The sequence below is a fragment of the Stylophora pistillata genome, chromosome 2 (assembly GCF_964205215.1).
Source record: "Stylophora pistillata chromosome 2, jaStyPist1.2, whole genome shotgun sequence".
NCBI lineage: Eukaryota > Metazoa > Cnidaria > Anthozoa > Scleractinia > Pocilloporidae > Stylophora > Stylophora pistillata.
The window spans coordinates 5,128,491-5,194,700 of record NC_142520.1 but is presented as its reverse complement, the minus strand read 5'-3'; the positions used below and the strand labels follow the sequence as shown (position 1 = coordinate 5,194,700).

At 39.2% G+C, this 66,210-nt stretch overlaps 3 protein-coding genes and 1 long non-coding RNA gene across 4 annotated transcripts in view; 2 read left to right on the top strand and 2 right to left on the bottom strand.

Moving 5' to 3' along the window:
- The window catches only part of LOC148736798 (uncharacterized), a 2,797-nt gene extending 1,342 nt beyond the window's left edge, over nt 1-1,455 (top strand). Inside the window, exon 3 of the long non-coding RNA XR_015997320.1 lies at nt 131-1,455. This is a non-coding gene — a long non-coding RNA (uncharacterized LOC148736798). The remainder of the gene's footprint in view (nt 1-130) is intronic.
- Nucleotides 1,456-5,746: 4,291 nt separating this feature from the next.
- LOC148736797 (uncharacterized) lies at nt 5,747-31,837 on the bottom strand. Its single transcript, XM_088750938.1, has 16 exons — nt 31,220-31,837; nt 30,605-30,960; nt 29,731-29,895; nt 29,441-29,551; nt 29,028-29,153; nt 28,824-28,920; nt 28,295-28,513; nt 27,460-27,836; nt 26,984-27,151; nt 19,069-19,179; nt 18,631-18,747; nt 18,233-18,323; nt 17,538-17,912; nt 16,951-17,073; nt 7,493-7,627; nt 5,747-6,254 (listed from the first exon to the last, which is right to left on the bottom strand). Exons 1-16 carry the CDS (start codon nt 31,296-31,298, stop codon nt 5,893-5,895), a joined length of 3,012 nt encoding a protein of 1,003 aa, XP_088607064.1. The 5' UTR covers nt 31,299-31,837; the 3' UTR covers nt 5,747-5,892.
- A 13,162-nt stretch (nt 31,838-44,999) lies between these two features.
- On the bottom strand, nt 45,000-45,857 carry LOC148736796 (uncharacterized). Its single transcript, XM_088749181.1, has one exon. It carries the CDS (start codon nt 45,855-45,857, stop codon nt 45,000-45,002), a length of 858 nt encoding a protein of 285 aa, XP_088605307.1.
- A 6,291-nt stretch (nt 45,858-52,148) lies between these two features.
- On the top strand, nt 52,149-59,932 carry LOC148736795 (uncharacterized). The gene is made up of 6 exons (XM_088749180.1): nt 52,149-52,338; nt 52,414-52,504; nt 52,606-52,658; nt 53,924-53,987; nt 54,422-54,514; nt 59,777-59,932. The coding sequence occupies exons 1-6, from the start codon at nt 52,268-52,270 to the stop codon at nt 59,930-59,932; spliced, it is 528 nt and encodes a 175-aa protein (XP_088605306.1). The 5' UTR covers nt 52,149-52,267.
- The last annotated feature ends 6,278 nt before the right edge of the window (nt 59,933-66,210 follow it).

Here is a 66,210-nt window from a genome sequence, read left to right as displayed (position 1 = left end):
AGAGAAAAACAGATCATTGGAGTTTCAATCTTTGTCCATAAAAATATAGGCCACTATTTATAATTTTATGAGAAAGTGTACTTTAGGAAAACCTTAATGAGACAAATGAGATATTTTTATTTTGTTTCAGTTATGACAATTTTTTTTTTATTCAAATGGAGTCCAGTTAGGATATGGCAAGAGAACACTAGGGGCCTCACAATCATGATTGTAATGGACATTGCGACAGTTTTTTCGATCGTATGATATTCCATTATATACCTGATTATATACCAGCTGACTTCTGGAAATACGTGGACGACACATCTTGTTCCGAAATAGTTACTAAGGGCAGTGAGAGCAAACTCCAAGAAGCTGTGGATGACCTTTCAAGACAAGAGAGTATCGATGGGTTCCAACTGAATGAGGCCAAGTGCAAAGAACTACGAATTGGATTCTCTAACAGCAACTACGATTTTTAACCCTTAGTCCTAAATGGCAAACCCCTTGAATTAGTCACCAGTGCCAAATTGCTAGGCGTGACCATTAGCCACGATTTAAATTGGAACATGCACACCTCTGAACTAAGTAGAAATGTTCCTCTCGTCTCTACTTTTTGAGACAACTCAATAGATCCAGAGTTGCACCAAGCGAACTTGTGCAATTCTATGTGACATGTATTAGGCTCGTCTTGGAATACGCAAGTCCTGTACTCCACCGTTCTCTACCAAACTACATCAGCGAAGGTTTGGAGCGGATCCAAGGAAGGGCACTCAGAATCCTCTATCCTGACCTGTCATATAGTGTAGCACTAGAAACAGCTGGCCTACCGAAACTTCACGAGAGGAGAGAAAAAAATTCAACCAATCTGTTCGACGAGATAGCCCCGTAACCGCACCCATAGACTCCACAGCCTCCTCCCCGAAAGGAAGAGTTGTAGATACGCACTGAGGCGCAGAAGTGATTTCACTCTCCCCATATGCAAAACCGAGCGCTTGAAGAACAGTTTTATTTTCAGCCATATTTATAAGACGTAGATGATTTTCTCCTTTCTTAATGACGAAGTTGTAATATTTTATGCTTCCTTTTTTATCATCTGTATTTGTAGATATTCCGTAATTCAGCGTATGGCTGCAAGTTGTTTATAATAAAGTATCTCTCTATTTCTTTGTTAGTTTGTTTTTGTTTTGTTTTGGTACTTCTTTTGTCTTTTTTTACTTTCAAGTAAAGCAACCATAGTGGATACGTTATACTTGCGTGTACACAAAATAATTTATTGCTTGATGATTTATAAAAGCTTACGATGCTTAATTTACTTCAACTGCTGGATTTCATCTGCTAACGGCATGGTCTGGATATATATTGTTTTCTATGTGCTGATTAAGTTGGTAAGTTGAATTCGTGGGGTTTATTTCGCATCCCTTTTCACTCTTTGCCTTCGGTTATTGTTTGTACCGTGAACATTTTATTTGCTTGCCACTAACCCCTAACCTCTCTGACTATGCTTAATATATATCTTTCTTGGGTAGACCTCATAGTTAGGAGATGCCGTAAGCGGTTAACGCGCTGGATTTCAGATTAATAATTCCTTGTTTGAAACTTTATTGGTTTACTGTTGTGTGTTGTTAGGCGAGACATTAAGCTTTCATAAATGTGTGCAAACGAACAGTCAGGGACACCTTTTAATGCCCGTCTACTGAGGCAATTTAGAGCACTAGGTTCAAGATAAGACTCTGCTTTGACTTAAAAATCGTGTTGTTTTTGATATAGTCTGATTAGTGGGTATTATTATTGTTATTATTATTTTTTAGTTAAATGCATTGCTACTGAAGCCGGAGATATCAAGAAAATAGCAATCAAGCAACATGCCAAAGACAAACATAGTGAACAAATAAGGAGATTATATTTCAGCGACACCAGTGGAGGATAAAGGAGAGCCATTCGCCTCTTACTTTCCTTACTTGTATGAATAATGCCAAATTACTAAGTACGTGAAAGCGAATTATCTGATTTTATCTATAGCTGATTTTACAGGTTTGGTGTTAGGGCATGTGTGGGGATAATTCCTTTGCTGGATATCACGTGCCCATTTGGTCTTCTGTTGTCCTTGCACAAAGCGTTCGCATACATTTTCACAATTTTCAACTCAATTCAAGTAAACTGAAAACAGCTCCTAGTGAATGAAACTTGTACTCATTTATCACTTACACGAAAAGGTGGTTGGTGCATTCAACACTTATTGAGATACCTCTGTTTTTAAATATGGATCTTTACAATGATCAAAGCAAGAAGTGACAATGCACCTCTATTTATTTCAGCATACAAGTTCAACCACGTCTATCATGAATTAATCTCTCGTGACGCTGAACTAATTTTCCAATAATCCCATTAGCTCCCGCTTGGAAAAGATGCCCTAAATGGCTATTTAACTTTTAACAGTTACAGCGTTCTTAGGTAAATAGCTTTGATTTTACAAAAGGAAGAAAAACCGAAAACAAAAAAGACTAAGAAACATACCATCGGCGTTCTAACTTTTTTCCAAAAACTTATGGCATAACATGCGCCCTGATCGGTCGAAGATCTATTTTGGAGTAGTTAAATTGATCGCCCGCACCATGATTTGACAGGGCTTCTTGATTTTCCTCCTTCCCTGCGAGAGAAACTCTGAGGTACATTATCCAATTTTATTTTGTGGTTCTCCTCGTAGGCCTAAGACCTGTGTTAAGTTTTTTTCCTGACTAGGCTTCCACATTAAAATAAGAAATTCAATTCGATTATTGTTTCGTTCCAGTTCAAAATTCCAAGCGCGGTCAGTTCTAAAGATGGAGGAACAAACACTAAGCTAGCCTGGCAAGTACATGAAACTGAGAGCAGTATTTTGCCAAGGAAAATTTATATCCAGTTACAATAGCAATAAAACTAGTATTGAAGTCTCTGAGATTTGAGCAGTCCATTCGGTTGACCTCAGATCTGGAAGGTGATAATCTTGATTTTGGGAATTATATAGTATTATTTTTAAGGTGAGTTTGTCCTCAATCAGGCAATAGCGATAGACTTGTGCTTCAGATCTGCAGATTGTAAGTAGTTCAGTTATTATTATTTTCAGAAATCAAGTGTTAGAGTGTAATTAGTACTGTTAAGGAACCTTTCGGAAAGTCGACCAAGAAAGGCGAGATATTTGACTTTCCATATATATATATATATATATATATATATATATATATATATATATATATATATAACTGCAGACAGTACTGTTTCGGCCTTCTGGGCCTCATCAGTGCAGTGCTAATGCTAGGATGGGGGAGAACCGAGACGGTCACCCCAAACGACCCAACCTTTGTGGTATCGTCTAAGCCATGCCAGAGTGCTCAAACTAGAGTAAACCAGCGAGCATGCGCAATTGCAACGGCAATGACTCATCCTAGATAGAGTGCTCAATTTGGACATGAAAGCAAAGCTTTGTATGCCAAAGAGCTATATCTAACTGCAGACAGTACTGTTTCGGCCTTCTGGGCCTCATCAGTGCAGTGCTAATGCTAGGATGGGGGAGAACCGAGACGGTCACCCCAAACGACCCAACCTTTGTGGTATCGTCTAAGCCATGCCAGAGTGCTCAAACTAGAGTAAACCAGCGATGTCCTTCAACAATGTCCTTCTTTTGCTTGCCTCTTTTTCACATGTGTTATGGTTCCCAGAATGTGGCGATGGAGAACTTTCCTTTCGCTGACTCTAAGAGTTTTTATCCTGAGAAATATGTATCTCGTGTAATATGCAGATTAGTTTGAGATTTAGCGTTGAACTTTCAATTTTGGTACTCGGGCTGTATTTATTCAAAAAGTCTTTCTCAATTAGTCATTTATCGAAAGAAAATAACTTTCTATTTCTTCATTTAAAATTAAGCTACATACACATTATCATAGCGCTGACCTGAAGGTTGTAATTAAATGCCATGACATGGATGTATGGCAGAACTCAGGACTACAATGGAATTGTGGCATGTTACCCATTATGTGAAAGTGACTTTATACGTGTCAACGACAAATACTATCTGAACAGTGACTATGCTGGTGAAGAGAAAGAAACCTTAAAAACTGCCAGGGAGGCATGGTTGGAAAGAGATCATCCTCGCAGCCTCCACATACTTATTGTCACTACAGTGCTCTTAAAAAGAGGCTCCTATCGGGCATGTTTTTGACAAGAGCTCAGTTGACGGCATTAGGTGGAATTATTGTAGAACAAAAAATTATAAGAGTGCTCTTCTGCAAAGATAGTTTTCATCATCCCAGCTTGGACAAGTTTGAATTGTCTGGTGACAACAAAGCACCACTACTGTAAAGTACGCCAAGAAAGAAAAAGTTGCTTGCTGCACAAAACAATGTGCTCAAGAAGAAACGGTTTGTGGCGGACATTCAAAATCACCTTGACAATTCACCAGCAGTGAGAAGATGCAAATGATGAGAGGGAGAAGAAAGTACAAGTTCTTATATGTCAGAGGGTGTACAAGACAAAATAAAAGCAAAAACAACAGTGGGAAGGAAAACCAAGAGTAATGGACCACCACCGTTAATAAAGCCAGGAATACAAGCCAATAACACAGAGAAGGCAAAAACAGCTGAGATTCAAAAAATTGCTGCTCAAGATGTGCCATTGGCAAAAAGAGAACATACAAAGATCCCACCACCTCTTATTCCTTCAAGCAAGATAAAGGCAGATATGGTGTGTCTCTCACAATCTCTGCAGTGAAGCCCAAAGGGAATCAGTGCAAATATTTCAGAGTGTTCAAGGACCTCACGTATTCAAAAGCAAGTTTTGTCTTCGAGCACAAAGCTAAGGGATATTGAAAACAGACTGATCATGAAAAGACTATTTCACTGATGAAACCACACTCACTGATGAGTAACGTTCTCAGGAATGCCTTGAATCTTTCCCTGGAATTATAGGATACCGCAAACAATCATGATGTAAGCCCTTTACCGTCAATAAATGAGCAATAAACGCTCTTTACGTTTAATGTTAAAATAGCATCCAATGCAACACTAGCACTAATTTGAAGCGGTTCTCAGAAAAAAAGGGAAGTATGATATTTTCACCAATGACGATAGTCAAGTTATGATGCACTTATCCCCAGACTTTTGAGTACAGATTGGACAAGAAACCAATCGTAAAGGGCTAATTGTTAAGGGAAAATAATCAGCAAAAGAGCTCCTCTCCCACTCACCCCCCTTCTTAAACAGTGGGCTTTTCTCTAACTTTTGGCAAGAAAAGCACCAGTTCAATGCAATAAATATACAATGATTCGTGATGTATAAAAAAGTCACCTATAAGGTGTGAAAAAAACGTCGGAACAGTCACTAAGGCTCTAAACCTATTTACTCGAGCGACATTTGATATCATAGTCGCTTTTCACGTGCCAATGTGAAAGATGTTGAGTCACATGTCAAATTTACCCATAGAAAAATTATCTCTGTCCAACTGATATAATATCTCTTTTTGCGACGCACCGAACTCAACACCATGTGCAAATGTTGTTTTCCTCTTAAATGTATTAAAGACTCCACCCTCTTCCCCCTATCCGAAAAGAAAAACTTGCCCGTAAGAGCTCACGATGCCCTGTGGTTTTCCGTTTTAATTTTGTAAAAAGAAAATGAGACTTGTGTGAACAAAAGTCAAAAATCTTTATCATTGACTTTGTTTCGCTATCACTTTGTTCATACCTTCCCCCCAACCCTTGATAACAAACCGAGAAGAAAAAAATACACCCATGTATCTCTAAGAACCATTTATTTCCTTATTGCGAAGAAGTAAAGTCATGCAGGAGTAAGTCGGGATACGTTTTATTATCAGCTCGGTGATCTTTGGCTTACATTTAATTGTTACTTTTGTGATATAGAGGTTTGAGCACGATTAGTATTAAAAGGTGCTGCAGTAACGAAGGTTACAATGGCCGTTTGGTGTACCAGTGATGTGATAAACGTAGAAAGCGCCACAGTTTCTCACTTTGATGTAGTGTGACCAATAGCAGCAGTTTGAGTTCCAGTGAAAGCAGGCCAGTCTACTGACCTGACCATCAGACACTGTTGGGTGTCCACCATTTAACCAACCGGTTGCACACGTGTCACATCTTCGTATAGGCGGACACGAAGTGGCCATTCTGGTTCCTGCTGAACCTTGAAAGCGATACCAGTCATAGAAACCATTGTCACAATTATAACTGGCAGAGTTGTAGGTCACCCGCCTGGTGATACTTGTCAGGCTGTGGAAGTTTTGACATTCTAAGGAATGGCAAAGAGCAATCTATTAAAGAATATGAAGGCCAGTCTGCCACTCAGGCCAACAAATTGAAGATGGAAAAACTCAAACAAAGATTCTCCCTGTCTTTTGGCAACGACAAAATTTTCTTGAAAACGACTATTCTTATTCTCCTCTCATTTATCTCCCGTCTTTATCGCTTGATCAACTCTACGATAGAGGAATTCAAGCTGTAAGATATTTTATCGTTTCATTAACAAACTGAAGCCTACAAAGTTATTTAGTGTTTAGTGTTTATATCCCTCTTATAGCTGAATTTTGTAAGCCTTACTCCGTAAGAGAGCTTAAGTCGGCATTTAAGGTAAATGCCGGTTGCGAATTGTTCGGTGGTGTGTCATTTGATTTGCTATACCAATCAGGTCAAACATTTGAATTGAACAAGCTTTAAAAAATACTCTCTCTAAAACATGTATGAGTACAATCCTTATTCTATAATCGTCTATATATTATCCTCATTTTCTCAAATGCAGAAGTTCAAAAAAATACAAGTTGAGCCCCTGCCCCATGAGGACAAAGAAGGAGTACTGTCTCCAAGCGGAAAATTGGCCATAGTCGGAGTGTAGCATTCTTGTTTGCAAAAAAGAAAACAAACGAAGGGAAAGGGATGGAAACATCTCCATTCTGTACAGGTTGTGGACATGTAGGATAAAGTAGTTCTCAAGCTAATCGCAAACACATTTCTCTGGGCGAGTCTCTTGACTTTTCTTCTCCATTGCGTGAGAAACTTAGCGGTACGTCGTCCTTTGCCTAGACCTTTCTCTAGTTAGACTATTATGTTACTATTTACTTCTTAATCATTCATTGTGAAAAATACGGCCAAGCAGTTTTTTCATCGCTCCCTAAACTATTTACTGCTCTTCAATTGTCACTAATTAATTTTTATCTCCGTCTCTATCTCCCTCCCTCACCCTCTCCCTCTCTCTCTCACTCCCTCCCTCTCTCTCCCTTCCTCTCTCTCCCTCCCTCCCTCTCTATCCCTCCCAGCCCCCCGTCTCTCCCCTCCTCTCCTCCTCCCTCCCTCCTTCTCCTTCCTCTCTCTTCTTGTTGTTGTTGCGTTTTTTTTTTTTTTTATCACCTATCGTTTAAAGTAATAAACTATCTCTCCCGTTCATTTTCCATCTATTGGTCACTTCAAGTGAAGTGGTGTGGCCGTGAATCGAACTAGTTGTTGGTTTATCGTCTCGCAAAGGACACTCTTTACCTGAGGCAGAATGCCTGCACGTTTTTCCATTTCCTGTAAAGGGGCTGTTACAAGAGCAGCTGTAAGACCCAACAGTATTGGTACATGACGCACGTTGATGGCAGTTGTGAGAACCACTGGTACACTCATCAATGTCTGCGGACATTAAAAGCACCAACATATTAAAATAAGTAACCGAACAGAAAAGAAATAAATAGAATGGAATGACAGAATCCTATAACAAAGCGAGCATAACTCTTAATCATGTATTTGCAAACACTACCAACTGAGGAATAACAATTTCCGAAAAACATATTTCGTTGAATACTTGATATTCTGTTACCTCAGGTCAGAAAACAGTTCATTTCAATTTAACGATTTAACCAAAACAATAGCGTCCACTCAGGCACTTAATGAAAGTGTATCAAGGAGAATGTTGAAATTTCAGAAATATTGCTGTCATATATCAGCTACTCAGCTATAATAGTTTTCTGAAGATCTCAATTTACGGGATTCGTTACATATTAAGATGAAGGAAAGGTCCATATCGTATGCACTCTGAATTAACTGTGACCCTTAACCTTGAACGTATTCATTTACTCAGAAGCTCAGAAGAAAGACGTATTAAGGGAAAATTTGCCGTTAAAAAAAACATACATTGCCGTCAAATGGGCAATAACACAAAAAAGAACATCCGTCTATCGACCTTAATCCTTGGTTAGAGGTTCATGGAAACTGCTTCTTTTGGCAAGTTCGATTGTTGAACTAATCGAAATTTAACCATACCATTATTCTCTTACATGTCTCCTATTAGGATTTTTCCTTTGGCTGGTCTATATGTTCCACTCAGAAATAAAGTTACTTACTTACTTACTATGATACAGTGAAGTAAAATGGCGCGAATGTGAAGTGCAAGTGAGTGTATGCTTTTACTCTCGTCAACACGAATAGATCTCCATGGCCCGTTGGTGTTAACGGGGTTCCACCGTAGTCTCTTTTGCAGTTGTTGGTTTTGTTGTTGTTGTTTTTGTTGCTGTTTTGGCATCGCATAACTCTTCTTAGTATATTAGCTTCGCCGACAGGCAGGGACACCGCAACAGCCTGCGCCAATTCATTAAAGTAACTTTGTTCTCAAGCGATTAGACAGAGAGGGGCCTGGGGCTAAAGCAAGGTCACATTTGAGGTCAAAATCACCATCCAAAATTGCCATTTTTTGAAAAACCATAACATTCACCTGCCTTCTTGCATAACTTTTATACCAAATCCAGTATATACTGTGGTGACCCATTTATCAAAATCAGTGAGAAAAATCAATCTCATTATCTAGAAATACCTCGTCTCAGAGCATATAAATACTCTAAGAAGGCCTCTAATTAGCACTACAAACAACAAACGGTTTAGCAAAATAAAGGTGATTTTTTTCTTTGAAAACCTAGTACCCATCATAGAGCTCAAATGATGATGTTCTGAACTCGATATGACAACATTTGTTAAAGATGCTTCAATTTCCTTTGATCTATATTTTTTCAGCTCATATCTCCATACAGACTATACTCACAAGCATGCAAAGTCTCCATATTTTGTCAGGCCCATTTTTTGACGCAATATGAAGTTAGCTTAATGAAAACGACCGTTAACAGAAGATCTATGGTTAAACTTTTGATAGCCTTGCTGGCTCTTGTAAATACGCACGATGGCATCAGTAAAAAAAAGAGCAGGGTGATACATACAGGTTGTAGTGAGTAGCGTCCAGATGACTTGTGATCCATCCGATTTCTCTAGTACGTTAGAGCTGAATAAATCCAATCATCTGGGAGTAAATAAGAAATCCACAGTTAGGAGAGGTGGATAACAAATATTTTGTGTTGCAGTTCATATGAAACGCGCCACGCCACACCTCGAGATACGATTGTTGTTGTATCGACTGACCCACCATATTAGACGTGAGAGTGAGAGGACTCGACAAAGTCGAGGAGTCACGCAACCTTCACTGAGTTTTGAGTAACGCGGGTCTGTTGACCATCCCTTGCGGCAATCGCAGGAATTTGCTTACTGTAAAAAAGGTTCATAACTCGGTGCCTTACGATTAGCACCACCTTCAATTATAACGTCGGAAAAACTCGCACAATGACTGTAGTTCACTGAGTTTTTTGCTTTTGCAACACCTTAGCAAATTTTCCCTTGGCAGAGAGATCGCGATAGTTGAAATCTTCATATAGAAGAAAATTGTAAAGCCATCAAACTATTTTGAAACATGTGTCCGAAACCCTTTTCATAGGAAAAAAAACTAAGTAAATTTTTTTTTCACGGGAAGTTGAGAGGACTGCTTTTAGCGAGAGTGGCACTAAAAAAGCCATTTGCTACATTTATGGGCATGTATGAGCCCTTTCGTATATTTTTTTATTTATTGTAACTTGTAGCTTTGGTATCACCAGTTCTTCCTCTCGCCCCAGACTCACCTGAACCCTTGTACTTGTGTTTTAAGCAATTAGTCATGTCATTATCGCAAGACAACAAAGGAGTCATTTCTGTTTGACACAGAGCCCATAATGCGGCACCGCATTGATCAATTACTCCTCCAAGGGAACAAAGCGCCATCGTAAAATTATCCTGGAACTTACTATCGCTATACGTTTAATACTTGATAAGGACACAAACGTTTACGCTTGAATATTGGGAGGAATGGAAACTTGGTCCAGTCCTAATACTTTCACGTCCAAAATGGCGGGCCCAGTTGGCATCATATCATGTCTCGTGTGGAATATTTAATTTAAACAGCAACAATAATTTTTTGTCATCCATCTTGTGGATCACAAGTCACCTGGACGGTGCTCACTGTGGCACGCACACATAAGCTTATGCTCTTGCTCGCTAAGTGATGGGTATTTGCGAGAGCTATTCACAGACTATTCAAACGCCAGGCGTAGATCATCTTTTAACAATCGTTTTCTTCTGAGCTTAATGGTTAGGGTCGGCCGGGTTAGGGTCACCTTATTTTCAATTAAAAAACGGCCTGATAAAATATGAAGACTTTGCATGCTTTCAGTATAATATGCATGGCTTTATTGTCTAGCAAACATAGATCAGAGAAAATTCAATCGCCTTTAAAAAATATTGCCATATCTAGAAAAGAACGTCATCATTTGTGCTCTATGACTAGTGCAAGGTTTTCATAGGAAAAAAATTAGTTTTAGTTTGTTAAACCATTGGGTGTTTACAGGGCTAATCAGAGGCCTTCTCAGAGCTGTTATAAGCTATGAGACGAGGTATTTCTAGATAATGACATCGATTTGGCTTTAATGTTTCATTTCCACGCAACAAATACGAAATAAAGGGTTTATGTCAAGACGTTGGTCTATTTATAGCATGAACTATGCTCAAAATGCCATTATGCTTGGCCTTAGAGGGGCATGGAGAGTTTTTGCCAAAAACTTAACAAGCCTTAATAAGCCAAATCAATCTCAATTATTTTAATAAATGGGTCACTAAAGTGTATACAGGATTAGGTTGGAAAGTTATGCAAGAAGGATGTGATGGTTTTTCGAAAAATGGCAATTTTGGTTAGTGATTTTGACCTCAAATGTGACCTAACTTTAGCCCTTTGCCCCTCTTGTCTAGTCACTTGAGAACAAATATACATTTCTGAAGTAAAAACTGTTTTACAATAGAGTCCATGGTCAAATTCATTTGGCAGCGCAGTTTACCAATGGAGTGTTATAACACTTTCAAAATGCCATTCAGAGGGATGAATTTTTGGTGCTCCTTAGGCCACGAATGGAACCCCCCCCCCCCCTGAAACTCATCAAAAAAAAAAAAGTCAGAGAAGCGAGCCGAAGTGGCTTTTGAAATATCTTATCATAAAAATTGTTCGTTGATTACTTGCTATCCTCCATAAGTCAGAAAATTATCTATTTCAATTAACGATTAAACCTAATGAATAACGTCTACTCGGGTACCGAAGGAAAATGTATTGAGGAGGAAGTTGAAGTTTTATGATACGGCTGTCATATATCAGCCAAAATGCCTCTTAGAGATTTTGCAGACCTTATTCGTTGCGTAATACGATGCACGAAAGGTACAAATCGCATGCAAAATCCCAGTTTTTGTATATAGACTTTTTAATTAAAATTTACTGGAACTGCGATCAATCTGGTGGCAAGAGAATATAAACGATTATTATCTTGTTTGGTGGCCATAGCCTCAGGAGTTTTGTAAATTTAGGAGGACAGTTAAAGCCCCTAACCTCGCTCTTCAGTTCTTCAAGAATCTCTTGTCTGAATAAGGGTAATTGGTAAATCTAATACTGTTAGGGTGCGCGATGCACTCTGGACTACTCAATAAAGACACACGAGTTCTCATCCAATATGGCGTCCTGTATTGCATAATAACTTGGTGTCAGGAGTGGGATTGCCTTTACGCCCCATCCCTTGCCTTAACTCCTTCAAGCGACGGAATCTACGAGGTTTCAATTCAGACGTACACTCTCGACGACCTCTGACCGAGAAACGACCTCGTAAGAACCAAATATGGCCGAAGGCAAGCCACCAAACCTTTCGTTCCGCGAAGACAAAGCAGCCAGTGTAAGAATTTGGCGCAGGAAATTCAATTTCTGGTGCCTGCTACAGCGAAAATGGAGGGACGCCAGCAAAAGCCCAACGACTCCAGAGCACTGGGTCCCAGAAAAGGCTCAATCCGAAATAGCGGCTTTCTTTCTCGCCCTCCCGGATGATGTCTTGGAAATTTTTGATACCACAATCCTTCCGAAAATGACAACAGAAGAGAAAAAACAGCCATGGACATATCAGCAGCGTTTAGAGGGTCATTTTGTCGGTCAAGACAACGTCATGCCCCAACGACTAGCTTTCTTCAATTGCACACAAAAACCTAACGAATCCGTCACAGATTTTGAAACCCGAATCAGAAGCATTGCCCAAAAATCCAAATATTCCGAGATGACAGACCCCCTCCAGGAGCTCATGCGCGACCGCTTATGCACAGGAGTCCACAACAAAGACCTTAGAGAACTACTCCTTCATCACTACAAGGAAGACGGGAAAACACCCTACACATTCGATGAACAACTTGCTCGTGCAAAGTCCTGGGAAGCAGCTCACAACACCAACCTAGCCATTATGCACTCTACCAACCCGAACCTCGAAGAGCAAGTCAATCAATTGGCAACGAAACCGACACCACCCCGTCGTGGAAACTGTGGTTGGTGCGGAGGCCTTAGACATCCCCGCAAGGACTGTCCAGCGACCAAACCAGGTACCTACTGCACCAATTGTTATATGACTGAGAACCATCTTGCCAAGGTCTGCAGATCCCCCAAAGACAAGTTCAAGTTGGATTTTGAAAAGAAACAAAGAAAACAAGCCAAGCACCCTCCCCCTCGGCGCTCAGACACTGTTCACCACTTCTCTCAAGGGAACGATGCATCTGCAACGTATCTTGATGATGATGATGACTACGTCGTCCACTCTTTCTCAGCTTTTGCTCTTTGTGACGACATGGAGGACGACAAATACTTCACCTGGCTCCCAGTCTCCGTTAGCCCTGAAAAGAACATAAAAGTGCTAATGCAAGTAGACTCTGCCGCATCCTGTAACACCTTACCATCATCAGTTTTCAGGAAGATATCGGCAACTGCCCCGCTACGCCCCTCGCATGTCAAGATATTTCCTTACTCTGGAGAACCTATTCGCCCATTGGGCAAAGTCAGTCTAGCCTGCGAGGGCGTCTCCCACTTCGAAACACTAGAATTTCAAGTAATAGACTCGGCATGCATCCCAGGCAAACCCGCCCTCATAAGTGGTAGAGACAGCAAACGTCTCGGTCTACTGAAATTTCACAAAGACAGAGTGTTCTCCTCCCCAACGTCAGACATCAAACTACCCCGCATTCATCTGGCCTCCACAGATCAGACAACACCTCCCCAGTCAGCAACTACAACCGACTTGCACCCAGGCCACCTCCAGCAGACCCAATTGGTTACATCATACAAAGACAACTTTGAGGGTCTGGGAAATGTGGGTCAGCCAGTCCATCTGACTTTGGACCCTAAAGTCACACCCTGCCATGCAGGCATCCATCGAGTACCGGTGGCGAAACTCGAAAAAGTGAAAGCACAACTTGACGCCATGGTGAAATGTGGAAAACTCAAGAAGGTGGACCAACCAACAAACTGGTGTAGTAACATGACGGTCAGAGAAAAGACCCGCCCCGATGGCACCACCAAAATACGCTTATGCTTAGATCCCAGCCAAACGCTGAATAAAGCCATCATAATTCCGCGCTACCAGATTCCTACTATACAGGAAATACTTCCACGCTTATCAAGGAAAAAGCATAAAACATTCTCCATATTCGATGCCCTCGATGGCTTCACTCAAGTTGCGCTCACAGATGAATCCAGTCTGCTCACCACCATGCACACCCCCTGGGGTCGATACTGTTGGCTCCGCCTCCCTTATGGCGTTAGTTGTGCCCCAGAGGAATTTCAGTTACGAATGCATGAGGCCCTTGAGGGTCTGCACGATGTGTATTGCATAGCTGATGACATCCTCGTCGTGGGCCAAGGCGACACAGTTGAGGAAGCAAACAGAAATCATGATCTCAATGTTCTTGCCCTAATGAAGCGCGCTCGAGACAAGCACCTGAAGTTCAACCCGCAAAAAATTCAGTTTAAACTATCACAGATCACCTTTATGGGCCATGTGATATCCAACCTGGGTGTGACACCAGACCCCAACAAAGTCAAGGCCATCTCTGCTATGCCGGCCCCTACAGATAAGCAGGGAGTGATGCGATTCTGTGGCATGGTGAACTACTTGAATACTTTCTGCCCTAACTTGTCTCCCGTGATCAAGCCCCTGTTTGACCTCACAAAGCAGGATCGTGACTTCATCTGGTCAGACATACACCAGGAAGCTTTTGCCCAAGCAAAGCGTCTCATTACCAGTGCCCCATGCCTCGCTTACTTTGACAACAACAGGCCAGTCACCCTCCAAGTGGATGCCTCACAAGGAGGGCTTGGGGGAGCCCTCCTCCAGCCTAATGATTCCGGAGACCTTCAACCAGTCGCTTACACATCCTGCACCCTTCGCCCCAATGAAGAACTCTGGGCTCAAATTGAAAAAGAATGCCTTGCTATAGTGTCGGCCTGTGACAAGTGGGACCTCTGGATTTACGGCCGCGAAGTGAACGTCCACACAGACCACCAACCCTTAGAAACAATATTCAAGAAGCCTCTACACTCAGCACCTCGCCGCCTCCAGAAAATGCTGATGCGGCTACAACGGTACAAAATCAAAGCCACATACAAGAAAGGCACGTCACTCATGCTGGCGGACACTCTCTCGAGGGCCCCTCTCCCCACCATCAACGACTCAAAACAGACCAATTTTGAGATCTTCAGACTTAACATCGACAGCGACATCAAAAACCCCAGGGTCACTTCTGAGACTCTGAATGACATCATATCTGCAACTGCGAATGACCCCACCCTCTGTCACCTGATCAGGGTCATAACCACAGGCTGGCCTTCAAGAAAATCGGAACTTACCCACAGCTTACACCCCTATTGGAACTTCAGGGAAGAACTAACCCATCAAGATGGGGTCATCTACAAAGGAACGCAAGTACTTATCCCGCTGGCAAAAAGAAACGCCATCCTACAAAAGGCTCACGCTGCCCACTTTGGAGCGGAATCAAACATCCGTCTCTGTAAGGACACTGTCTTCTGGCCAGGCATGAAGTCTGATATTCGCGAAACATGCCGTTCATGTGGGAAATGCGCACAGTTCCAATTACAGAATGCCAAGGAACCCATGAAGTCCCAGCCTATACCAGAGTACCCTTGGCAGTTTATCAGTCAAGATCTTTGTGCGTTTGAGTCGAGCACCTACCTCGTCACAACCGATCACTATTCAGACTTCATCGAGGTTGATGAACTGGAAAACACCTTATCTACCACTATTGTGGCCAAAACTGAAGCACATTTTGCTCGACATGGTGTTCCAGAAACGATTTTAACTGATAATGGACCACAATTTATTGCATCCGATTTTGAGCGGCTCTGCCACAGATACCAAACAAACCATGTCACAAGCTCACCTTACTGGCCCAAGGGGAATGGAAAATCAGAGGCATCAGTAAAAATCGTAAAACGCATCCTGAAAAAGTCTGGAAAAACCGGCCTGCATGAAGCCCTTCTTGTATACAGAAACACCCCCCAAGAGGGCCATCTCTTGAGTCCAGCACAAAGGAGTATGGGACGCCGCATCCGCGGACTCCTACCTATATCTACGGAGCTCTTACTACCCAGCGACCATACTACTGACATAGTCCAGGGAGCCATCGCGGCTAAGCGAACTAGGGCTAAACAACATTATGACATAACTGCTAGTAACCCTCTACCTTCATTAAATATCGGTGACTTTGTCTACGCCAAACCGTCCCCCCATCACAAGTCTGGCCCTTGGCTCTACGGTCTGGTGACCGCCATTCCGGCCCCACGCTCCTACATTGTGGAAACACCCGCAGGGTTAACCAGACGGAACCGAGCACACCTGCGCCCTGCGGCGCCACCACCTCCTGGTGCTCTAGTCCCAAGGTCGTGGTTAGATAAGCTACCTCCTAGTCCTACGCCGGCGGCAGAATCCCCACCATGCCAACCACCCGTCTCACACATTACTCAACCAGCCCACCCACCACCTCTTTCACCCACAATGCAACCACCTACCTCAAGTGCCATGCCAGTGCCGACTGCTGAAGTGGAAGCACCCGACCACCCTATTCCAATACCATTAGCACCTATCACCGACGAACCAAGCTTATGCCATCGCCCAAGCCCCATCGCCGAGGAGAGCCACACAAACAAACCTGTCACAAAAACTCGTTCGGGCCGTGTTTGCAAACCCCCTATCCGCTTGAACTTATAACTACCTCCCCGACTAATCATCAATGACACTGTTGCTGTTGGAGATTCATTTTATTACCGTTCAGTTTAACCTTGTTTTTTTTCCCTCTATTTTTTCTTTTTTCTTTTTTTCCTTCCCCCTTCGTTGCTCGATGTGCGTAAAGACACTCTTCATTTGGGGGCATTGTTGTTTCCCCCTAGCTGTGGCGGAGACTTTTTTTTTTCGCCGACCCGTCACTGACTGTTTTGTTCAGTTATAGTTTCAAAAAAAAAAAAAAAAAAAAAGAAGGAAGGGAGATGTTAGGGTGCGCGATGCACTCTGGACTACTCAATAAAGACACACGAGTTCTCATCCAATATGGCGTCCTGTATTGCATAATAACTATACCAACTTAAGGATGTTAATCCATACTTGTATTGAATTAGTACTGAATAACATAACAAAAATAAAACGTTTTAAGCATCCAAGAAACAAATGAGCATGTCATTTCAGTCTTTTCTTGAACAACTTAAGAAGTGCTGCTTATTTCACTATCGCTTGCGTCAATAGATTACTTACCAACGCAAGTTTTTCCATTTCCCGAATACCCAGCTTTACATGCGCAGCTATGGGACCCTTGAATATTACTGCAAATAGCGCTGGCGTCACAGCTGTGGCAGTTTGTGGAACATTCGTCTGTATCTGTGACAAAAATTTTAATAAATGCTAGTTAAAATTCAATGAAGCACTCTAACATAAGTCTACCTGTAATCAATCCTTCTTTTTCCTTGCTCCCATTGCAGATAAAAATATTACCTACTCTCAGTTAATTATGAACCCTAAATAATCCTTATTCTGTAATTTTAGAAGTTAACGGTTAATCTCGAATTAATTCTAAACTTATACTCTCTTTGATAATTTTTTGAAAAGCAAAGCATAGATTATTATTATCACTATTTTCATCACTTTCATCACTACCATAATCTTCACAGCCTTGTAGTTTGGCATTGTAATCACTTCGAGTTTCAAATGCACAGGTTTACCAACTTAAGGATGTTAACTCATATTTTTATTGAATTAGCACTGAATAACATAACATAGTTTCAATAACTACTCAAGGTGTTATTCAAAAACAATAACTACTTGCAAGACAATAAACTCATTACCTGTAAAGCACGTAAAATTGAAGCAACTTTTGCATGACACGTCATTCCAAGCGTACCCATACTTTGCACCAAGAGTATGTACGCAGTCTTGGTTGTTCCAGTCATTTGGCTGTTGCGGAGCCCAGAATCTAAATTTGCTTATTTCTTTATTTGTCCAAACAAATGATCCCTCCACGCTCCGATCATTGAGTCCAATCCAAGATCTTTCACCGTTATGTCGATGCTGAACGTAAACATTTTCTTCTTGGTTGTGCACAGTCACCAACTCGGAGCCCATTGCAGAGCAGTTAGACTCAGCGGTAAGCCATGGTGCGCATGAGCGGCTTGTGAAGTAGCAGTAGCCGTCAAAGTAACTCCACCCTGATTGGCATATATCTGTATGAAAGTGCACAATACGCGCCCGCATCAAAGTCAACACGCGTATGGATCTATACCGTATATGCTGTAGTTATACGTTGGTTTGCTCATAACCGGTAGTACGATTTCTCTATGGCTAAGGACAGGGCAAAGCAGAAAACAAAGCAAAACCAAAACAAGAACAAAGAGGCAAAGCAAAGGAAAACCAACGGAATCCAGAGATACTTTAGGTAGTCAGTTAAAACCAAAGGTACTTTTTAAAATAATATGTTTCAAATGAAATAACCTCTGTTGTGATAAACATCCCACTGCACTTTCAGGTCCAAACATATTCTCACCTGACAAAACAGTGTATGACACTGAAAGTGGGTCATACTTTATCTCGTACAACTCTTTTAGACAAACTCTGAATCCTGTCTCATTGATGAACTAAAAAAAAAATGAAAGAAAAATAGTAACATCAAAAATAAAAGAGTTAATTTCAATTAAATATTATTTGAAAAGGGATGAAATGCAGTACAATGAGAGGGAAATTTCCATTACATATCGTAGAGCTAGCGAACGAAACAAATGGCAAAGAGTGTAATAAACAGAAAATTGAAGAGAAAAATACCAATAACATCTGCTGAAACTCAGGTGTGGCTTCAAAGTTAGATACCCGGTTTCCCGTGGCAAAAAAAGAAGGGGAAAACGGGAAAAAAATTGACACTTTAGGATGATGAGTAATGGACCCTACCTCAATCCAAGCTGTTATCCCATTATGTACCGGTTGCAGATTTCCACCACTGGTTGAATGATTTGCAGAAACAAACACATTGGGGGTGCTGTTGTACTTCTGATTAAAAGAGACATCCTATGTAAAGAGCAGATCGAATCCAGTTCAAAATTAACTTAACTTTGCGAAGGAGGGACAACTTAAATCCTGCTCGTTATGCTTTATTTCTTTGTAGGTCTGTTAGTTTGTTTGTTTTCTTCTGATCTTTAAATGAAGACTCCCTGTGGCAGTTTTACACTGACCTACTGAAGAACGATGTTTTTCATTACGGTTCAATTCACAATTAAAGACAATAAAACCACCCGTTCTGGGACTTGCTTTTGAAGGCGGGAACGAAAAGGATATTTTTATGGGAAAAAATGCATTGGTATTGGACAAACTTTTTTAGCTCAGCTGTACCTTGCAATAAGCGCGGTTGTGATCAGCAGATGGCGACTGAGAATTAGCAAAATAAACCGACTTGTGTTCAGAGAAGAGAGGCTTGTGCAGAGATGAGAATGCCAACCATTTCTAAAACATGAAATTAAAAATCATTCGTTATCACTTAATTTTGTGTTAATCTTTCCAAGTGTAGCTCACCGACCTTTAGCCTTGTTTCTGAAAAATAAGACCACTTGATAAAAAGAGAATGGCAAATTAACCACAAGTAGTAATCAAAGGGGCTTTCTGACGCATTTCAAAAATTGCCTTTTTTCTAAGGATAAATTCAAAAATAGCCTTAAAAACAAGGCAATCTAAAAATGTGTAAAAATAATCATGTTTTAAAGGCAATTTTGAAAAATGTAAAGATGATATAAACATTTTTTTAAAAATCGAGTTTCCAGATGGGATCTGAACCCACGACCCTCCGTGATCGAGTCGGATGCTCTAACCACTGAGCTAAAGGAGACTCTATGATGAGCGACGGAAAAAATTACTTTAATTTTTAATCTTACTTAAAAAAACCACAACGATGATTTCAAGGCAAAATGATTGACGCATCATTTGTTTACTTCAAAATCAAAGCAAAATTGACGAATTTGGAGATTGCATTGATTTTCAAGACAATCTCAAAATGCGTTTGAACCAATACTTGTAACGAGGACCGCATTATTTTCACTGAATCTGTCACGCAATCCCAGACCTTTCTAGAATTGCCTTTAGTTTGTAATATTCTAGAAACTTCTTTCATGTGACTCAGCAGTTTCCAAAAATACTTGTAGTGCACTGTAAATAGTAAAAGAACATTATAGATACCTAAAGTATATGTATAAAAGCTGGCTTGTGAGAAGTGCTAAAAAACATTTGCCCGAGGGGTTGCCCTCGTGGCCGGCTGGCTGAACTTGTGCAAGCTATGATGTGACGAGGCTATGACCTTTCCATATCCGGAGAGAAGGAAGAGAAGAAAAAGACGATAGCCGAGTAGGAAAGAAGATAAAGAGTACACAGTTCACCATGAAGTCCTCCGGAAAATTTTGTGTACGCGGAAAGAATACCATGAATCAAGAAAGCCAAGCGTTGTGGTCTTCAGTCGGCGGAAGTTGGAATTCGAAGTTGATCAAGACGATGAATACTTCTACGGCATAAAGGATTGTAAGCCTGCCTTACGAACTGCTTAAGTTAATCTTAACCTAAGTAAATTAAGCAGTGTAAAACTAATTAAATAATACTTAAAATGGGTAACTGCTTGTTGTTACATTTGATTAGCGTGCCTTATATCGTACTCGGATGTCTATTTTCTATAGATGTTTTATTAGCAGACATCTGTTGGTCATTCGTGCACGTAACATAATAGATATTTTAAAAATTACAGATTTTGGAGATACTGATCCTCTAGTAGAGCATACTCATGATGATGAAGACGACGATGAAGATGATGGAGATGCGACAACACCTTTTCAACCAGATGAGAATTCAACTCCGAGACCCTCAGGCGAAGAAATTCCAATGACGACAGTGAGAAGGGGGCAAGAATAGTGTTCAAAAACGGCTAAGACATCTTTCATCGAAGGTGATATTTTTTGTTCGCAAGTTTGAACTTTGAATGAGAATGCATTGGAATCACTTACTAGTACTTTTCCGGAGGCAAAAGCTTCAGAACTTGAGGTTTCTTACAGTAAGAAAGGAAGGTGGCAGGTGAAGATGTTTGGTCAAGGCAAGTGGGTAGATCCTTTGTCTACTGAAGAAAGGGGCCCAAATAGGCAGAGGTTGAATCCTAGTCTCCCAAAACAAATTAAAACTTAACTTGGTCCACAGCGAGAAGTTTTGATTGCTCAGAAGGATAAAGAAACTGAAGAGAAGGAACAGTCCATTCGAGATGATCAAGAAATTTCTGGTGATGAAAATGAAAACCCCACCATACGAGAACAAGCAAGAGAAAGGATAACTGAGAATCAAGAGCGGATTGATGCCCTTGAGAATGAAAGAGAGAGACTTGAAGAAACATTATCACTCCGTGTGAGATTGATAAACATCTTCAAGAAGTATGGTTTTAAAGTCTCAGCTGTTGTTTTGGCAGTTGGAACAACGATTGGAGTGACTGTGAGCACACTAAAAATAGGACTTAGGGGTGGGGAACGGGCTTAAGACTCTTGGAAAAAATATCGCTGGAATTTTACCAGGTCTCGTTGGTGCAATAGTCAGCTTCAGTTTTAGAGTTGCTGGGTCAGCGATCAACTTTCTTAGAGAAAATGCCTGGACTCTAATAATGGGTGTTGCAGTATTTATGGTTGAGCGACTTCAAAACAAAAGGCGATGAATCCGGAGGGCTGAGACCAGTTCGACTGAGATCAATCCGTATTTAATTTAATCATTATTTGTCTCGCTGTCACTCGACGCTTTCGTCTTCACAAGAGTTTCATTTGGATCTGTCTTCTGAGCTTCGCTCGCGGTCTTTTGATTTGATAGGTGAGAAGTAGGTCTCTTCATTTTGATGAGCCCCCGTTCATATGCTTAACTCCGACTGATTTCATATCCAAATTAACTGATTTATAGACTTCAAATTTCATGTGGAAACTTGCCTTCTTCAACTTGTTATTATACCCGACTGCGCTCTGTGTGTTCAGAAGAATATTTGAGGTCATAGGCCAATTACCTGGTGAGATTGCAAGATCAAGTCTGACTTTCGCCCCATCAATCGGATGCTAAAATCTTTGTACGCTCTTCGAGATGTCTGTCATTCTGATCGCATCCTCAACTAAAACAATAAACTCACGCTGAGGCTCGTTTGCGCTTCCTGATGAACCAAAGATGGATGATCTGACGTTTACTTGTGAACCGAGAATTAAATAAACAAATGCCTCAACCGACTGAATTAGTCTCCCCAGCCCGGCTTATCTGTCATGAAAAAGTCGAACTGTTTTTCAATTTTAATGTTGTCATTCCTTATGAAATAAATCAAATTGCCTTTTATGGCTTTTCCACCTTCATCTCTGAACTTGTTATCACCCGGATATGGGATGGCAGTTGCCATAGGTCCAGTATTAGGGACGTAAATGAAAAGGGATCCGAGACCATGACAGTCTTCTTCTGTGAAGCGGAAGTCTGTGATTGGAGAAATTCCAAATTCTGAAAACAATCTTTTGAACGATAACTTATCGCTGTTATTATTTGTCTGACTGAGCGTTGGGTCGCCTGTCCTTCTGACTGCGATATAAATTTGAAACCGCAGAAACGACTTGATCTGGTCTGGAACCATGTCAAGCGGTTTACGAGAGACTCCACAGCCTGAAATAGCGCACCACACAGCAAAGTTGAGTGGTTGAAACCAGTAGCTCATAGTCGGCCCCGCAAGCCATCTCTTTGATTCTGCGCCTGGGCTGTGTTGAATTTTCATTCTTGTGAATATTTCTCTGAACTTTGCTTTGAAATATTGGTTTGGGTAATAAATATGTTAGTCTCTTTATTCAAGCTACTTATCGCACTCTTGTGAAGTGGAACTGCTGGAACCTCCTTAATTGCAAAAGAATTCAGAGTAACCTCGATGGGAAACCCTGCTATTCCAAGTGCTCGCTTCATTTCATCCTCCCAGTCTTTTCTGATTGATACTGAGACGCTCGTTTGAACACCATTGGAGCAATTCAAGTAAACTTCAGCTTTTCCCTGTTTTTCGCTGAAGAATGTTACTTGCACATTGAACTTGCTCAGGTCTGCGTTCGGATGTTGTGCTTTGAAATCATTCAAGGCTTTTGTTCTTTTTTTCGCAACAATTCTTTTCGCTTCATCTGTTCTTAACCAAGCCGACATTTTATTTGTTTTTATAATCAAAATGGTTGTCAAACAACAACAAACATATGGAACATATGTGTGAACTGCGGTTATGAGACGTATATGAGCACGATCCTTCGCAGTAAAGCACTATTTGAGCAATAGTGAAAATCAGACCTGAAAAAAATTTCAGGCCTGTACGGGATTCGAACCACTGACCTCTGCGATACTAGTGCAGAGGTCAGCTAACAAGCCAACTGGCCTGCTCCCAGTTGGCTTGTTAGCTCAATTTGTAGAGCGCTGCACTAGTATCGCAGAGGTCAGTGGTTCGAGTCCCGTACAGGCCTGAAATTTTTTTCAGGTCTGATTTTCACTATTGCTCAAATAGTGCTTTACTGCGAAGGATCGTGCTCATATACGTCTCATAACCGCAGTTCACACATATGTTTCATATGTTTGTTGTTGTTTGATTTATCATCTACGGGTTTATGTCGAATTAATTTGATGGCCTGCTCCCAGTTGGCTTGTTAGCTCAATTGGTAGAGCGCTGCACTAGTATCGCAGAGGTCAGTGGTTCGAATCCCGTACAGGCCTGAATTTTTTTTCAGGTCTGATTTTCACTATTGCTCAAATAGTGCTTTACTGCGAAGGATCGTGCTCATATACAAAATGGTTGTGTTGACAATTATTTCAGATTCAAATGATTTCACAGTTCTCTTCGAAGAACCTCTCGTGAATGGAAGTGAACATATTAGGCTAGTGAGCTGTTCTCTTTACAACTCATGGCAGAACCTGGGTCGCTCTGGAGAAATCTCTTCACTTGATGCTCAGGACAATTCATCTGTAAAGAAAATTTCTGAGAGAAATTATTCATTGAAAAGCCTTGGTAAAGCTCTTGGAGATGGATTGAAAAACGAAGGAGTCAAAGTTCGACAAAAGGTTATCATCATTTAACAACTACCTTGTCAATTGCGATCATTTGGAAGCTGAAGAAGACTAGAGAGGTTTTAAAGGACAAAATCGAGTAGGTTTTAAGAAAGGGTGTGTATCCATATGATTACATGAGCAGCATCGAAAAGTTCAGAGAAACAGAAATTCCGCCAAAAAGAGAGATTTTATGCAAAGCTGAATGACTGTGATATAACTGATGAAGATTATGAGCCCTCAAAGAATATCGGGAATGAGTTCAAAGTGAAGAACGTGGCCGAAGGTAGGTCTTGGAACCTGGGTGATTATCATGATCCTGTGTTTAAGGAGTTCAGAAACGTCTGTCTTGAGAATTACAGTCTCGACCCTGCTTGGTATTACACTGCTCCTGGATTGGCTTAGGTTGCAGTATTGAATGTGACAAACGTTGAGCTTGAGCTACTGAGTGATCCAGACATGCTTGTGATGTTTGTGAAAGGAAATCGTAAATGAATCTCTATGATCTCAAATCGCTATGCAAGTGCAAACAACAAATACCTGGGAGAAAAGTTTGACAGAGAAAAGCCATCAAAATATCTGACTTATCTAGATGCGAACAGTCTTTATGGATGCGCAATGTGCAAGCCTCTTCCTGTCAGATGTTTCAAATGGATGAGACAAGCAGAGATTAAAAAGTGGAGAAACATTCCGTGCATTCTTGAAGTTGATCGTGAATATCCAAAAGAGCTTCATGATCTTCACAACGATTATCCTCTTGCTCCAGAGAGGGTTACGATCAACAATGCGCAGAGCTCGGTAAGAGCCCAAGTCGAGAAACTTGTGCCAAATCTTAATGATAAGGAGAGATATATCATTTATCACAAGAATCTCAAACCTTGCGTTGGGTTTAAGGTTGACTAAATATTCACAGAGGAATCAAATTTGAAGAAGAACCCTGGCTGAAAAGTTATATCGAGCTCAAGAATCTCAAATCTTGCGTAGGGCTTAAGGTTGAAAAATATTTACAGAAGAATCAAATTTCAAGAAGAACCCTGCCTGAGAAGTTATATCGAGCTGAACACAAACCTGCGCGCGAGTGCAAAGAACGAATTTAAAAAGGATTTCTTGAAGTTGATGAATAACTCTGTCTTTGGAAAACAATTGAAAACATCAGGAATCGAGTTGATGTGAGGTTAGTCAACAATCGAAAGAAAGCAAACAAGCTTTCAGCAAAACCAAACTTTCAGCACTGCATACTATTTGACGAAAATCTCATTGCAATCCATATGGGGAGAACATCAATAAGGTTTGACAAGCCAGTTTACTGTGGAATGGCTCTTCTTGATATCAGCAAGACTTTGATGTATGACTTCCACTATAACTACATCAAAGAGAAATGTGGGGACTGTGCAAAGCTTCTTTTCATAGACACTGACAGTCGAACAAAGCTCCTCGATTGGATTGCAGAAAACGACCGAATCAAAAAAGAGGCAAAACAGAATTTTGTTGATACAGATTATGCTTTAAAGCCTTACAACAAGGCACATAATGAGGAGCTTGATGTAGAAGAGCCACGTTTTTCTAACTTCTACAAGCCGAGCACACAACACAAAGAAGGTGAAAAGATCTACGTCGGAGGAATGGCTTTGGGTTTGGGATTGGCAGCAAGTCGTTTTTTGTGATCGCAATAGAAAATGGAAAGAAAACTTTCAAGAGTTTACTATAGCCCGAAAGGATTTTGGAAGGGATTAGATGCAGTGAAGAAGTTGGTAAAGGAAGCTGGAGTTCCTGAAGATGTTGCAAGGCTTTGGCTGATGAAGCAGGCTATCTGGCAGATTTATTTTCCTGCCCCAAAGCATATCCCACGAGCAATTTTTCACGTTGAATCTCCAAACACAGTTCATCAAGCTGATCTTATTTTTCTTCCTCATGAGAGACTTCCTAGAGGAAGAAAGGTCTATAAATATGCATCGACAGTGGTCGATGTTGCGAGCAGATTCAGGGCTGCTGAGCTTCTCACCTCAAAAGATTCTTCTGAGGTCTCAAAGGCTTTCCAGAAAAACTACAAGAGATTATTATTGAGATGGCGTAAAGTTCCTTAGGTTGATCCTGGACGTGATTTTATGGGTGAAACGACTAAAGAGATGGCAAAGCATGATGTGAGAATAAGGAGAGGAAATGTAAACGTTCATAGAGATCAAGGGATAGATGAGCGATTTAATCGAACTCTGAGTGAGCGTCTTTTTACTTTCCAATACGGCCAAGAGATAAACTTCGAAGACAAAAAGAGATCAACAGAATGGGTGAAAAGGCTTCCAGAAGTTGTTTCAGCATTGAATAGTGAGGAGACAAGATTGACTGGAAAGAAACTAATTGACGCAATCAAAGAAAAGGCGGTTGACGCAAAGAGTTCAACTTCTTATTCAAGACCTGTTGGCTTTAAAGAAAAGAGACTCGACTCTTAAAACGTGAAATATCTCTATGCTGCTTGTGAGTTAGAGGGTAATCAAAGACGAGCAACAGTTCCAATATGGTCTCTGAAGGACTTCAATATCGAAAAAGTATTTGTGAATGAAAGGGAGCCTGTTCTCTACTATCTAAAAGACGGACCAAAGCGAGGGTTCGTCAGAGAAGAGCTTCAGATTGTTCAATCTAAAACTGAGTTACCTCCTGAAGGATTTCGATGATTTGAAAATTGTTCCAAATGCTTCATAAGCCTTCATGAGTTTTTGGGATTATTTCTGAGATATTGTCCTTATTAGTTTTTCCTGGTGATTCTAACGCACTTTTATCTTGAAATTCAATGCAATCTCAAAATTCGTCAATTTGATTTGAAAGACTTGCTTTGATTTTGAAGGCAATTTCGAAAAAATGCGTCGATCATTTTGCCCTGAAATTATCGTTATACTTTTTTAAATGAGATTAAAGATAAAGTAATTTTTTCAAAATTAACTTGACAACATTGTTGTTTTGACACATTTTTGGAATGAGTTGTTTTCAGGACACAGTTTAAATTTTACCTGAAAATCAAGACAATTTTCAAAATGTGTCAGAAACCCCCTTTTGATACTACTCCACAATTTTACAAAGAAAAATAAAGCACGCAAAAGTATAACAAACAAACCAAAACAAAAACAAAACACACAAACGCACACTTAAAAGAAAAAAAATTGGTGCACCTCTTTGGAGATAATGACTCCAAGTAACTGGAATGTGTACTTACAACGTGAACATCTTCGTGAGATCCTGCATAATTCTGAAGTTCCCTTAAGCAGACTTTGAATGAGGACTGCGTGACATCTTCAATCCAAACACTTGCAGCGTCACGTTTCAGCCCAGCGTGATGATGAGCAGCCGTTACAAATACTGATGGCATCACAGAAAACTTTCCCTGTTAAAAGGTAGTGCATATTAGCCTCTAAAACACTGAAGTTACACAAGTTCATCTCCTTTATTCAATCTGAAATCTCGAAAAGCAAAATACGCAGACCTGAAACTGAAAACTAATCACGTTCAAAAACTTCCACTATACAGTATTTTATAGTCAACATTTTAATCTGTGTAAAAAAGCAACTCTTTAATGATATTTATTTTATGAATGATAATGCTAGGTCGGTACTGCGAACACGGCTCCAATTTGAAAAGAAACTTTTTTTTCCTTTTCAAAACATTTGTAATAACACAGCTTGGTCTACTAACCAAGGGAAAACTGACAGATTTACAAGTCGTTCCAGTCCACCATTGTGATAACCGCACTTCGTCAGCAACTCCATCCACTGGTGCCCCTTGGTAAGCTATCCAATCAACTGTCACATTAGCATTTGAGTGTCTTTCGTTGTAGCCGGCCGCCATCACACATGCGGTGAGTCTATCGTAATTGACATTTTCAACCCAGGACACAGCGGCATCGTGTACGTAAGACTTGTCACTGGTGTCAATATGATTGACTGTTATCTGAACTTCGAGGGCCTTGTCAGGATAGAACACAAATGGCCTGAGGCGAATGACTTCGCAATGAGAATATTCAAGCGATGGGATGTGCGGCATGTGGCGACGACCGCGCTGAAAAGGAAATCCTAGAAAAAAAATCAAAACCATTTGGCTACGAATAATTTTCTGTCTTCTATTTTAAATTTGTAATGGAACTCTAAACCATTTATACCAGCCACGGCGTCATTACCAAAGAACCAACAACAATAAGATGATTGAAACCACAAAATAAAGTAGTTATTTCTCAAAATTACCCTACATTGGATAGCAGTATGAAGACGAGGACAATGTCACTTCTCCCGGCTCTAACACTGCTTCTGCCGCACTGACCTCTGACTGCCACCATTTCCGACACCCACACACCAGTCGAAATGACCACCATTACTACCAGAAGTAAGATCTACGTGGAACACCGATGCTGCCAGTACTACTGACACTGACATTTTCATTGACACTATCACCGTCATCTCTTCAGGTGTCTAGAAACGGATTTACCGATAAAAGAAACCGTTAAAGGCAAAGATTTTACTCAAATGTAACTAACCTTCACAGCTACCAGGGTGCTGTACAGTGTAGTTAAGTCGAAGGACACACATTTCCTGCCGATACAGACACTCGTTATCGTATGTTGAGCCGTTTGATGAGCAGATAGGTTCTTGGTATGATGGACAGCTCTCTACAGAAGCGCATCTAGCATCATAGGGCCCAAATGCTTTGCACAGACAGTGATAATGGCAAACGACGTCAATACAAGGGTCCAAGTCTGCGAGAAAAACGTGGAAACGTGAAAGAAGATGCCGGCAAGTTAACAAGTTTACCATCGTAGATAGTTTACTTGCAACTCCTATCTCACTTTTCAAATGCTTATGGAAGGTGGTTAATTTAGAAAAGACATCCAAAAGTTGCATCCAAAAATAGGATGACAAAGCCCTAAGTTATGACAACCACGCTCTACGAAGTTACATTTTGACTGACGAACTACAAAGTTGTACAGGTATGTCACTTTGCAGGAACAATGAAAATTTAGCCTTTCTCAAATTGACACAAAAATAGTCATGAATTTCTATGCTTACCACCAGTCACCATGTAATCCACGGTAATGACATCCTTATTGTTGGAATCGCTGTTAAATGTTTTGACACAAATCTGAGCTTCAGTTTTAGATGTGTGCTAAATAAAAACAAAAATAAGAAGAAATCATTTCAATATGGTAACATAGCTAATAGTCCCATTTTTTTCATCGAGGAGCTATACCAATATTAGAACACATTACTAACCTCCACCCAGGTAGTGACAGCATTGCATTGGGAGCCGGATTGAAGAGAATTGTTCATTTTAGTGCTTCGCTTTGCAGTCACCAAAACAACCGGTGGAGCGTAGAAGGGCTCTGTAAAGTTTATAGTCTGAATTAAAGAAAAAAAGAATAAATAAATAACGAGTAGTTCCTCAAGAGTTAGAGTGAGGTGTGAACAGCAGTAGAGCTGCTCTAAGGCCACACTGTTCTGGTGGGAGGAGGGGGGAGGGGGCCTAAGTATATGAGAAATATAAAAGAGGAGAACAGAAGGGGAGAAGAGAAATCGAGGGTACTAAACTTTAAGCCGATTGCAGGTCAAACGGAGACAAAACTTTAAAAAAAAGTGAAACGATAAAAGAAGGAACAAAAGATACAAATAAAAATTATATTACTTACTTGACAAAAGGCGTAATTATGCTGCGGAGATGGCGAGTTTGTACTGGAAAATAACAAACTGTTGATGAAGGTAAAGTTGTCGACGCTGATGTTGTTGAAAGCTATCCAATTCTGTCGATCAAATAAAAGCTTCCATAGTTACTCAAACAAACATAGAATATTTAAGCGTTTTTCTGTCGATGATAAATTTTTCTTTCAGAATTAAGCTCAACTAAGTGTTTCTCATCTCTTCCAATAAATTTCAATACATTTTCAGTGGACAGCACCTTTTAAAACTCGCGGTCACTTACTACTTTTAGGTTCTTGTGTGGACCATCGAAAATCTTGGCTTCCCTCAAGCAAATCTTAAAGCTGTTTACTTTCAATTCCTCGACCCACAAGGCCATGGCATCCTGAGTTCTGTTGATAACACCGTGATTGGCAGTCACAAAAATAGTTGGAGGAGATAGAAAACGCTGAAACATAAGTAGACAAGTTTTCATCCAATGCATTTTGAGACTATGCCGATACCCTTAATTAAGGAGTGAGGGAAATACAATGAACCACATTTAAACCTTTATTGGAAACAACCCTACCAATGATACTATTAATAATGGTAACAAATTATGAATTCAGTAAATGGCTTGAACCCAGGGGTAACATGTGAAGGTGTAGTCTGATCGTTCGGGTGAGTGTAGTCCTGAGAAGGACTGTTGTCGGTGATAGTGACTGACGTTTCGACAACCTGTGCGGAAGTCTGATGATGACTTCCACACAGGTTGTCAAAACGTCAGTCACTATCACCGACAACAGTCCTTCTCAGGACTACACTCACCCGGACGATCAGACTACGTCTTCAAATTATGATTATTAATTATGAACTAAAGAGGGTACTGTGAGACTATAAGATAAAAAAAAAAACCGAGATCAAACAGAAGAAAAGCCCATATCATTGATAATAAATGTCGAAGGATTAGGTGCAACTTTAGCGCGTTTAAAAAGATTGTGAAACGTGTTAATCTGGGGGTTTAATAAAAGGTTAAGTGTCTTTGTTTTCGAAAGCACGAGTCGACAAGGTCGGATCCCTTTTCCTAGCACATACTTTTGCATTCAATCTTCATCATTTAATGGCATACCCTGTTTAATCAACAGCGCCTATGAGGTGCTAATTAGCACACATCTAACCTGTTTGAAATCGATCCTCTCACATTCCGTACCAGTTGTCCAAGAACTCAGCGATTTGGTGCCTATTTGGGATCCGTAAGGTGCTGTCTGAACAGCAATCCAGTCCACTTCTTTAGTACCGTTCGAGCTGTCTCCAAACTCCACCACACAGGCTGTAAATCCACTCTTCGTAACATCTTCAACCCAGACTGCAGCTCCATTTCTAGGATTTTGACTCTTCTCTCTGTGGCCAACGGAGGCAAAGACCTTTACCTGCTGTCCACCAGAGAAAAGATACTGGAATGAGATCTTCTTACAAGCAAACAGACCTGGTATGGCGGTGGTGATGTTCTCCTTTCCGGCCTTGAAACCGAGAGCTGTTACGAAATAAATCAAATACAAAAGCTTTGAAATTATACACCTTGCTCATTGCAGTTGTACGAGAATTATGAGGTACACCCTATTTTTTGATCCGGTTGATTGTTCCATTCCTTCTCCTTGCGCCCCTCTCCCATTTCTCTTTCTCTTTGTTCTGCATTTAACCCACGTTTTTATCGCCATAAACAAGTCATTTAACGTCAGTAATTCAATGCTAGCTATACTGTGGCTTTATAAAGGAAAAACATATCAACATACCTTTACTTGCTGGAGCAATTAAGATAAGTACGAAGAAAGCAAAGTGCAAGTCGCCTGAATTTTGGTGCTCCCGCAACATCTTGCTTAGAATGAGAAGTGTATTTCCCGCTGGAAAGTATATACTCTCATAAAGATCCTTATGTCAATCATCTTTGACTGCAAGGACTTGTCCATTTCGTGAGGGCAAGTTTAATCACGGAATACTAAACAATCAAATTTAATACGTTGATCGTAGTTAAGGAGGGGGAAATAGGAGGGGAGGGGGTGAGGTGGAAACTATCGACAGCCCTTGCCATTTCATTTTGATCCGTCAGTGGCAGTGTTGGTACTTTTTTAACAAGTAGAGAAGTGTTGACTGCGCTCTGCTCTGTTGTTAAGAGCACGAAAGTGTAGGGGAAAACACGAGAAATAGTAGAGTGTTTCCCTCTACCTCTTGAGTGCTCTAGCCGCTACTTGAGTGGAGTTTTTCAATTGTAATACGAAATCTGAAAGATGAATGTGCAGTCAAATCCGGCCCAATTGTGACTCAAAAACACAAAAGTTTTTTTTTTACGTAATAGTTGATTAACAAACTGCTCAAGGCATGCATTTTATGAATGAACGACGGCCGATGTCACAGGAAGATGAAGATTGCTCAGGATGACAGCGCCGTATAACGCGACAGCTGTCACTGATGTTATCTTCCACTCGACCCATGCAAAAAAAATATCAGAAAAGTCTCTAAGTTCAGTTCACTCCAAGGGCGGAAGATTTACTTTCTGACGCTTGCTTTACTGCGGATACTGGAGATCACCATGGTGAGCTAGCCAAGATTGCAGTCGCCCTGACTGATCTATGCCAGCTCGGTTATATATACTTTTTTTCCTCTGGACACGAACATGGACACTTCTACTTCCTTCCCCCCACCCACCCTCCCACCTTCATCTACCACACCTCTGAAGTTTAAGAGTCACCCTCAATATCTTTTACCTCACTTGTTAGAAAGGAGAGGAAATGATTTGCAATATTTTCATAAAGCGGGATCCTCTTAACGAACAAAAGGTAAGCTCCTAGTAATTGGACGTTTTCTGCTATATATTATGCGAGATTTGTGTCTCTAAGATAAAAAAAAATAATTTTAGGATTATGATGGTTCAAGTCATGGACTTACCCAACTGATTTAAAGCAAAGGCTATTAACTCCCTTGCGATTTATTCCAGTCACGAGATGCTAGATACTTTTACTCCCTCATTTTATCGCATAACGCAGTACTCAAACCTCTCTGGCCAGTCTTGTTGATATTCGATTTCCTATGGATCTTAAGTTGTTCCCTGTACTGCTCGCAGAGTTTTAGGAGTGTTTGCATGTTGCATATCACAAAATCAGTTTTAATCCATAATTCTTTCTTCTATCACTTTTGTCTTAAGCTTTGCCCAAGAAATGGCGAGGTCATGATGTTATTGCCTACCAGTCTTCATCTACTTTTCTTAATCTTTTAATGATGTAAAAAACAGCGGATTTTTCGGAATTCCTCATTAACATTGGTAGATTACATGCCTCTGAAAATTTTCCGGACATTGTATTCTACGTAAAGCCTGATCAACGTAGTGCTTCGAGGAATGTTTGCGAGTTTCGTGCTATAAAGTTATGCTGTTACTAAAGCCTGTTTGCTTACGTAAAATCCTCTTAACTAATTTGCTAATTTGCGTGCTGTCTAATTTTTTTCTCGTGCACACGAAGATAATCTTCACATTTGACCTTAAGGAAAAATACAAATGAAAAAGTGTCACAAACGGAGAGCAAAAGTTATTGCTAAGATTATTACTCCATGATAATTGTTTTGTAGGAGCATTTCTTGTTGGACCAAGAGCCACTGACTGCAACTACCGAGAATCCGCCGACAGATGCAAAATATATCATACAAGACCTTTTTAAAGGCCATTAAATGGGCCATGACATTGCATTTTTGACAAAATAGCCCAAACTCTTTTAAACCTGGACGTGCCGCTTATTGCGGGCCAAAGTAGAGAATTGGAGGAATTAAAGTACAATGACAAAGCTTTAAGATGATGCATATAATGACTTTTAAGTATCTATGGCAGACTTCTTCATAGGCCAATGAAGTTGACCTTTATTCTACCTCCGTGAAAGAGACTCGAAGTACTTTATTTCAACGGGTCACTATTTAGACTTAAACGTATTAGAAGTAATTTTAGACGCTTTCTTTACTGCGACTACTGGAGATCACCATGGTGAGCTAGCCACGATTGTAGTCGCCCTGACTAAGCTATGCCAGTTCGGTTATATTTTGTTTTTGCTCTGGACACGAACAGGGACACTTCTACCCCCCCACCCCCTCCCCCCACACCCTCCTCCTCCCTTCATCTGCCCCACTTCTGAAGTTTTAGAGTCACCCTCAATATCTTTTACCTCGCTTGTTTGAAAGGAGAGGAAATGAATTGTGATGTTTTCATAAAGCTGGATCCTTTTAACGAACAAAAGGCAAGCTCCTAATCGTTGGCCGTTTTCCAGTATATGTTATGCGAGATTTTTGTCTCTAAGATAGAAAAAAGAGTTTTGGGATTAAAATGGTTCATGTCATAGCTATTGTTGGAGTTACCCAACTGATTTAAAGCAAAGGCTTTTAAATCACTCGTCATTTACGATTTATTCCAGTCACGAGATGCTAGATACTTTTACTTCCTCATTTTATCGCATAACGCAGTACTCACAAATCTCTGGCCAGTCTTGTTGATATTCGGTTTCCTATGGATCTCGATTTGTTCCCTGTACTGCTCGCAGAGGTTTAGGAGTGTTTGCATGTTGCATATCACAAAATCAGTTTTAATCCATAACTCTTTCTTCTATCACTTTTTCTTAAGCTTTGCCCAAGAAATGGCGAGGTCATGATGTTATTGCCTACCAGTCTTCATCTACTTTTCTTAATCTTTTAATTATGTAAAAAACAGCGGAGATTACGGAATTCCTGATTAATATTGGTAGATTACATACCTCTGAAAATATTCCGGACATTGTATTCTACGTAAAGCCTGATCAACGTAGTGCTTTGAGGAATGTTTGCGAGTTTCGTGCTATAAAGTTATGCTGTTACTAAAGACTGTTTGCTTACGTAAAATCCTCTTAACTAATTTGCTAATTTGCGTGTTGTCTAATTTTTTTTCTCATGCACACGAAGATAATCTTCACATTTGACCTTAAGGAAAAATACAAATGAAAAAGTGTCACAAACGGAGAGCAAAAGTTATTGCTAAGATTATAACTCCACGATAATTGTTTTGTAGGAGCATTTCTTGTTGGACCAAGAGCCACTGACTGCAACTACCGAGAATCCGCCGACAGATGCAAAATATATCATACAAGACCTTTTTAAAGGCCATTGAATGGGCCATGACATTGCATTTTTGAAAAAATAGCCCAAACTCTTTTAAACCTGGACGTGCTGCTTATTGCGGGCCAAAGTAGAGAATTGGAGGAATTAAAGTACAATGACAAAGCTTTAAGATGATGCATATGATGACTTTTAAGTATCTATGGCAGACCTCTTCAGAGGCCAATAAAGTTGACGTTCATTTTACCTCCGTGAAAGAGACTCGAAGTACTTTATTTCAACGGGTCACAATTTAGACTTAAACGTATTAGATGTAGTTTTTGACGCTTTTTTTACTGCAACTTCTGGAGATCACCATGGCGAGCTAGCCACGATTGCAGTCGCTCTGACTAAGCTATGCCAGTTCGGTTTTATTTTGTTTTCACTCTGGACACGAACAGGGACACTTCTACCCCCTCCCCCCCCCCCCATCCCACCCTCCTCCTCCCTTCATCTGCCCCACTTCTGAAGTTTAAGAGTCACCCTCAATATCTTTTACCTCGCTTGTTTGAAAGGAGAGGGAATGATTTGCGATGTTTTCATAAAGCTGGATCCTCTTAACGAACAAATGGCAAGCTCCTAATCATTGGCCGTTTTCCACTATATGTTATGCGAGATTTTTGTCTCTAAGATAGAAAAAAGAGTTTTGGGATTAAATTGGTTCATGTCATAGCTATTGTTGGAGTTACCCAACTGATTTAAAGCAAAGGCTTTTAACTCACTCGTCATTTACGATTTATTCCAGTCACGAGATGCTAGATACTTTTACTCCCTCATTTTATCGCATAACGGAGTACTCACAAACATCTGGCCAGTCTTGTTGATATTCGATTTCCTATGAATCTCGATTTGTTCCCTGTAGTACTCGCAGAGTTACAGGAGTGTTTTTGGATGTTGCCTATCACAAAATCAGTTTTAATCCATAACTCATTCTTCTATCACTTTTTCTTAAGCTTTCCCAAGAAATGGCGAGGTCATGATGTTATTGCCTACAAGTCTTCATCTACTTTTCTAAATCTTTTAATCATGTAACAGCGGAATTTTCTGAATTCCTGATTAATATTAGTAGATTACATACCCTGTGACAATTATCCTGAATTTTTTATTCTATGTGAAGCCTGTTAACGTAGTGCTCAGTGGAATGCTTGCGAGTTTCGTGCTATAAAGTTATGTTTGTTATTAAAGCCTGTTTGCTTACATAAAATCCTCTTAACTAATTTGTGTATAATCAACAACATAACAAAAAACTTATTTAATCCAAGAGATAATAGGACCATCTGCTAGCTCACAACATTTAAAAGCGGGATTGCGTCGCGCTGTGGTGTAAAGAGCTGCCGAAGTTGCATAACTTTTCCTTGCTTTACGATGGGAACATCGACCATTTATGCGTGTTTTGAGCTTTCCGATTTTATGGAGAAAAACAGCGCGATAGAACTCTTTTTTATATAGTTTTCGAAAAGGGTGCATTAAGAGGGTTCTTCATAAATAAATTGGAATTTATTGTTTTTAAGCAAAAATACATACCAAAACAAGAAAATTTACATGAACATATTTACAAGGCTATCAATATTACATAATATAAGACATTACATTAGATAGCTACTCGATATTTAAAATAGAGCCTATTAAAAAAAAAAAAAAACTATTTTTAAAACGCTGGGCATATTAACCCTAGGGAGCTGACTACTAGGAACTCGGAGGCGCGCTGAGCTTTCATTCATTTTAGGGAGAGAAGGGTACAGAGGGTGACCGGGCTTACTGGAGATCTTCTTGAATAGTGAGCTATCAACCTCTTCCAATACACTATATAGTTATATTAATTTGGTACGAGGTATATTTACGTTTAAAGCAGCGCTGTAGAAAATTCTGGACTGTTGTTAATTCAGGTATTGAGGAGGCGTATATGGCTAAACCATACGTTAGTTTAGGCAAAACAATTGACCTAAAAACGTAATCTACGTCTGGTTGTTGATATCCCTATTTGCGCAAACACCTTCAGTTGTAATGAAACACCTTATAACATAAAGACACATATTGGCCTCCTGTATCTTACCCTTAATATGCTCATTAAACCTGTGATTATTCTGTAAAGTAACCCTTAACACTTTTAGACAAGAAACTTGCATTATATTGTTCACATTGTCTATATCGCGAGCAACCTTCTTACAAAGTATTAGTTCATTACATTTTTTGGGATTACATGCCATTGCATTATCTTGGGTCTAACTGAAAAACTGATTGACAATCTCTTGAGAGAGATCTATTTCATTTTTACATACTTTGACTGGCAAGATAGTGTCGTCAGCATATTTAACTACGCTGGTAAGGTCACTATCCCTAATGGCTAAATCGTTGATAAACAAGTTGAAAAGATGAGGTCCACTGACACTATCCTGGGTTGTTCCTTTCTTCACATTATGCCATTTGTAGATAAAACCCTTAAATATTAGTCTTTGTTTGCTATCCATTAGAAAACTTAAGCACCGGTTGACAAGATAAGGATTGAGATGAAGAGCCTTTAGCCTTTCCCCAACTAACGAGTGTTTTACATTATCAAAGGCCTTCGAAAAGTCCATAAGTCTATCGCGAAAAGCCTAACATAATTACAATCCTTATCATCAAGTGCCCTCAAGTAATTATGGTATTTGAATAAAGGCGTTAGTACAACTGCAGCCCTCCCTATAGGCATATTCTGTGAACGTCAGATTTTCCTCAAAAATTTTCTTACTGTAACGATGGTATACAGTTCTTTCAAAACAACGTGCTATAGCTGGGGTTACATTAATTCCTCGAAAATCCGAATATTGAGCAGGAGTGTCTACCTTTTGGGAAGGGGTTGATGTTAGCTTCTTTCCAAGCTGTCGGCCAAGTGTAAGCGGACAGATAATTTTTTCCACAAGGCAGTCTCCACAGGAGCGAGACTTGTGCAGTTGTCCCTCCAAACCCAAAAGGGCAACCCATCAGTGTCAATATCAGTTTTTTTAGTCTTTGATGATGCCATCATCACATCATATTCGTGGAGCTTTGCGGGTGGGTGTTTCTTGAGGTTTACCCTGAGAAGCTCTATCAGAAAAAATTATGTAAATGAATTAGGAAATTTTGCAACTGTCGGCGGACTCTCGATATTTATGGTCAGTGGCTCTTAATATCGATAAAATCACAGTAGAAATAATTTAAATGACTGTTGGATGTTGAGCCAGGTGAACTGTCGGGGCCGGTAGGCTAAAGAGGTTCCTTTAATTCCTCAGGAAATATGGGAACGAGGCATTTAAGGTGTAGTAATGTATTTTATGGAATACGAGTAGAGCTTAATGAAAACTAAGAGGAGCTCCAAATGTCAACGGAAATATACAATAAGTTTTGACTCTAAACGGTAGGATCTGTCTGAGAGTGCCCTCTTGACATAATTGAACAAATGACCAAGCAGCAGAGAAATTGGAGAAATGCCAGACAAGGCATTAAAAGCAAATAGGTCTTTTAGCCCAGTTATGAATGAATAGTGACTTATTTCCTAGAGAAAATCTGTTCGCAATAAAGATTGACATAAAGAGCCGTGTAGCTGTCACATTATCGGAACTGTAAGAATAACACAAAACTCTTTGCCCGACTGAACTGCTTATACTCAGAAGGTCATGCGTTTCAGACTTGCTGTGATAGTATATCTATCCACCTTTTTCAACTTATCGATAATCAACTGCATCCTCGTAAGAGGAGGTTCCACATCGTTTGTTTAGAAATTACAGAGTGAATTGTGATGGAAACTCAGTGAAAATGACAACAATATCCTTAACCATACTTCCTTTTTTTTTATATATAGTTATGTTTTTGATTCCACAGCGCTTTGTTTGTTACAGGTTTTAAAAACCATTTTTCCTTTATGTTAAACTGCCCAGAACAAGCCACGTATGTAAACAAGAGTTTGTCCTTTAACTGAAAAATTCCAGACTACCGAATAGCTGAGAGAAAAGCCGTGGATTTTTTTTTTTTTGTTTTTTGTTTTTTTAATTTTCAAAGACAAAGATAAATTCAGGCACCAGGTTAATTGTTACGTAAGATCCACGACATTACTAATAATATGTAGATCAAACCGAAACCGTAAGATTTCTGCGAGAAAAATTACGTTCCACCGCTGAATCAGTACAACATTTTCTGAGTAACCTGATAGATCCAGGCGTTATCAGCTGATTATCTATTTATTGTTTAAACACAATTGATAGTAATGTCGCAAACTGGTTGGCCAAATTGCTGCTGCCTGTGTCAACGTGTTACGCAAAGTGTCAAGCACTGAAAGATTTGACTTTATTTGATATCAACTGCGGTCAAAGAAAAAAAAAAGAAAATCTGAAATCGATAGAGCTTTAGCGTACGCTGCGCCTCCGAGTGTCGATAAGAGTGCACACCACGTTAAACCACTGTAGTTTTTTAAAAAATTATTTATCCATTGTCACCTCTATATTTATAAACATTTTATCATTATTACCTTTGTTATCATTACTGTAATTATTAAAATCACTGTTGTCCTTATCATTATTATCATCATAATTGTAAGTTAAACTCTTATGTTTTCCTTTCTATATCATAGTTATTCAGAGCTGTTGGGCAATAGCTTATCTAAGAAAGTGCTTCTGACACTCTGAACAGTTTTTCAAGAAACGGACTGTAATTGTGAGTAATTAATTATCAAACGAGTAGGTACATCTTGCAATCTGTGTAGTTAATTTTCCACTGAATCGTTTGAATTGCAAATCACAATTTCTTTAAGAAGCAATTTGTACTTTATAATTACTTTGCTATCCTTTCAAATTCATTTCAGATGATGAGTGCGAGACTGCTCAACTCTTGAAGCTAGGAGAGCGTATCTGCAGCAAACTTCTTATGCGCAGATGGCACAAGATAAAATATATTCCTTTTGTCTTCGGTGCTCACAACGGTTCCTGCTCCGAGAGGTGCAATAAACTTCAGTCCTGTTTTGATGGAGAAGGGCCATCACACTGACCATGCCTGGCAGCGTTTCGAAAGCTTTCTTCAAATCAATTTAATGGCACAAGAAATATTACATTTTGTGTGGAACCCTGCAAAGCATTTTTGTTTCACATCAGACTGATCTCAAGTAAGTAGCTTCGAGGAAACAGACTAGTTTCTTTAACTTCCTCTGCTTTTTTATCGATTTTTCAGATAAACTCTATGCAATGGCTTAACCCTCGTACAGACAACCCATTTGAAATCCCCCTCTCCCTGCAGAAATGCTTATCGGCATTGTACCACTTTACCATTTTAAAAATTCTCTTTGTTTACCCTGATGTTTCTTGTTTCACCTCGGAACGCTCGACATCCGCAGACCAAGAGACCTTGCTGAGAAATTTTTGCCTATTACGTTCTAAACAAGTTTTATTTGAGTTTATGCTATTTCCACACGCGATTCCAAAAACGCTGACACCTGAAAAGCAATGATGATCCTTGAGAGCTGGCACCCAACGGCTTTATAGGAAATGTTAGCACAGATGCATAACAAGAGAAAATCATATTCTTTTGTACATACACGATAACAATGATTCACTTTTCATAATTCTTGAAAATATCTCTTTAAGACGGCTCTTTTCTTTTAGGAAGACATGAATAGCTTATATCCTTTGCCACTTACATCTAATTGTGGTTATCATACATTTCTATACCAATATAGCCGTCGGGTGTCATCGTTCATTGCTTACGATTTTTTAGGGTGAACATCTTTGCAATCAAGTGTAAAAAAAAAAAAATGATCGTCTCTTCCTTACAGAATTGCAGCAGAAACGTTAAAACCGGCGAGTTGTTTAAACTGGTATATTATTATTACCATGGCGTAGCTGCAAGTATTTCGGATCTTTTTCTCTATTAGAACGTTAAAATTGTTTTGGTTTTTTTTTTTTTTTTTTTTTTTTTGCTTCCTTTGTTTGTTTTTTGTTTGTTTGTTTGTTTTATTTGCTTGTTTATTTCTTTTGTTTTTTTTTGTGTGTTTTTTTTTTTCCTTTCTTTCGTTTTTGACTAAACGGGTTGATAGCTGTTACGCTCCTCTCGGGTAGTTTGGTAGGTTGATGGGCTTTTTTGGCTTCCGCGTTTGCTTGTTTTCATTCCCTTGTTTTCTTCGTTTCTGATTATATGATTATTTGTTTGATTGTTGGTTTGTTCACGTTTATTTATTCGTCTGTTTCATGTGAGATATCACATCAGTAAGATATTAACCGAGTATTTTCCAATTTCAAATGCTTCTGAATGGCTATCAGGATGGTAGAACCCAGTTCGCAGACTTCTAAGCCGTTTAAAACACTTAACAGTATAACCGCCGCCCAATTAGCCTAATGAATAGTGGGCTGGACTGTTATGCGGGAGATCGAGGGTTCAAGCCCCGGCCGGACTAACACTCAACGTCTTAAAATAATTGAGAAGAAATGGCTACCTTTCTATAACAACGCATTTCAGCCAATGATGAATATACCTTGCAGGTAACGTTCTATATCAGGATATTAATTACAATTTTAATATTTGTCTTACCCGTCTACATTAGCAATTGATTTGTTTCTTATATTCTTATGTTTTTATTTTATTATTTTTCCATTTGTTGTTGTTGTTTCGTGATTCGATAAGCGTTCCTTGAGCACTTAAAGAGTGGCCAAATTGGAAACAATTCGTTTTGTACCCCAATGACCCTCAATATTCTTTGGAAAAATCCCTAAGCCGCTCTCCTGTCATCCAAAACTCTGAACTGTTTTGACTCGTCAGTCTCGATCTTCCTCGTCAACATCCTGGAAAGTACTTAGTTTGAGCAACCTATCCAAATTTGTTTAATTACACCTTAATACGCGGCGTCAAAACGTCTGTTTTTTTTTATATAATAATTTTAAGCAATTCCAAAGAGTTGTCTTTCTCGTCAATGAATAATCCGAAGTTAAGCACAACGCAAAATCGAAAATTTTAGATTGTCAAGGAATCAGAAACATTGACTGCAACTGGTACTCTCGTGAAATTTAAAAAGGCCACTTAGGGCAGTTCTACAAAAAATGTCTCAATAAAGGTACTTCGTAATAACTACTCGTATCTTTTTTTGCTAAGAATATATGAAAGTCATATATTCTTAGCATTTGACTCCTCATCATCTCACATTTGACTCATTGTCGTCTTACGGGCCTATTACGTATCACCATCATGACCAGATCCCAGTTGGCTTTTGAGCTCAGTTGGTAGCTATAGAGCACTGCACTGGCAATGGGCTCGAATCCCGTACAGGCCTGACTGTTTTTCAGGTCTTAACTTTACTATTGCTTAAATAGTGCTCCTCACTGCGAACATCGCTGTCTTATGCGTTTTATTTATTTTTTTTTTAATATTTTCATTCTTGTTGTGTTTTTCTTGTTGCCTGTTTGTTTTGTTTGTTTTTTTTTGCTTTTTCTGTTCTTTGTTTTGTTGTTTTCTGCTTGTCTTTTTCCTGTCTGCTGGTCAAGAGTTAGTTCTCATGCTCAATTTCACCTCTTTAAATTCAAGATGTTTTACGAAGATTTAAAACTGTGATTGAAAAAATGCTGCCCATCCTGCCAGCCGAAGGAGGGGAAGATCCTATTTTCATCACGTTAGCCTTTGAGGACTTTATGAGCAGAATTGCCAAAACCAGACTAAGTTCCACAAATCCAGAAAATAAATGACGCTAGCAAAGATGTGGGTAACTTAAAGGAAGTTCTATTACATTTTGCTTAGAATTGATTATAAAATATCGGCGCTTTACGAGAAATTACTTGGTGGACGAGCGAAAAATTGTCGAGAGTGAGGGAATTAAAAACGCAGAAGAAGGGAATTTTTTGGTATCGAAAGTTGCAGAAGTGACAAAGATAAGTTGTCCCTATAAAGATATCTTACAAGTACAATTCATGTATCGTTGCCGTCATTGTCATTTGTCGTTATCATTTCCATTGTCATTTCTATTACCGTTATATCGGTATCGTTACCGTTACCGTTATCGTTATCATTATCTTTAAAAAATATCATTGCTTATATCATCATTGTCCGCAAGATAGGAAGTGGCTTTCTGTTTAATAAAAGTTACGGGGAGAACTTTATCAAGATTCCTTCAGCTAATCTACATCAGAATGGTTGGTATATTCATTTTGGCTAAGCTCTTTACTTCTCGACCATCTTGGAAATTGATTGGACTTCATCTTTCTCTTCCCTTCTTTGTATAATCGGTCGAACGCTTCGTAGTTGTCCAATTACAGTTTTTTGCGCTCGAATTCTTAAGAGGCTGTCCGCCTAAGAACGGATAAGGCAAATTTCGAACCTTCACCGATTTCCCTGATTTTTACTGTAAAAGTCGAGACTTCTATCCCATGAACAAATATTGCGTTTATTTTGAACCAGTCTGTTTTTTTCACTTTTATCGAGATATTTTTCAAGGTGACCTCAAAGGCACCCGGTTCCCCACCCCCCCCCCCCCGACCTCCATAATTTTTAGCTACAAAAGTGGATCGCTGCTGTAGCCGTATTTTCAATTCTAACGAGCTTTCTATTTTATATGTCTAAGATCAACCTTTTGCCATTAGGTTAACGGTAAAATAATTACACTGTATATATTTTTCACTGAGTTACAAATTTTTCAAAATACTTACCTCGAGCACTGAAATTTGTGATGCGTGAGGTACATGTGGTTGAAAGCTATTTTCTCTTATGTGGGACCTAATCTCGAGTCAAATCTATTACAGCCTATAAGCACTTACACCTAATAAGTAAATTTTGGAATAAAACTTTTGGGCACTCTTCATGGCGCACCGCAGAGAGCTTTGCGAATTTAACAAATATTCGCCATTTTGATCGAAACCAAAGATAACACGATCCGCACATGAATCCGATTTCTAAGCCCTAACGGCCTAAAACTGCTTGAAGATAAAGTACCAAATCCTTAATGAAGTATCAAATCGATAAAAGTATTGTCTTGTCCGTTTTACATGGCATGGAGGAAATGTTTCAGATTAATCTTTCTCTGTAGTCATATGCAAATTAGCTGCTTGCGTTCCTTGTTTTTCGACACACGCGTCCAAAATAGTTTCCGTAGCAATATTTGACCATGCAAACAATAGTTTCTATAGAAGTGGAAACGTTACTGCTGTATTCCTTTTGGACTTGAGAAACTTACTTAAAGTTCAAGAGCGCTAGCCTTTGTTTTCAGTTATCAACGACGTGCCAACGGAATTTGTTGTTGAAAAAGTTGTTCATTTCACTCGTGTTTATTAGTGTGACCAATTTGCCAGATTTGACCATTTCTTCCAGCTATTTGCTAAAGTTTTCCTTTTATGTGGTTAGCAAGTTGTTCATCATCATTTGTAGAATGGCATAACAGTTGGTTTGTTAGCCTAATGGTAAGAGCGCTGAACCGGCGGTTTTGCAAAAGTCAAGGGTTCGAATTACGTTCAAGCATGAATTTTTCAGGTTTATTTTCTCAAATTAAAAGTTTCGTCTATAACTGCCATGAACTTCTTCTCGTTCCGCAGTTCCAATATACTGTATTCATATATTCATCATTTCAAAACGGTATTTGTTGAAGAGGTGAAATTTACATGTTTACTTTTTCAACGTGACTGAGTCAGTTACGCCTGGTCACGCAACATCTAGTTTCAGAGGTTTGTCTTGTCGTCGAACCAAACGCGAATCCCGAAGATATGCAATATGATTGAGTCATCGAGAGTAGGAGAATCCTGCCGGGAGAAATTGAAAAATAATACAAATGATCGAAACTGGCATTTTAATAAGCTCCTACAAAATTCACATATCATTAATTTCTCGAAATTAAGAAAATCACAAACCTATTAACATCTCATACGGTCAGGGTAGTATTTTTTTCCTTTATTTTTTCTCTTTTAATTTTTGCGAGTTAAGAACATCGCCACAGATTTAATGACGACAAATTTTGAGAGATTTTCGCGAATTTTCTCAGAAGTGATTACGTTAATTCGCTGAGTACAAATGTTGATCAGGTTACTTTGAGGCTGTGCCTATTGTTCTAAAACAAACTCGCTCCACAGGCACAATCATTTGTTTTCCTGGGCTATGCAGCTTCTGATATAGTTTAATTAAAGCATTGGCACTCCTGTATAAATGACATCAGTTGCTCAATAAGGTCTTTTTTTCCTATCTCTTGATTTAAATGGTACTTCAAAAAACGAGATTTCTTTGAGCATTGCTAGATTAAAAAGACTAAGCTTATTCTCCTTTGCGCACTCGCACAGATTAAAGGCATCGTAGGACAGAGGGTGCTGCGGCTTTAGTTCATTAAGGATGTGTTCCATCAGCCGTTGTCGTTCAGCTTCCTCTAGGGACAGTTCCTTCGGATTTTGCTTGATTTCTTGGGGTGTTCGTTGCCTTTTTTCTGTTTGCTGTAAGGCGAGAGAAAAACCCCTACACTTGGCTCTTGGTAAGCCACTCGTCTCGGTCAAACAACCCATTATTCTGCTCGTCTCTTGCCTTTCGCATATCATTCGAAACTTGCTGAGGGTCAGCTTCTAGCCCTGATTGTTCGCCTTGATCAAAATTTGCTGTTAAATAATTCTTAACTTTGCAACTGAATCTAGCGGATCCTGCTCGTGGCTTGGGTAGGGCCCAGCCCATACTGACAGTGTTTACTGGAGGCATTGAGTCACGTACAACCTGGTGGATACTAGTTTCGCACTGTGGTTCGTCAGTGATGCTGACTGATGTAGTAAACCTCTCTGCCCAATCTTTACGGAGTTTATCATACACTGTTTCTGACAGCCTTTCATCCTTCACACAATGGTCCCGTACGTTTAAATGTAACTCGAGCTCTGAAAACGTTTGGAAACTCTTCACGCATCCAGGCTCCGAACATTCAAACATGTCCATCTTTGAATCGTCCAAATCATCGTCTTCATTTGAACCCTCTGTTCCAGGAACTGTGTATTCATACACACGTGCATTGTGAAAAGGGAAGAACTCCTTACTTATAACGAGAGCGGTGTCCCCTTGGTCATTTGAAACTAGCTGGTCGTAAGAAATCTCCTTGCCACGCCCTATTCCGTACGACCTCCACGCACGTATACTTTTTTCCCCAAACTGGATGTTGTGTAGCTTGCTAAAACAATCTATCTTGTTCACTTCTAAGGTTCTCTTAGATTCGTCAACTTCACATACGCACGCGGATGTACCTTTCACTGGTCTCCCAGAGAGCGCCTTTTTCATGTCTCCCGCTGTTAGAATGTCGTGTCCTTCGTTGCAGAAACATCGGATGCATGTTTTCATCGGGCACAGGATACGATCACAAAATCCTTGCCATACTGTGGCTCTGAAAAGTCATACCGAAAGACTTCAATACCTGCCCGCTGACCGATAAAAGAAGCTTTTAGGAAAACGAGCTCTGTTGCGTCTTGCCGGAAAAAAAAAATAAAAAAAAAAATCTCTTGCTACTGAAGAGAGGTTAAGGAAATATTAATGGTAAGATCTTCGATGTCCACTTCTCTGTGGTTGATGATAACTGAATTAGTTGGCGATAAGCGTGCAAAACAAACACTGCTGTTTTACTTAATCAGCGCTTCGTGGGAGATGAAAATGGCCATAAACTCCAAAAATACCTTGCCTTAGAAGTGTGGAATAATATGCTCTTCAGTTAAAAGAGACTGCTCTTTGTGTTTAAGAACATCGTAGAAAAAAAAATTTATGGACACAATTTTAAAGAATGCTAATTTGCATAATTTATTAACTATAAACACAGGTCTTTCCTCTTTAGAACACCAATGTTTTCAACTTAACGGCGAAAAAGTCGCATGATATCTATTTTTCAACATAAAAATCCGCTCTTCAGGTTTATTTCATGATTTGTAACAAGTTCTCAGATCCCAAATTTACCTGTTGGTCGGATCGCGTTATCTTTGATTTCGATCAAAATGGCGAATATTTGTGAAATTTGCAAAGCTCTGTGCGGCGCGCCATGAAGAGTGCCCAAAAGTTTTATTCCATAATTTACTTATGAGGTGTAAGTGCTTATAGGCTGTAATAGATTTGACTCTAGATCAGGTCCCACATAGGAGAAAATAGCTTTTAACCACATGTACCTCACGCATCACAAATTTCAGTGCTCGAGGTAAGTATTTTGAAAAATTTGTATCTCAGTGAAAAATATTTACAGTGTAATCATTTGACCATTAACGTAGTGGCAGAGGGTTGATCTTAGACATATAAAATAGAAAGCTTTTAAGAGTTGAAAATACGGCTTCAGCAGCGCTCGACTTTTGTAGCTAAATTATGGAGGTCGGGGGCGAAGGAAACTGGGTACCTTTGAGGTCACCTTGAAAAATATCTCGTTAAAATGAAAAAACCAGACTGGTTCAAAATAAACGCAATATTTGTTCATGGGATAGAAGTATCGACTTTCACAGTAAAAATCAGGGAAATCGGTGAAGGTCCGAAATTTGCCTTATCCGTTCTTAGGTGGATAGCCTCTTAAGGTTTGACATCTACTAAAAATTGGACTCCTGTCACTTGCGTACTGAGTTAAATTTTTTTCTTCCTTCCTCTTCCCGCTGCCTTCCTTTCCTGACGTCTGACCCAGTCCCTGTCTCTTTTTTCCTTTACCTACGTATTTTCAATAATTATTTGATAGCCCACTTTTAATTATCGACCTGTTCACAATATCACGCTGCAGATACTTAAAAAAACAACAACAACAACAAAAAGCAAAAATGTAAGTCCTATACTTAAAGACACCAAAATAATCCAGTTCTACTTCCTCTCCGAAATAGGATCAATAGTGCTTGGAGTCGCATACAAAAGCCTTCACAAGCTTTTTCCAGGCTACGTAACTGATTCTGGGGGAACCAACAAAAAAAGTTTGGTATCTTATAAGTTTTAAACTAGAGTTGAAAAAGAAAAGGCTAATTTGAGACCGTTGAGTTTGTATTATTGATAGGATCCTAGATAGCGTAATTTTAACCGTAGTAGTGGATCCTCCGCTAGAACCGTTACCAGAGAACGTCACCTTGGTTTTTAAGAACATGAAGGTATTTACATCACTCGAGCTTTAATTTTTTCTTTTTGTTTAGTCACAGCTTGTTTTGTTTGGCTTTTTCCTTTCCGTTATTCAAGTTCTTCCTTAATGTTGTTACGGATTTTGCTGTAAACTAGCACGAAGCCGCGGTCTTTTAAAATACATTTCTTTCCCGAGACTTGACTAGCAGATTAGAAACCTTCATCATCACATTTCGATCTCTTAACAAACACAAAGAGTAGGAGGTCGAACGGTCATCAACTTGCCATATTCTGTAATAGTCATGCTTTGCCATGGGACTGTGATGAGCACTGGATTCATATGATGATTGACCACAATACCTTGCAAATTAAAACCCTTTTAGGCTGACCGAAAGAGTAGAACATGCGTATTCTGTAAGTTTTCGGAAGACAAGTAAGCACGACATTTGCAATACATCAGCTGAGAGAAGTAATCCACCTTTTTTGTTTTCGTTTTTGCCTTTTGCCCTATTTCATAACCAAAAGTATTTTGACTTAGTTCTTATTAACAGAGCAGGTCTGTATGGGAGAATCTTGACTGAGGTCGCCAGTACAGACCGAACACAGTGAGGTCTGTGCCAGCGACCGAAGTCAAGATTCTCCCACACAGACCGACCTAGCTCGGTTAATAAGATGTTTATTATATGGCTGTGTCTTATATGCCAATTTTTTTGTATTCCTTGTACCTCTTTTTCTAGACCGGTCTAGATGCCGGTCTAGATGGGAAAATCTAGACCACTTTCAATATTGATTTCAGCCAATCAAATTCGTGGATTCGGTAGTTCCCAATCCTTGTGAGACACAGCCATATAATAATGAACCTTAACGAATTAGGGAACTTTAGAGCAGTCTGTCAAGTGAACTGAAATTTCTGCTAATTTTGATGGGAGAGGTGGAACGAATAAGAGAATTTCGATTTGTTATTTTTCTCTTAGCTTTTAGCTCTATATAGTTTCTATATTTTTTATCAATATCACTGTTATCAATTCTCATTCATGCTAATAATACTTTTTTTCTTTTTATTATTATTGTTATTATTTTTATTACTATTATTATCACTTGTTTAATTGTTATTGTTAACATTCCTATCATTATTTTCATTGTTATTAATGCTCTCAACCTACTAGCCAGAGACAAGAATAACAACACATTTGTGGGGTAAAGGTGTAGGGGATTAAGCCATCCAGTCACAAAATAGCTGACATAACATGCAGGTCGGAAGCTAGTTAATTATGCGACAAAAGAGATGATAATTCTCTATCAAGGGTGATAATCCCTTGGCCGCCAGAGGGGTAGTAATCCCCTCTTGGAGGTGATAATCCTCCGCGATCCCCATGTTTCCATGGCAACATGTAGTGGCTAGTGGTACCGATGCCCAAAATAAATAGCTGCCATGAGTCTATGGGTGGCAGTGTGACCAGCATGGGAGCACTTAATCCCGAACCCTGGTTTATTAAATAATTTTTCTTGAGATAACAGTTCTTAATTATTAATATGTAAGGAACTATAACATCATGTATAACAGCCAACAATGGCTAAAAAATAACATCAACCTATTGACATCGCTTTGAGCAAATTGTCAAAGTTTGTGTCCTTCGATGGTTTAACTGATATTAGAATGAAACGTAGATTAAAGTCTTTTCATTGCATTGAATACTAGTGATTGTCAAGAGCTATCAATAGGGAAGAGTGGGAGGATATTATTTATCCTTGTGATCTGAATTACTGTAATAAATCACTGAACTGAAGCAGACATGCGATGCACAGTTTGATTGACACAGAGAAAGAACAGCTGTGATTGGACAATAATTGGCTGCACGTGCAATCAATGCAAGCTTATCTGACCTTCGCACTCTTACTATTATTAGCACTTGACAATTTTTTCTGTTTACTTTGCCCTTATATGCGAGTAGTTTCATCATTAACTATGATTTATAATTCATAAATTTATGTCCTTTGTTATTTTATTAATTTCCCGCTTCCACGCAGCTATGAGAGTTGGTCAAGCGAAGGTTGTCAAACAAGAGTTATATCTTATTCTCAAACAGAATGCGTGTGCAATCATTTAACCCCCTTTGAGGTGCTCATGGATTTTACTGAGAAAGATGGCGACGAAAAGATGAGATTTTTATTTGTGGAAAAAATATAATTCTAAAATGGTAAAAAAAGTTTAAAGAGTTATCGCTATCAGATATTGATCCTCCTGACCAGAATATTTCCTTAGTCTCAATCAAATATGAAGTTATTAACTTTTCATTTAGGACTTGCATTACAAAGTACTGACTCCCATCACGCGAGTAGGGATGGCTTTATCTCTCACTGGAGTCTTACTCACAGTTATCAGCTATCTTCAGCTTAAGTAAGTACATTTAATTGAGAATGATATTTCATTGAATCGCGGGAGATAACTTCTATCTCAAATAATGGGAAAAAAAGCTATCAGATCATGGGAGCCTGAGTTGTAAGCTTATCAAGGTGTGATACAGGCTGAAATGGATTGTGAGTGAATTTTTTGTAAGTATAATTCATTTATTTACTCTTCATTACCTTATTTTTCTTATTTCCTATTTCTTCAATTTCACCTTGTCGTTTTATTAATTAACTTTGGTTAACTACTTATTTTTGGCTCAATTCATTCATAAATAACTGACAAATTCATTTGCTTTGCTTTCGGACCATTTTCTGGTAGGGTGCTTGCGTTTCTGTGGCAGCTCTCGAGCAGTATTTCGTGATGGCAGCTTTCTGCTGGATGCTGGTCGAAGGCATTTATATCTACTTATTTGTTGTGAAGGTGTACAACATCACTGATAATATCCATCGTTATGGTTGCTGCTCAGGTAAGGAACACTGCCAGCCAAAAGTGTGATTGTTAATAAAGCTTGTAATCAATAAAATATCATGTTTTGATTGGCCGAAAAATGAGAAATGGGCTTTAGAGCGGAAGTAAAGGTTAAATAATGCAAAAGGTATCAGGAGAGTTCTAAATTTCAACAATCCTTATAAAATGGCTATGTGTTTAATTAAATATTGACGAGGTGCACCTTTTGCGGACCATTGAATCATTTTGTCTACAAGTATCGAATTCTAAATAGCAAACAAACTGCAGTTACAAACATGGCAGTAAAACGTATGATGGAAAACAGGATTAGTAAACTTTACTTGAAAAGAAAAAATTCATACATAAAGATGCAAACCAATACAGATAACTTGAACTTGAACTTTATTTTTTTTATTTAGACACGGTAAATCTATCAGATAAAATGATAATATTATTACAATCTATTATTACAGTTACAATCTATTTTAATCTATATAAACATGATCTAAAATTTAAAAGTGAAATAGAAAAAAAAATAAAGAAATTCTGCTTTACATAGATGCCGTGTGTGTTTTGTCGATTCAGACGAAGAAATTGCGACAGCCATTTCGGAAGGATTGAAGTGATTTTGCTTGCCGCAATTCAGGGGACAAGCTATTCCAGATAACCGCACCGTTATAGCTAAAGCTATTTTTCAGGAAATTGGTGCGGGGCAATGGAACAGCTAGTTTGTTTTCAGAGTTCCTTAGATTATATGGAGGATCATATTTAGTGAAAAGAGAACCAAGATAGTCGGGCGCAAGACCATGTATAGATTTATAGACCATGGTGGCCACTTGTATTTGTCGCTGAGTATCTAACCGTCTCCAGTTAAGTTGCACAAAAAGAGGATCAGCGCTTGTGTCATAACTGGAGAAGGTCAGAATACGGGCAGCCCGGTTTTGCAACTTTTGGAGCTTATTCGAAAGACCCTTGTTACAATTCCCCCAGACCTCGCTGCAGTAATTAAAGTACGGTTGAACTAAGACATTGAAAACGGACTCAAGCGTGGTTCGATTAACAAAAGGCCTACAACGTTTAATTGCTCCAATGCCCGATGCGATTTTCTTGGCTATTTTTTCAATGTGCATATTCCATGAAAGGTTTTCGTCTATATGTACACCCAGAGATTTGACTGAGCTAACTTGTTTAATTATGTCACCACCTATGATTAGTTTAGGGGAAGTATCGTAGGTACCTATCCTTTGCCGCGATCCAATTAACATGAATTCAGTTTTAGATGAATTTAGAGTCAATTTGTTTGCAGTGAGCCATGTGTTAACATTGGATAGGTCGTGATTCATAACATCATTGATCATTTCTATGTTGTTACTGGCAAAGGTCAGGTGAGTATCGTCGGCATACATACGTGCAACTGAATTAGACAGGCAATTAGGAAGATCATTTATGTATAGAACAAAAAGCAAAGGTCCTAGAATTGTTCCTTGCGGAATTCCACAAGTGAGGCTTATCATTGCTGACATTATCGTTCATTATCTCGAATTCTAATATATTTGCATCACAATTGGAATGCATACTGAGCTACGGGAAGTACAAAGTGCTTTTTTTGGAAAACCATTACATCTGACACGCTAAAGTTGTTATGCTAGGGTTGCATTTTCAAATTCCGTCCCCTTTATCGTTTGACCGTTCAGCGAGACATTTTGCTTTTCGATCACACCTTCAGACACATGTAAAGCACTTAATCGTCAACTTCTGTTGGAGTGGAAGCAAGTTATAAAGAGATTTTATTAACTAACTGTTTTTTTTTCCTTTCTTCAACTAAGGTTCAATGCTAGTTAGTATTATATACACAGATCTGCATGAGCTCTTTAAAGTGACTCGAATCGACAGAAATACAAGGTACAATGATTGAGTCATTTGCTATTATAATCAATTTCAATTTAGTCATGTGACTGTTAAATCTATTGCGATTAGGAGTCTGAATACCAAAATAATAGCAGCAATGATGGATCCGAAGCAAAACCAGTTGGAAGAGAATGTCACCTTAACATTTAGGAATATGGAGGTAGCTTTTTTAATTTCTTTTTTTTATTATTATTATTCATTATAACTTAAGATATGTGTTTAAGGAAATCTCCTTTCACTTCGAAATGCCATATTTTTCAGACTACTGATGATAAAAGGCAGTGTGTATTTTGGAAAGGCTTTAATGAGGAGAGGTAACAGTCCACTCTCCCATTTATTCCAAATATATATCTATTAAACAACAACAAACATATGAAACATATGTGTGAACTGCGGTTATGAGACGTATATGAGCACGATCCTTCGCAGTAAAGCACTATTTGAGCAATAGTGAAAATCAGACCTGAAAAAAAGTTCATGCCTGTACGGGATTCGAACCACTGACCTCTGCGATACTAGTGCAGCGCTCTACCAATTGAGCTAACAAGCCAATTGGGAGCAGGCCATCAAATCAATTCGACATAAACCCGTAGATGATAAATCAAACAACAACAAACATATGAAACATATGTGTGAACTGCGGTTATGAGACGTATATGAGCACGATCCTTCGCAGTAAAGCACTATTTGAGCAATAGTGAAAATCAGACCTGAAAAAAAAACTTTCAGGCCTGTACGGGATTCGAACCACTGACCTCTGCGATACTAGTGCAGCGCTCTACCAATTGAGCTAACAAGCCAACTGGGAGCAGGCCATCAAATTAATTCGACATAAACCCGTAGATGATAAATCAAACAACAACAAACACATGAAACATATGTGTGAACTGCGGTTATGAGACGTATATGAGCACGATCCTTCGCAGTAAAGCACTATTTGAGCAATAGTGAAAATCAGACCTGAAAAAAAGTTCAGGCCTGTACGGGATTCGAACCACTGACCTCTGCGATACTAGTGCAGCGCTCTACCAATTGAGCTAACAAGCCAACTGGGAGCTCAATTGGTAGAGCGCTGCACTAGTATCGCAGAGGTCAGTGGTTCGAATCCCGTACAGGCCTGAACTTTTTTTCAGGTCTGATTTTCACTATTGCTCAAATAGTGCTTTACTGCGAAGGATCGTGCTCATATACGTCTCATAACCGCAGTTCACACATATGTTTCATATGTTTGTTGTTGTTTGATTTATCATCTACGGGTTTACGTCGAATTAATTTGATGGCCTGCTCCCAGTTGGCTTGTTAGCTCAATTGGTAGAGCGCTGCACTAGTATCGCAGAGGTCAGTGGTTCGAGTCCCGTACAGGCCTGAACTTTTTTTCAGGTCTGATTTTCACTATTGCTCAAATAGTGCTTTACTGCGAAGGATCGTGCTCATATACATATATATCTATTACTTATCAAACCCTTTGAACGTATATCTTTTTTCTGCTCTGATTTGTTGACCATCGTAGAGCAGAGCAAAAACCAGATTTAGCTGTACTCTTTTTAATCGCTGTCTATCGATTACCATACATTTTTAGTCTGGACGGCTGGTCTGGGGAAGGCTGCCATGTGGTGACGTCAGAGAGCAATTTAAAAGAAATAGTAAGAGTGCAGTTGTAATCATTTGACTCATTTCGCGGTTTTATTTGACTACGACGATGATCAAACAGTAATGGAAAATGGTACTTCTCCTCTTCTAGGTCTATATTTCTGGGTTTTTTTAGTTACTCTTTTTCTATTTTTTTTTTTTTTTTTGTCCCTGTTTTTGATGTTGCTGTTTCCTTTTTCTTTCTTGTTTGTTTTATTTTATTTAAGACAAATCACTTTATAATTTAAGTTGGTCACGCCGAAACACACTCCGAATACAGGAAGAGAGGTTCTCTCATGAGTCTACTAGGTCCCTGACGCTTTGGATTATAATTGCCTTTTTCAATTATAAAAGTCCTTTTTATTTTTATTGTTTTTCAAATTGTGATTTTTGTTTATTTGCTATTTTGTTGTTTTTTTTTTCGTGTGTTTGTTTGTGTGCAAAGCAGATTACAGGAACAGATCAAAAGGCATTAGAAATTCTTACGTACGTGGGCTTAGCACTCTGGATTTTTATTGCCTTTGTAGTAATAGTTGAAGTGGTAAGTGCAATAAAATATATTGGGAACTTTTCACTTCTTAAATTAAAATATGGTATTTTACTATCGTCATTGTTTTTCTTTCTACTGAGAACTTCGTTCTGCCTCTCTGTGTCTCCTGTTGTTCATTGTGCCTCTCTTTCTCCCTATCTATTGTCCACTTAATCGCTTGATGTCAGAATTATTATTATTCATTTAACATTCAACTTGTCTTCATTTCAAGCTTAACATACTGATTCTTACGCGAGTCATCAGAGAAATGAACAAAATGCAGCAAATGTGAGGAAAGACTATTGAACGTATACGGTAAGAAAGTGCGTCCACCAAAAGTAAGTGTAGTGCGATTCTGAATTTTCTGAACCCTTTCACTCCCAAGATCCGATTAGTGATTCTCCTTACCGTCTGACATACAATTGTTATAATGTTATCTGTTTTGGAGAATTTGGTTTTGAATCAAGTAATAAATCCCTAATCGATAATTTACTTTGTTCTCATGACTTACTTACTTGATATCGTATTGATACTGTAAGGAGAAGTTTTGTCCTCATCACTTATAGGAGTTAAAAGGTTAATTTAAACCCGATAAAGTCTATTCTCGAGCATGATTGCCCACACCGCTGGGACTTTCCCAGGATCTCGTAGCATTGAATAATTTGCTGCTTTCCTTTCATGAGCTGCAAGTCGACTGTCAATCTCACGTTTAACCTCAGCTGGTTGAAGAGATCAGAGGCACCCTTTTGAAAGTTGAACAAAACAAATGACATGGCTAAGGGTACATGTATTCCCAGGCAATGGACACTAACGCCTTTACAACGGCAACATCGAATATTTAATGATGATACATAAAAACCAACTTGATAGGCACTCGCAGTATTTCCCTTTGTTTCGGTGTCTTTTTCCTGGGAGGTTTGATAATTAAAAGAATTATATAAAGATTCATTGCTGGGATGGATCGAATTCCTTATCTATAGCTAACCCAGTTACATGTAGAGGCCTGCTTCATTCTTTTCCTCTATTTTTTTTTTCAGATTTGGAATGAGGACATGTGATATTTTAATTCCACTTCTGGGCATCACCTGGTTGTTTGGTCTTTTGTCACCATTGCATAAACCTTTCATCTATCTTTTTACCATTCTTAACTCCATTCAGGTGTGAGTCATGGTTATTATTTTAAATTCCTGTATGTTTTGTTCTTTTCCTCACCATGAGGAGTTTTAATCGGGTTTCTCTGACATAGTATAACAAAGATCTTCATTTGTATTGCAACTTATTATATCTCATTTTGACTTTTTTCCGCGCTAACTCGCCATTACTCATTCCTGGGTAGAGCGAGAGCTTGAAAATAGACAACGTCACTTAAAGCAAACGGTACTCAGTAGACTTTCAACTGTTCACTTTCCTCTCGGCAATAAAATATTTGTTACCAGTATACCTCGAGGAGCACGACCGTCAAATAGCTTTCATCTCTGTGACCAGTCCATTAGATTCATAAGTGAACACGCTTTATGGAAGTTGCGTTTATCTTTAATAGGGTTTCTTGATTTTCTTTCTCCATTGCGTCAGGAATACACAGGTACGATTATTCCGCGAAAGATATATAGCGATGTAGCATTTATAATCCTTTGGGTTTTACACGCAAATGAGTTTTAATCGTTTTTATACAATCAACACCATCTTAAAGTATATTATTCTGGGCCAGGGCCGTTCAAAAGTAGGTTAAGATAACCCAGGGTTAGTGTGAAATTTGATCTGAAAGCTTTAAAAGAAAATTCAGCTTCATTCCATTTGTCTACAATTTTATGATTAAATGCCTTAAAATAAATTGGGAAAATTATCCCAAAACGGCTTTTTATCAGAGAAATATAGAAACCTGGATTAAAATTTAACCCTGGGTTAGGACTAATCGGCCTTCGAACAACTTGGCCCTGTGGTCGTATTGCTGACCAGAAAAAAAAATTTCAGCAAGCTATGTAGATTAATTGTTCTGGCAGCACGCAAAGTAATACTAGTCTACGCTATTGAAGTTATAATCAGTTATGTTAAAGCTATTGTTATGATAACTGATGTGTTTATCAGAACTGTCATAAAATTCATTCTTGACCACTAAAAGAACACGGTAAACTGTTAAGGCAGTTAATTAAATTTCAATGTATGATTGTACAGTTTTTCTTAGACTGACCTTAAATAAAGTAAACGTACTTTTTTATTATTTTTCTTCACCTTTAGATCCGAGAACTTTTCAAACAAAGAATTGCAATGATTTTCCCAGCCATAGAAGACAGAAATCCAGCAAAAAATGATGCCGATAGAGTAACGAAAATTCAAACCCAGCCGTTTAGTGTACTCCAGATTCAAAATCGGCAAGTGCCGGGTTATTCCGCTTTGCGGAATACTATTAATGATAATGATAATAGTAATAATAATAATAATAATAATAATGATAATAATAATGATAATAGTTATAATAATAATAATAATAATAATAATAATAATAATAGAGTTTTAATATTTATATTGCGCAAATCAAGAGTCAGTCTACCTAACCACCGCGTGAGGGGCGGCGCAAGGTTGGAAAAATGGACCCCTCGATAATTCATCCAGAGATAACCTATAGTATGTTAATAATCGTGATGTAAGTTTTAGGTTCTAGAGTTTTTAAATTTTTGAGAAAATTACGAAAACCCGTCCACCACCCGTGAAGCCGAAATATCACAGAAATAAGGTCAAATTTCAGATAATCGAGCTCGCGTGAAGGTGCATAACAAATTATGGTTTTCCTTAGTTTATAATATTATTAAGGATGTATTGCTAAGCTGCCTTGATGATATTTTAGACTTACAATAGTAATTCCGAATTCCTGGAGAGCAAGCGAAGAGAACTGAGACTTCTAGACTCTGAAAATCAAATAATTCCATACGGTTTTCAAACATCTTAAAACATACTCGGTATTATGTATAATTCTTTTAAAATTAAATTATAGCAAGTACAAGAGCTGTTTTTGAACGTGATATATTTTTTTTCTTGGCAAAAGTTTTTCTGAGGCGAGCGGCCCCATGCAAGTTCACGACCCTTTTTTACCTTTCGAAGAGATTTTGTTTCACAAGGAAATATAAACAATTCGACTAGTCTTAGCTCGCTTTCTGAGCAAACCATTGAAGAACCCTGCCATTTTCCATTAAAACTTCCCAGTAAACCTGAGATAATACTTCGATGACACTTTACCTTCCAAATGGGTATTTGAAGGCAAATAACTTTGATGTTCTTCGCTAATTTTCCTGTGTCTCGCTGCAGTGCTCTGCCACCGGCCTTTTCATACGGCTACGGCATGAAGTGTAAGCTTGAGTCTCTCCGGTTTGTGCAATATTTTTGCGGGACCTGGATCCAATTCTCGCATATGGAGCCTCTTCTGGGTATCTATTGAGTTTTTTATTGAATGTTTCTAATGAAAAGAGGCAAGAAGTGAAGGAACTAATTGAAGTGAAAAATAGACCTAGATCGATGTCACGCAATCTTTACAGCTAAGTGATAACGTGCTGCAAATACGTCCACATGGATATTTTTGTCTTGCTTTTGCATACAATGTTTTCGTTTTGACTCTTTTTTTTTTTTTTGTTAACACAGGCCTATTTTGAGGGAGAGTTCTTTGTATGCAATACTTTGAGTCGGTGTATATACACGCAACACATTTACTTTTCCCATTTTCTAGTGATTGTGCAACAAATTAGAAATCCTATCTAGTTTTAGCATGAAAATTCAAGCGCCTGGGCAAGTCTATTACTAATGATTTCCTAAAGCTAGATAAAAGGGAATAGTAATGTATATCCAAAAAGCTACTGGCCGCAAAGTGAGACTTTGTAATTTGTATTAATTGTATTTGCCCATGGTAGGTGGACACGCAAATAGGTCCTCTTCGTGGTGTATCTAACTTTTTAGGAATTGTGTTCAACAAGATACCTTTCGATACAGAAGTAGACGCACGCTTTTATATGATTCTTCGAAAACTGTCCCTTTGGAAACTGAAAATGATTTGCTTTTTGGTTCGCACAAGACATGTTTCTTTTCGTACGACCATAGAGCACTTAAAACTGCTTTGAGGGTTGCCATCGAGAGAGATCTAAGTTTAAAACAGATAACTACCAAAGGAAAATAGGTCTATGGCAAACCCTTTGTTTACCTCTCAAAAAGTTCTAAATATAGAATTCTCACAGAGTTCGAACTGTTATGTTTTAAAATCGAGCCTCTCGATCGCTTGCCCGATAAGCACAGCTAGCACGTGGGAGGCTCCTAAGTGTTTCTTAAATTCAGCAAATCTTATTACGCAGACAAACTCCACTGGATTAAAATCTTTATAACTTTACAAAGATATGTGCAGGAAAGTGAGTTTAGGTCTGTTAAAGTGCATTGTATAACTTCAGCGCTCACTGTGTCCGAAAAAAACTAAAAATTAAAATCAAACATTATTTACAACTCGGCATCCCGAGTAATTAGGAAATGATATCGAGACGCCTGAGCAGGCGAGAGACGCCATAATCTCTTCTGGTGGAGTTCCTGGTGTTAACGTAGCATTGTGTGAGACTTTCCAAGTCCCGACGGTGCTATCTTCAAATATAGAGGGTCTTAGTCAGCTCAGTAATGTCGAGTACAAGGACGAGGGGCGTATGGTATCGGCGATGGTAAACTCATCCCTACTGACAAACTGCATTGCCCATCGATCCCCATCTGACCTACTGACCCTTACCGGAGTTACTCGCTCTTACTCAAGGGCATTTACATCTGTCAACGAGAGGCGCATAAAAGCATCAGGTCGAGATCCAGATCCACCAATGCATATCGAAGAGGAAGACAATAACGCGGCGATCTTCAGCTGTCCTTAGGAGGGCTGTGTCAAAACATTTGCGAGATATTCATCAATGCAGCGGCTTTTAGACTGTGGAAAACACCAACGTGCTCTTGAGCGATATACTCTACTGGATAGAGCTGCTGTTGGATATGCTCAAAGGCTTAGGGGCAATGCGCAGCTGTTCCCGAGCTGGACGCAGTCGCAGAACCGACAGGCCACCAAAGGGCGGGGCGCTCAATTCAAGTACTTCCCGTTGATGAATATTTACGCACAAGCAAGAGAACCACTTCAATGAGAAATTTCACAAAGGTGAGCGGTCAGGACGAAAAAGTGATCCGTTATGAGTTGCGCGTTCTATGGTGGCTGTCGTGGACTTGCAAGGGAAACAGATGTTCAGTAGTGAAGAGTTTCTGACTGCATCTCAGGTCGCTGGATTCTTCTCCAGACTTGCGGCAAAGAAGTCTCTGTTTAACGATGATGATGTTGTAAAGGAGATTGAATGTGCCACCCAGAAGGCAACTATCGAAGAATTGACGAATGAAGTTTCTCGAGAACTTTTGCCAGGACATCCCATCGTGTGATAGATATAATATATGCGAAATAACCTCAGGAGGGAACTCAACACGACCACGTTATCGGTTGCAAAACTAAAAGACATTTGCGCCGGGCTTGATATTGCTGTTGATTTAGCCATCAAGCGTAATCAACCCTATGCAGACAACATTGAGGAGTACAGTCAAAATTTTCGATGCAAAGCGGATAAGTAAAGCCCAAAGTTAGCACAAAGGTGGGGTAGGAGGAGGGTAATCATAGGGATACGTTCTTCAGTATCACGACCCAAATACCACGCCAAACCCTAGCCTAAGCATATGTCAGTCGTGGGAGCACCTTCACATGGACTTTCTTCTTAAAATCCATGTCACTACATAACGAGCCTCACACCGTTAGCAACCAAAAAGAGTCTAGGTATCCAGCAGAGAATCCGTACTTTTAGTCCGCATTCTCTGCTGGATACCAGTGGCTTGCTTGGGTAAAATATTTGATCGTATTTCGCTCCTAATCTGATAGAGGCGTCAACTTTTACACAATCATGTCATCATCCTATGGCGTGAAAAGGTAATTAAAGAAGCCGTATCCGAAGAAAGTGTACATGGCCGGCGCTTAAAAATAGTGACAAGACAAAGCGCTCGCCCGGAGTGTGTTGCGGCAGTTACAGTCACGTCGAAGAAAAATTTCTTAGTCAATGCTTGCGGATTTAGTTAGCTTCATTAATACTAACATAGGCTGCGACGCTTTTTTACTACGACATTTAACTGGCGGCCTGAGTGTTTTGTTTTCTAATCAATTTTACCAGACTTTTGTTTTCGGATCGGAGACAAAGTAAATTCCAGAACCGACGACTTTTTTTCCACTGTGTTCGGAATCTTTGACAGCTGACGCTTGGTGCTGTAATTTTTGAGCATCCGGGTACCAGTTATTGGGAATAAACTCGGCGTATTACAACCTATAATTTCTTTTGCTGTTCAACGCAGAGTCCACGATACATGGCGGCTTTTTCTCACTGATATTTTATGTCGCATATATAGTTTACACGCTGTTCCAGTTTCTTTTTTTAAACTATATTCATGCAGTACTCATAAGATTCTTTGTCACTGGCCTTCAGATGACCTATATTGGTGCCGGAATCCTCTAGACAGTTGCGAGAGATTACATACATTATAGGTACGAAATCTTTTTGCGCTACCTCCTCCGCAACGTTGATTAAGATCGTGAATAAACAGAGACCGGGGGTAGTAATAATTGTTTTCAAATCAAGATAGATGTTGAACAAGCTGACAAAGCTTTTAAACAGACAAAGACAAACTTTCGTTTAATGACACGTTACGAACAAGTTTAAACTCCCTTGAACTTTAATAGGGTTCGTACTGTCTTGCAAGTCCGTGAATTTCAGGGCAAGTCCCCCAATGAATTCAAACAATCCTTGGAAAGTCCTTGATTTTTTATATTCTAAAAGCTTCTTGAGAGGGGTGGGACGTTGACTTTTTCCGAAAAACCAACTTTAAATACTGAGTCAAGCGCTGTGCGCTAGGGTGGTTTGGAAATTAACATAGAGCGCGGTAGATCCAGTAATGCGTTATTGACCAAGCAGGAAGACTCAAACCTGAGCCAAGCGTTAAGAGCCAAGCGAGAGCTTGGCTGCAGGTGACACAAAGACAAAATGGCTGCAACGCTGGCCACCGCAGAAAACAAAACATAAGTAAGGGTTAATAGCCAATCAGCTCACAGAATTCGCTGCATCTTGCACCGCTTGCGAAGCCAGCCATAAAGAAAGGAAAGGTAATACATCGGCGTAATATAACTCTTAAAGCAGGAATCTCTCCCAACATATTCATCTAAGGTAGTAAAAGTTTAAAATGTTACGAAAGCTGAAAAAGAAAGAGTTCCGGTGTCGCGCTTATTCAGAGTTACAAGTTTGAATGGCCGAGGGGTGGGCACTTATTCAAGGAAATACGGTCCATCGATCACTTGAGGCTGTGCGCGTTACTTCGTGTTGTTTCATACTTTATATTATCTCATATTACCCAGTTTGTCAGGAAATCAATCGTCGTCGTATGTTTACGTCCTACAAAAACGTCGCATCAGAGATTTTACGATCTAGCTTCGCAAAGAAATGTACCAGCAGTGTTTTGCCTTGTGTTATTTATTGAGATTTTTGGCAGCATTTTTTGTTTTGATGTTCTCTTCCCGTCGCGGTTTGCAGGGCGACTTTTAACAGTAAATGAAGCCGTTTTTCAAATTTTTGTCTCAAACGACTATTTATTCCTGTCGCTCTGCTGTAGATATATGTGAAGAGCTCAAATAACAGAAAAGTTTGCATCACAAGAATTTCTTCACATTATATATCCCAGAAAGCCTCAGGCATTACTCTGAATGCCAGAACTTCAGCCTGGGTGAACCAGAAAGGATAAACAATACTTCCCTTTACTAACCATGAATGAAAAGCAAAGTAAGTCAAATATCTCAGAAACGCTTAGGCATTAAACTGAATGCCAGGACTTCAGCCTGGGTGAACCAGTTAGGCCGATAGACAACACTTCCCTAGATTAACCTGTGAATGTCAAAGAAAATAAGAATGTTAGGTATCATATATGTGTTCTCGTGCTGAAAGTATCTCTCACCCGCTCGCTGCTCTCACTCGTGAGAGATACTTTCAGCACTCGAAGATAAAATTAGTATCCCCGCGCGACCATGTAATATCCTCTATATATGAGACCATTCATAACTTTTACTAGGATGATTTAGAGCCGCCATGTTTGAGGACAGCGGTATGGAAACAGGGTTCCAATACCTGCAATCACCTGAATAATAGCACCAACAACATCTGGTACGAGGTTGGCCGTGGTTATTATTCTTCATTAAGATGGTGTGATGCATTTCGGGACTGTTTTGGGTTCACTGACGTCAGAAAGCGATGCCGTCTTGATTTTGACTTCTACTTTCGTGCTCCACCAAAGTTTACAACAGAAATACTCAGTTATTTACCTTACGCAAGGATTCAGGTCAGCTACGTTTGCAGCAAACGTTATACATTTGCTGTTAATGTCATTCGGTGCAACTCTGGATCAAAACTAAATGGTATGTTTTAGATCAATGTCAGTATCTAAGAAAAAATGCACCTACCCCATTCGAAGCCGTCAAAAAAACAAAACAAAAACAAAAACAAAACAAAACAAAACAAAAAATAGAAAGTAAGGACAACAGTGCACACGACAGTCTCGAAAGGTATTCTGGCTATCCGATAATAACTGAATTTCGATAGGTCGGATAAATGAAATCATCAAACCCACGATGGATAGTCCTCTATTGATGTTTAACCAGATTTCCTTGAAATCCTTAGGCCAAGGAACCATAACCTGAGAATGATCTACCATACCTTTTAAAAATTGTCACGTGCTCGTTTTTTTATTTATTAATTTTTTACAGTCTTCTTGAAGCAGCTGTATGCAATAGAAGTAAACGCTGGTTTTCTCTTTTCCATTTAATGGTGCTATGTTAATTGTAAAATTAGCAGTCTCTATTAAACTTCTTTCGCTCTTGATTATGGGCCAAGTCGCACTAGAGGACAAAACTGTTCATTTATGTCAAAACTCTGTCATCACAATGAAAAACAAAGTGCGACCGGTTTGTTCGACCAGGTGAACTGACTCGTTACCAGAATCCCTCCAGTTCAGCGAATATAGCTAAATGCCGGCATCAACCTCATCCTCTTCGCGCCGTGCATCTTCGTCATCCGAGAACAAGAAGGCTCAAGACAGATATAGTAAAGAAGAGGAGAAGCTTATAATTCAACTGTGGGCTGAAAAGCATGATCAGTTAGAAAGCCGAGAGTCTATGAAAACGTGAGCTTGGATCACGGAAAACACTCAAAACCAACAAGACGGCCGACAATCACTGCGAGAATTCTTCGTGGTAACATATTTTTAGATCTCTCGTGTCGTGGTTTTGTGGATGTAAACAACGAGAAAAGGCAGCTTCCCGGAAAATTGCGAGCAATCACAAGACGCTCACAAGGCGTGTTGTGTTTTGTTAACAGATTTTGTTCTGAGGTGCGACTGTAGCCTTCCGGACAAATTTTGTGTCGCTAACCGATTTCAAGTCGGATTTGTCCAGAACAATTCTGAGATTTCCCTCTAGTGCGACTTGGCCCGATGTTGAATGTGTATTTCTGTTCTTAATTTGAGTATATCAACAAAGTTGAAATGGTAAACTGGCCACCGATACGATTATAAAAGCTGACGTTTCGAGCGCTAGCCCTTCTTCGGAGCGAATGGAGGAATTGTGGGTTGTGCGTGCTTTTAAAGGCAGAAAAAGGAGCTACATATTGGTGGGAACATGGCAACGAGGAAAACACGGTAGTCTTAATCCCACAGGTATCAACGAACGCTTTTCATTCCACTAATTTATTCATGTTTTTATCGTTGCCATGTTCCCAACAATCACGTGGCTCCTTTTTCTGCCTTTAAAAGCACACATAACCCACAATTCCTCTATTTGCTCCGACGAAGGGCTAACGCTCGAAACGTCAGCTTTCATAATCGTAACGGTGGCCAATTTACCTTTTCAACTTTGTTGATATACTCAATTTAAGAACAGTTACCTCCACCGACGCAGCCCCAAACAATTTCTCTAGAAACTATCAGCCTTTATCTATTTGTGTCCTTGTTTGTTTGTTTGTTTTTCGCTTGTTTTTCCATAGCAGTACGGCACTCCTCGATTCCCTTTTTCGATGCATTTTTTTTCCTTTTCGTATGTTTAGACGGTCTAGAGATAAAGAGTGATAATGACGCTAGTGATGATGATGCGGAAACTCCTTAGACCCTGAAGGATCAGGTACTCTGAATGTATTCAGAATAGATAAGTTATCATCCGTAGATTTACAATTTCCAACATTAATAATGGACATAAGCCAGAGCGAAAACAAGCCTTTTTTCCTTTTTTTTTTCTTTTTTTCTTTTTTTATTTGAAAGGAATGGTCTGGGTAGGAAGCAGGGTTCATTTTTAACTTTTGTTGTTGTCTTTTTTTCCTATTATTCGTTTATTATTTTTAATAATATACTTACTTTTCCGATGAAAATTCATCATCAATAGGTACTGAATCATTTAAGCGTCATTGCTATTGAAAGAGAGGATTCTCTGCAGGTATTCTGATTAATACTTTGAGAGATGTTATCATTTGATATATCGCATTTGTTACATAACCTCGTTGACTTGATAAAACCAAACCTTTGTAGCTTTTAACAGCTGTGCTAAAAACTAAAAAAGAAATAGCCTTTAGAGATACTAATTAAGGATACATTCTTGAAAAAAATTGGAAAGTAAACTACCGTAAATATCAGGCATCAAATGAAATACTTTTCATTAAAAAATAGAATGATACGCTGGCGTTTATTTAATTGATATTCCGCGAATTTAATACTTTTTAGATTGCTTTGGGGGTGTTTGAGGAGACCATGTTCGGAAATCTAACAGAGGAGGCAAAAATGGAGGAAGTTTTTCAAGCGACAACAGCTTTTGAAGAATTCGCGCTGGAATATGCGCGGTATCACCTCAATCAAACGAACCCTAAACTGAACATCAGCAGCCAAAACATTGGTAAATGGAGAGAAAAATAGCTTTTTCGTTTACACGCCTGCTCTGTCACCATGTATCATGGAAAAGTAAAAAAAAAGTACTCCTCTTAACAGAACAAAGTGTAAGGCGAGCGGACGTGACTTCGAGTCCATTCATTAAAAGAAAAAGGGCATTTTAGATCGCATGACAACTGTCATTTATCACGGACGAAAAAGAAAAGTAACGACAAAATGAGTGAGAGAAGATTGTTATTTTGGCCTCTCTCTCATTCTAATAAATTTTTACTGCTTTTTTTAACTTTCTTTCTTTCTTTGCACAATGACAGTTCATAAAGACACAGCTGTCAGAAAGGACGATTATTATTACTTAGAAATCGGAGAAGGTGGGAACTCCTATGTCAAAATGTTCTGCCCAATCCATATTCTGTTTTGAAGTAAAGGTCTGTTGAAAGTGGCTTCAAATAACCAAACTATGTATTTCGATAAGCCTTATTTAAGCTTATCGAGTCTTTTTCTTTGATTGGCTGTTTATTTTGTGTATTGTTGTTGCTGTTGTTGTTTTGTTTTAGTCTCGTTTCTCGTTTTTTTATGTTTTGCCAATCAATATAATATTTGATACGTTTTGTGTCTAGATTTGGACATCCGACGAATTTTAAACCAAAACGAGAGCAATTTTTATCTTAAGGAGTCAAAAGGACAAAACTTTGTTAAAATTCCATCGGAAAACT

Excerpts from the sequence above, each read along its gene's own strand:
- LOC148736797 (XM_088750938.1), bottom strand. The coding sequence starts at position 31,298 with ATGTTGCGGGAGCACCAAAATTCAGGCGACTTGCACTTTGCTTTCTTC. Across the intron at positions 29,154-29,440 it reads ATAATTACGCCTTTTGTCAA|ACTATAAACTTTACAGAGCC; the intron begins GTAAGTAATATA and ends TCTTTAATTCAG. Across the intron at positions 6,255-7,492 it reads GTGCAGGCATTCTGCCTCAG|AATGTCAAAACTTCCACAGC; the intron begins GTAAAGAGTGTC and ends GCCATTCCTTAG.
- LOC148736796 (XM_088749181.1), bottom strand. The coding sequence starts at position 45,857 with ATGAAAACATGCATCCGATGTTTCTGCAACGAAGGACACGACATTCTA.
- LOC148736795 (XM_088749180.1), top strand. The coding sequence starts at position 52,268 with ATGCTAGTTAGTATTATATACACAGATCTGCATGAGCTCTTTAAAGTG. Across the intron at positions 52,505-52,605 it reads TAACATTTAGGAATATGGAG|ACTACTGATGATAAAAGGCA; the intron begins GTAGCTTTTTTA and ends CATATTTTTCAG. Across the intron at positions 53,988-54,421 it reads AGAGCAATTTAAAAGAAATA|ATTACAGGAACAGATCAAAA; the intron begins GTAAGAGTGCAG and ends TGTGCAAAGCAG.